A 72,089-nucleotide genomic window follows, 5' to 3' on the forward strand; every position below is an offset into this window, starting at 1 on the left:
GAGTGAAACGCCAAAATTCAAACAGTTACTGGAAGTGAACGCTTCAACATAAAAGAACGAAATTTGGGGAACCAAGTGAGCTTAGTGTACTGATCATTACCTGAAAGTATCATCCAGTTTGGGTGAAAAAATAGTTGCTGAGATTTCTGGAGACTCGCAGTTTTGGGGAGCTTGGCAACCCCTTTCAATGAAAGTGTTTCTCCTCAGTCACTGCTGAGTGCTACATCAAGAGGAAACAGAACATAGAGATAGAACGTGAAACTGCTTTACTGTGTCAAGTTTCAAGAAGCTAGCACAAACCGTGTTTGGTTTAGAGTTCCAAATACATGTATCAATATAGGAGAAAACAGAGTGAAACGCCAAAATTCAAACTGTTACTGGAAACGTACGCTTCAACATAGAAGAACGAAATTTGGGGAACCAAGTGGGCTTAGTGTACTGATCATTACCTGAAAGTATCATCCAGTTTGGGTGAAATCATAGTTGCTGAGATTTCTGGAGACTCGTAATTTCTGGAAGCTTGGCAACCCCTTTCAATGAAAGTATTTTTCCCCAGTCACTGCTTAGGGCTACATCCAGAGGAAACAGAACATAGTGATAGAACATGAAACTGCTTTACTGTGTCAAGTTTCAAGAAGCTTGCACAAACCGTGTTTGATTTAGAGTTCCAAATACATCTGTCAGTATAGGAGAAAACAGAGTAAACGCCAAAATTCAAACAGTTACTGGAAGCGAACGCATCAACATAGAAGAACGAAATTTGGGGAACCAAGTGGGCTTAGTGTACTGATCATTACGTGAAAGTATCATCCAGTTTGGGTGAAATCATAGTTGCTGAGATTTCTGGAGACTCGTAATATCTGGAAGCTTGGCAACCCCTTTCAATGAAAGTGTTTCTCCTCAGTCACTGCTGAGTGCTACATCAAGAGGAAAGAAAACATAGAGATAGAACTTGAAACTGCTTTACTGTGTCAAGTTTCAAGAAGCTAGCACAAACCGTGTTTGATTTAGAGTTCCAAATACATCTGTCAGTATAGGAGAAAACAGAGTGAAACGCCACAATTCAAACAGTTACTGGAAGTGAACGCTTCAACATAAAAGAACGAAATTTGGGGAACCAAGTGAGCTTAGTGTACTGATCATTACCTGAAAGTATCATCCAGTTTGGGTGAAAAAATAGTTGCTGAGATTTCTGGAGACTCGCAGTTTTGGGGAGCTTGGCAACCCCTTTCAATGAAAGTGTTTCTCCTCAGTCACTGCTGAGTGCTACATCAAGAGGAAACAGAACATAGAGATAGAACGTGAAACTGCTTTACTGTGTCAAGTTTCAAGAAGCTAGCACAAACCGTGTTTGGGTTAGAGTTCCAAATACATCTATCAATATAGGAGAAAACAGAGTGAAATGCCAAAATTCAAACTGTTACTGGAAACGAACGCTTCAACATAGAAGAACGAAATTTTGGGAACCCAGTGGGCTTAGCGTACTCATCATTACCTGAAAGTATCATCCAGTTTGGGTGAAAAAATAGATGCTGAGATTTCTGGAGACTCGTAATTTTTGGAAGCTTGGCAACCCCTTTCAATGAAAGTGTTTCTCCCCAGTCACTGCTTAGGGCTACATCAAGAGGAGACAGAACATAGAGATAGAACGTGAAACTGCTTTACTGTGTCAAGTTTCAAGAAGCTAGCACAAACCGTGTTTGATTTAGAGTTCCAAATACATCTGTCAGTATAGGAGAAAACAGAGTGAAACGCCAAAATTCAAACAGTTATTGGAAGCGAACGCTTCAACATAAAAGAACGAAATTTGGGGAACCAAGTGAGCTTAGTGTACTGATCATTACCTGAAAGTATCATCCAGTTTGGGTTAAAAAATAGTTGCTGAGATTTCTGGAGACTCGCAATTTTGGGAAGCTTGGCAACCCCTTTCAATGAAAGTGTTTCTCCTCAGTCACTGCTGAGTGCTACATCAAGAGGAAAGAGAACATAGAGATAGAACGTGAAACTGCTTTACTGTGTCAAGTTTCAAGAAGCTAGCACAAACCGTGTTTGATTTAGAGTTCCAAATACATCTGTCAGTATAGGAGAAAACAGAGTGAAACGCCAAAATTCAAACAGTTACTGGAAGTGAACGCTTCAACATAAAAGAACGAAATTTGGGGAACCAAGTGAGCTTAGTGTACTGATCATTACCTGAAAGTATCATCCAGTTTGGGTGAAAAAATAGTTGCTGAGATTTCTGGAGACTCGCAGTTTTGGGGAGCTTGGCAACCCCTTTCAATGAAAGTGTTTCTCCTCAGTCACTGCTGAGTGCTACATCAAGAGGAAAGAACACATAGAGATAGAACTTGAAACTGCTTTACTGTGTCAAGTTTCAAGAAGCTAGCACAAACCGTGTTTGATTTAGAGTTCCAAATACATCTGTCAGTATAGGAGAAAACAGAGTGAAACGCCAAAATTCAAACAGTTACTGGAAGTGAACGCTTCAACATAAAAGAACGAAATTTGGGGAACCAAGTGAGCTTAGTGTACTGATCATTACCTGAAAGTATCATCCAGTTTGGGTGAAAAAATAGTTGCTGAGATTTCTGGAGACTCGCAGTTTTGGGGAGCTTGGCAACCCCTTTCAATGAAAGTGTTTCTCCTCAGTCACTGCTGAGTTCTACATCAAGAGGAAACAGAACATAGAGATAGAACGTGAAACTGCTTTACTGTGTCAAGTTTCAAGAAGGTAGCACAAACCGTGTTTGGGTTAGAGTTCCAAATACATCTATCAATATAGGAGAAAACAGAGTGAAATGCCAAAATTCAAACTGTTACTGGAAACGAACGCTTCAACATAGAAGAACGAAATTTTGGGAACCCAGTGGGCTTAGTGTACTCATCATTACCTGAAAGTATCATCCAGTTTGGGTGAAAAAATAGATGCTGAGATTTCTGGAGACTCGTAATTTTTGGAAGCTTGGCAACCCCTTTCAATGAAAGTTTTTCTCCCCAGTCACTGCTTAGGGCTACATCAAGAGGAGACAGAACATAGAGATAGAACGTGAAACTGCTTTACTGTGTCAAGTTTCAAGAAGCTAGCACAAACCGTGTTTGATTTAGAGTTCCAAATACATCTGTCAGTATAGGAGAAAACAGAGTGAAACGCCAAAATTCAAACAGTTATTGGAAGCGAACGCTTCAACATAAAAGAACGAAATTTGGGGAACCAAGTGAGCTTAGTGTACTGATCATTACCTGAAAGTATCATCCAGTTTGGGTTAAAAAATAGTTGCTGAGATTTCTGGAGACTCGCAATTTTGGGAAGCTTGGCAACCCCTTTCAATGAAAGTGTTTCTCCTCAGTCACTGCTGAGTGCTACATCAAGAGGAAAGAGAACATAGAGATAGAACGTGAAACTGCTTTACTGTGTCAAGTTTCAAGAACCTAGCACAAACCGTGTTTGATTTAGAGTTCCAAATACATCTGTCAGTATAGGAGAAAACAGAGTGAAACGCCAAAATTCAAACAGTTACTGGAAGTGAACGCTTCAACATAAAAGAACGAAATTTGGGGAACCAAGTGAGCTTAGTGTACTGATCATTACCTGAAAGTATCATCCAGTTTGGGTGAAAAAATAGTTGCTGAGATTTCTGGAGACTCGCAGTTTTGGGGAGCTTGGCAACCCCTTTCAATGAAAGTGTTTCTCCTCAGTCACTGCTGAGTGCTACATCAAGAGGAAAGAACACATAGAGATAGAACTTGAAACTGCTTTACTGTGTCAAGTTTCAAGAAGCTAGCACAAACCGTGTTTGATTTAGAGTTCCAAATACATCTGTCAGTATAGGAGAAAACAGAGTGAAACGCCAAAATTCAAACAGTTACTGGAAGTGAACGCTTCAACATAAAAGAACGAAATTTGGGGAACCAAGTGAGCTTAGTGTACTGATCATTACCTGAAAGTATCATCCAGTTTGGGTTAAAAAATAGTTGCTGAGATTTCTGGAGACTCGCAATTTTGGGAAGCTTGGCAACCCCTTTCAATGAAAGTGTTTCTCCTCAGTCACTGCTGAGTGCTACATCAAGAGGAAAGAGAACATAGAGATAGAACGTGAAACTGCTTTACTGTGTCAAGTTTCAAGAACCTAGCACAAACCGTGTTTGATTTAGAGTTCCAAATACATCTGTCAGTATAGGAGAAAACAGAGTGAAACGCCAAAATTCAAACAGTTACTGGAAGTGAACGCTTCAACATAAAAGAACGAAATTTGGGGAACCAAGTGAGCTTAGTGTACTGATCATTACCTGAAAGTATCATCCAGTTTGGGTGAAAAAATAGTTGCTGAGATTTCTGGAGACTCGCAGTTTTGGGGAGCTTGGCAACCCCTTTCAATGAAAGTGTTTCTCCTCAGTCACTGCTGAGTGCTACATCAAGAGGAAAGAACACATAGAGATAGAACTTGAAACTGCTTTACTGTGTCAAGTTTCAAGAAGCTAGCACAAACCGTGTTTGATTTAGAGTTCCAAATACATCTGTCAGTATAGGAGAAAACAGAGTGAAACGCCAAAATTCAAACAGTTACTGGAAGTGAACGCTTCAACATAAAAGAACGAAATTTGGGGAACCAAGTGAGCTTAGTGTACTGATCATTACCTGAAAGTATCATCCAGTTTGGGTGAAAAAATAGTTGCTGAGATTTCTGGAGACTCGCAGTTTTGGGGAGCTTGGCAACCCCTTTCAATGAAAGTGTTTCTCCTCAGTCACTGCTGAGTGCTACATCAAGAGGAAACAGAACATAGAGATAGAACGTGAAACTGCTTTACTGTGTCAAGTTTCAAGAACCTAGCACAAACCGTGTTTGGTTTAGAGTTCCAAATACATGTATCAATATAGGAGAAAACAGAGTGAAACGCCAAAATTCAAACTGTTACTGGAAACGTACCCTTCAACATAGAAGAACGAAATTTGGGGAACCAAGTGGGCTTAGTGTACTGATCATTACCTGAAAGTATCATCCAGTTTGGGTGAAATCATAGTTGCGGAGATTTCTGGAGACTCGTAATTTCTGGAAGCTTGGCAACCTCTGTCAATGAAAGTATTTTTCCCCAGTCACTGCTTAGGGCTACATCCAGAGGAAACAGAACATAGTGATAGAACGTGAAACTGCTTTACTGTGTCAAGTTTCAAGAAACTAGCACAAACCGTGTTTGATTTAGAGTTCCAAATACATCTGTCAGTATAGGAGAAAACATAGTGAAACGCCAAAATTCAAACAGTTACTGGAAGCGAACGCATCAACATAGAAGAACGAAATTTGGGGAACCAAGTGGGCTTAGTGTACTGATCATTACGTGAAAGTATCATCCAGTTTGGGTGAAATCATAGTTGCTGAGATTTCTGGAGACTCGTAATTTCTGGAAGCTTGGCAACCCCTTTCAATGAAAGTGTTTCTCCTCAGTCACTGCTGAGTGCTACATCAAGAGGAAAGAAAACATAGAGACAGAACTTGAAACTGCTTTACTGTGTCAAGTTTCAAGAAGCTAGCACAAACCGTGTTTGATTTAGAGTTCCAAATACATCTGTCAGTATAGGAGAAAACAGAGTGAAACGCCAAAATTCAAACAGTTACTGAAAGTGAACGCTTCAACATAAAAGAACGAAATTTGGGGAACCAAGTGAGCTTAGTGTACTGATCATTACCTGAAAGTATCATCCAGTTTGGGTGAAAAAATAGTTGCTGAGATTTCTGGAGACTCGCAGTTTTGGGGAGCTTGGCAACCCCTTTCAATGAAAGTGTTTCTCCTCAGTCACTGCTGAGTGCTACATCAAGAGGAAACAGAACATAGAGATAGAACGTGAAACTGCTTTACTGTGTCAAGTTTCAAGAAGCTAGCACAAACCGTGTTTGGTTTAGAGTTCCAAATACATCTATCAATATAGGAGAAAACAGAGTGAAACGCCAAAATTCAAACTGTTACTGGAAACGAACGCTTCAACATAGAAGAACGAAATTTGGGGAACCCAGTGGGCTTAGCGTACTCATCATTACCTGAAAGTATCATCCAGTTTGGGTGAAAAAATAGATGCTGAGATTTCTGGAGACTCGTAATTTTTGGAAGCTTGGCAACCCCTTTCAATGAAAGTGTTTCTCCCCAGTCACTGCTTAGGGCTACATCAAGAGGAGACAGAACATAGAGATAGAACTTGAAACTGCTTTATTGTGTCAAGTTTCAAGAAGCTTGCACAAACCGTGTTTGATTTAGAGTTCCAAATACATGTATCAATATAGGAGAAAACAGAGTAAAACGCCAAAATTCAAACTGTTACTGGAAACGAACGCATCAACATAGAAGAACGAAATTTGGCGAACCAAGTGGGCTTAGTGTACTGATCATTACCTGAAAGTATCATCCAGTTTGGGTGAAATCATAGTTGCTGAGATTTCTGGAGACTCGTAATTTCTGGAAGCTTGGCAACCCCTTTCAATGAAAGTGTTTCTCCTCAGTCACTGCTGAGTGCTACATCAAGAGGAAAGAAAACATAGAGATAGAACTTGAAACTGCTTTACTGTGTCAAGTTTCAAGAAGCTAACACAAACCGTGTTTGACTTAGAGTTCGAAATACATCTGTCAGTATAGGAGAAAACAGAGTGAAACGCCAAAATTCAAACAGTTACTGGAAGTGAACGCTTCAACATAAAAGAACGAAATTTGGGGAACCAAGTGAGCTTACTGTACTGATCATTACCTGAAAGTATCATCCAGTTTGGGTGAAAAAATAGTTGCTGAGATTTCTGGAGACTCGCAGTTTTGGGGAGCTTGGCAACCCCTTTCAATGAAAGTGTTTCTCCTCAGTCACTGCTGAGTGCTACATCAAGAGGAAACAGAACATAGAGATAGAACGTGAAACTGCTTTACTGTGTCAAGTTTCAAGAAGGTAGCACAAACCGTGTTTGGGTTAGAGTTCCAAATACATCTATCAATATAGGAGAAAACAGAGTGAAATGCCAAAATTCAAACTGTTACTGGAAACGAACGCTTCAACATAGAAGAACGAAATTTGGGGAACCCAGTGGGCTTAGCGTACTCATCATTACCTGAAAGTATCATCCAGTTTGGGTGAAAAAATAGATGCTGAGATTTCTGGAGACTCGTAATTTTTGGAAGCTTGGCAACCCCTTTCAATGAAAGTGTTTCTCCCCAGTCACTGCTTAGGGCTACATCAAGAGGAGACAGAACATAGAGATAGAACTTGAAACTGCTTTATTGTGTCACGTTTCAAGAAGCTTGCACAAACCGTGTTTGATTTAGAGTTCCAAATACATGTATCAATATAGGAGAAAACAGAGTAAAACGCCAAAATTCAAACTGTTACTGGAAACGAACGCATCAACATAGAAGAACGAAATTTGGCGAACCAAGTGGGCTTAGTGTACTGATCATTACCTGAAAGTATCATCCAGTTTGGGTGAAATCATAGTTGCTGAGATTTCTGGAGACTCGTAATATCTGGAAGCTTGGCAACCCCTTTCAATGAAAGTGTTTCTCCTCAGTCACTGCTGAGTGCTACATCAAGAGGAAAGAAAACATAGAGATAGAACTTGAAACTGCTTTACTGTGTCAAGTTTCAAGAAGCTAGCACAAACCGTGTTTGATTTAGAGTTCCAAATACATCTGTCAGTATAGGAGAAAACAGAGTGAAACGCCAAAATTCAAACAGTTACTGGAAGCGAACGCTTCAACATAAAAGAACGAAATTTGGGGAACCAAGTGAGCTTAGTGTACTGATCATTACCTGAAAGTATCATCCAGTTTGGGTGAAAAAATAGTTGCTGAGATTTCTGGAGACTCGCAATTTTGGGAAGCTTGGCAACCCCTTTCAATGAAAGTGTTTCTCCTCAGTCACTGCTGAGTGCTACATCAAGAGGAAACAGAACATAGAGATAGAACGTGAAACTGCTTTACTGTGTCAAGTTTCAAGAAGCTAGCACAAACCGTGTTTGATTTAGAGTTCCAAATACATCTGTCAGTATAGGAGAAAACAGAGTGAAACGCCAAAATTCAAACAGTTACTGGAAGCGAACGCTTCAACATAAAAGAACGAAATTTGGGGAACCAAGTGAGCTTAGTGTACTGATCATTACCTGAAAGTATCATCCAGTTTGGGTGAAAAAATAGTTGCTGAGATTTCTGGAGACTCGCAGTTTTGGGGAGCTTGGCAACCCCTTTCAATGAAAGTGTTTCTCCTCAGTCACTGCTGAGTGCTACATCAAGAGGAAACAGAACTTAGAGATAGAACGTGAAACTGCTTTACTGTGTCAAGTTTCAAGAAGCTAGCACAAACCGTGTTTGGTTTAGAGTTCCAAATACATGTATCAATATAGGAGAAAACAGAGTGAAACGCCAAAATTCAAACTGTTACTGGAAACGTACGCTTCAACATAGAAGAACGAAATTTGGGGAACCAAGTGGGCTTAGTGTACTGATCATTACCTGAAAGTATCATCCAGTTTGGGTGAAATCATAGTTGCGGAGATTTCTGGAGACTCGTAATTTCTGGAAGCTTGGCAACCTCTGTCAATGAAAGTATTTTTCCCCAGTCACTGCTTAGGGCTACATCCAGAGGAAACAGAACATAGTGATAGAACGTGAAACTGCTTTACTGTGTCAAGTTTCAAGAAACTAGCACAAACCGTGTTTGATTTAGAGTTCCAAATACATCTGTCAGTATAGGAGAAAACATAGTGAAACGCCAAAATTCAAACAGTTACTGGAAGCGAACGCATCAACATAGAAGAACGAAATTTGGGGAACCAAGTGGGCTTAGTGTACTGATCATTACGTGAAAGTATCATCCAGTTTGGGTGAAATCATAGTTGCTGAGATTTCTGGAGACTCGTAATTTCTGGAAGCTTGGCAACCCCTTTCAATGAAAGTGTTTCTCCTCAGTCACTGCTGAGTGCTACATCAAGAGGAAAGAAAACATAGAGACAGAACTTGAAACTGCTTTACTGTGTCAAGTTTCAAGAAGCTAGCACAAACCGTGTTTGATTTAGAGTTCCAAATACATCTGTCAGTATAGGAGAAAACAGAGTGAAACGCCAAAATTCAAACAGTTACTGAAAGTGAACGCTTCAACATAAAAGAACGAAATTTGGGGAACCAAGTGAGCTTAGTGTACTGATCATTACCTGAAAGTATCATCCAGTTTGGGTGAAAAAATAGTTGCTGAGATTTCTGGAGACTCGCAGTTTTGGGGAGCTTGGCAACCCCTTTCAATGAAAGTGTTTCTCCTCAGTCACTGCTGAGTGCTACATCAAGAGGAAACAGAACATAGAGATAGAACGTGAAACTGCTTTACTGTGTCAAGTTTCAAGAAGCTAGCACAAACCGTGTTTGGGTTAGAGTTCCAAATACATCTATCAATATAGGAGAAAACAGAGTGAAACGCCAAAATTCAAACTGTTACTGGAAACGAACGCTTCAACATAGAAGAACGAAATTTGGGGAACCCAGTGGGCTTAGCGTACTCATCATTACCTGAAAGTATCATCCAGTTTGGGTGAAAAAATAGATGCTGAGATTTCTGGAGACTCGTAATTTTTGGAAGCTTGGCAACCCCTTTCAATGAAAGTGTTTCTCCCCAGTCACTGCTTAGGGCTACATCAAGAGGAGACAGAACATAGAGATAGAACTTGAAACTGCTTTATTGTGTCACGTTTCAAGAAGCTTGCACAAACCGTGTTTGATTTAGAGTTCCAAATACATGTATCAATATAGGAGAAAACAGAGTAAAACGCCAAAATTCAAACTGTTACTGGAAACGAACGCATCAACATAGAAGAACGAAATTTGGCGAACCAAGTGGGCTTAGTGTACTGATCATTACCTGAAAGTATCATCCAGTTTGGGTGAAATCATAGTTGCTGAGATTTCTGGAGACTCGTAATATCTGGAAGCTTGGCAACCCCTTTCAATGAAAGTGTTTCTCCTCAGTCACTGCTGAGTGCTACATCAAGAGGAAAGAAAACATAGAGATAGAACTTGAAACTGCTTTACTGTGTCAAGTTTCAAGAAGCTAGCACAAACCGTGTTTGATTTAGAGTTCCAAATACATCTGTCAGTATAGGAGAAAACAGAGTGAAACGCCAAAATTCAAACAGTTACTGGAAGCGAACGCTTCAACATAAAAGAACGAAATTTGGGGAACCAAGTGAGCTTAGTGTACTGATCATTACCTGAAAGTATCATCCAGTTTGGGTGAAAAAATAGTTGCTGAGATTTCTGGAGACTCGCAATTTTGGGAAGCTTGGCAACCCCTTTCAATGAAAGTGTTTCTCCTCAGTCACTGCTGAGTGCTACATCAAGAGGAAACAGAACATAGAGATAGAACGTGAAACTGCTTTACTGTGTCAAGTTTCAAGAAGCTAGCACAAACCGTGTTTGATTTAGAGTTCCAAATACATCTGTCAGTATAGGAGAAAACAGAGTGAAACGCCAAAATTCAAACAGTTACTGGAAGCGAACGCTTCAACATAAAAGAACGAAATTTGGGGAACCAAGTGAGCTTAGTGTACTGATCATTACCTGAAAGTATCATCCAGTTTGGGTGAAAAAATAGTTGCTGAGATTTCTGGAGACTCGCAGTTTTGGGGAGCTTGGCAACCCCTTTCAATGAAAGTGTTTCTCCTCAGTCACTGCTGAGTGCTACATCAAGAGGAAACAGAACTTAGAGATAGAACGTGAAACTGCTTTACTGTGTCAAGTTTCAAGAAGCTAGCACAAACCGTGTTTGGTTTAGAGTTCCAAATACATGTATCAATATAGGAGAAAACAGAGTGAAACGCCAAAATTCAAACTGTTACTGGAAACGTACGCTTCAACATAGAAGAACGAAATTTGGGGAACCAAGTGGGCTTAGTGTACTGATCATTACCTGAAAGTATCATCCAGTTTGGGTGAAATCATAGTTGCGGAGATTTCTGGAGACTCGTAATTTCTGGAAGCTTGGCAACCTCTGTCAATGAAAGTATTTTTCCCCAGTCACTGCTTAGGGCTACATCCAGAGGAAACAGAACATAGTGATAGAACGTGAAACTGCTTTACTGTGTCAAGTTTCAAGAAACTAGCACAAACCGTGTTTGATTTAGAGTTCCAAATACATCTGTCAGTATAGGAGAAAACATAGTGAAACGCCAAAATTCAAACAGTTACTGGAAGCGAACGCATCAACATAGAAGAACGAAATTTGGGGAACCAAGTGGGCTTAGTGTACTGATCATTACGTGAAAGTATCATCCAGTTTGGGTGAAATCATAGTTGCTGAGATTTCTGGAGACTCGTAATTTCTGGAAGCTTGGCAACCCCTTTCAATGAAAGTGTTTCTCCTCAGTCACTGCTGAGTGCTACATCAAGAGGAAAGAAAACATAGAGACAGAACTTGAAACTGCTTTACTGTGTCAAGTTTCAAGAAGCTAGCACAAACCGTGTTTGATTTAGAGTTCCAAATACATCTGTCAGTATAGGAGAAAACAGAGTGAAACGCCAAAATTCAAACAGTTACTGAAAGTGAACGCTTCAACATAAAAGAACGAAATTTGGGGAACCAAGTGAGCTTAGTGTACTGATCATTACCTGAAAGTATCATCCAGTTTGGGTGAAAAAATAGTTGCTGAGATTTCTGGAGACTCGCAGTTTTGGGGAGCTTGGCAACCCCTTTCAATGAAAGTGTTTCTCCTCAGTCACTGCTGAGTGCTACATCAAGAGGAAACAGAACATAGAGATAGAACGTGAAACTGCTTTACTGTGTCAAGTTTCAAGAAGCTAGCACAAACCGTGTTTGGGTTAGAGTTCCAAATACATCTATCAATATAGGAGAAAACAGAGTGAAACGCCAAAATTCAAACTGTTACTGGAAACGAACGCTTCAACATAGAAGAACGAAATTTGGGGAACCCAGTGGGCTTAGCGTACTCATCATTACCTGAAAGTATCATCCAGTTTGGGTGAAAAAATAGATGCTGAGATTTCTGGAGACTCGTAATTTTTGGAAGCTTGGCAACCCCTTTCAATGAAAGTGTTTCTCCCCAGTCACTGCTTAGGGCTACATCAAGAGGAGACAGAACATAGAGATAGAACTTGAAACTGCTTTATTGTGTCACGTTTCAAGAAGCTTGCACAAACCGTGTTTGATTTAGAGTTCCAAATACATGTATCAATATAGGAGAAAACAGAGTAAAACGCCAAAATTCAAACTGTTACTGGAAACGAACGCATCAACATAGAAGAACGAAATTTGGCGAACCAAGTGGGCTTAGTGTACTGATCATTACCTGAAAGTATCATCCAGTTTGGGTGAAATCATAGTTGCTGAGATTTCTGGAGACTCGTAATATCTGGAAGCTTGGCAACCCCTTTCAATGAAAGTGTTTCTCCTCAGTCACTGCTGAGTGCTACTTCAAGAGGAAAGAAAACATAGAGATAGAACTTGAAACTGCTTTACTGTGTCAAGTTTCAAGAAGCTAGCACAAACCGTGTTTGATTTAGAGTTCCAAATACATCTGTCAGTATAGGAGAAAACAGAGTGAAACGCCAAAATTCAAACAGTTACTGGAAGCGAACGCTTCAACATAAAAGAACGAAATTTGGGGAACCAAGTGAGCTTAGTGTACTGATCATTACCTGAAAGTATCATCCAGTTTGGGTGAAAAAATAGTTGCTGAGATTTCTGGAGACTCGCAATTTTGGGAAGCTTGGCAACCCCTTTCAATGAAAGTGTTTCTCCTCAGTCACTGCTGAGTGCTACATCAAGAGGAAACAGAACATAGAGATAGAACGTGAAACTGCTTTACTGTGTCAAGTTTCAAGAAGCTAGCACAAACCGTGTTTGATTTAGAGTTCCAAATACATCTGTCAGTATAGGAGAAAACAGAGTGAAACGCCAAAATTCAAACAGTTACTGGAAGCGAACGCTTCAACATAAAAGAACGAAATTTGGGGAACCAAGTGAGCTTAGTGTACTGATCATTACCTGAAAGTATCATCCAGTTTGGGTGAAAAAATAGTTGCTGAGATTTCTGGAGACTCGCAGTTTTGGGGAGCTTGGCAACCCCTTTCAATGAAAGTGTTTCTCCTCAGTCACTGCTGAGTGCTACATCAAGAGGAAACAGAACTTAGAGATAGAACGTGAAACTGCTTTACTGTGTCAAGTTTCAAGAAGCTAGCACAAACCGTGTTTGGTTTAGAGTTCCAAATACATGTATCAATATAGGAGAAAACAGAGTGAAACGCCAAAATTCAAACTGTTACTGGAAACGTACGCTTCAACATAGAAGAACGAAATTTGGGGAACCAAGTGGGCTTAGTGTACTGATCATTACCTGAAAGTATCATCCAGTTTGGGTGAAATCATAGTTGCGGAGATTTCTGGAGACTCGTAATTTCTGGAAGCTTGGCAACCTCTGTCAATGAAAGTATTTTTCCCCAGTCACTGCTTAGGGCTACATCCAGAGGAAACAGAACATAGTGATAGAACGTGAAACTGCTTTACTGTGTCAAGTTTCAAGAAACTAGCACAAACCGTGTTTGATTTAGAGTTCCAAATACATCTGTCAGTATAGGAGAAAACATAGTGAAACGCCAAAATTCAAACAGTTACTGGAAGCGAACGCATCAACATAGAAGAACGAAATTTGGGGAACCAAGTGGGCTTAGTGTACTGATCATTACGTGAAAGTATCATCCAGTTTGGGTGAAATCATAGTTGCTGAGATTTCTGGAGACTCGTAATTTCTGGAAGCTTGGCAACCCCTTTCAATGAAAGTGTTTCTCCTCAGTCACTGCTGAGTGCTACATCAAGAGGAAAGAAAACATAGAGACAGAACTTGAAACTGCTTTACTGTGTCAAGTTTCAAGAAGCTAGCACAAACCGTGTTTGATTTAGAGTTCCAAATACATCTGTCAGTATAGGAGAAAACAGAGTGAAACGCCAAAATTCAAACAGTTACTGAAAGTGAACGCTTCAACATAAAAGAACGAAATTTGGGGAACCAAGTGAGCTTAGTGTACTGATCATTACCTGAAAGTATCATCCAGTTTGGGTGAAAAAATAGTTGCTGAGATTTCTGGAGACTCGCAGTTTTGGGGAGCTTGGCAACCCCTTTCAATGAAAGTGTTTCTCCTCAGTCACTGCTGAGTGCTACATCAAGAGGAAACAGAACATAGAGATAGAACGTGAAACTGCTTTACTGTGTCAAGTTTCAAGAAGCTAGCACAAACCGTGTTTGGTTTAGAGTTCCAAATACATCTATCAATATAGGAGAAAACAGAGTGAAACGCCAAAATTCAAACTGTTACTGGAAACGAACGCTTCAACATAGAAGAACGAAATTTGGGGAACCCAGTGGGCTTAGCGTACTCATCATTACCTGAAAGTATCATCCAGTTTGGGTGAAAAAATAGATGCTGAGATTTCTGGAGACTCGTAATTTTTGGAAGCTTGGCAACCCCTTTCAATGAAAGTGTTTCTCCCCAGTCACTGCTTAGGGCTACATCAAGAGGAGACAGAACATAGAGATAGAACTTGAAACTGCTTTATTGTGTCAAGTTTCAAGAAGCTTGCACAAACCGTGTTTGATTTAGAGTTCCAAATACATGTATCAATATAGGAGAAAACAGAGTAAAACGCCAAAATTCAAACTGTTACTGGAAACGAACGCATCAACATAGAAGAACGAAATTTGGCGAACCAAGTGGGCTTAGTGTACTGATCATTACCTGAAAGTATCATCCAGTTTGGGTGAAATCATAGTTGCTGAGATTTCTGGAGACTCGTAATATCTGGAAGCTTGGCAACCCCTTTCAATGAAAGTGTTTCTCCTCAGTCACTGCTGAGTGCTACATCAAGAGGAAAGAAAACATAGAGATAGAACTTGAAACTGCTTTACTGTGTCAAGTTTCAAGAAGCTAGCACAAACCGTGTTTGATTTAGAGTTCCAAATACATCTGTCAGTATAGGAGAAAACAGAGTGAAACGCCAAAATTCAAACAGTTACTGGAAGTGAACGCTTCAACATAAAAGAACGAAATTTGGGGAACCAAGTGAGCTTAGTGTACTGATCATTACCTGAAAGTATCATCCAGTTTGGGTGAAAAAATAGTTGCTGAGATTTCTGGAGACTCGCAGTTTTGGGGAGCTTGGCAACCCGTTTCAATGAAAGTGTTTCTCCTCAGTCACTGCTGAGTGCTACATCAAGAGGAAACAGAACATAGAGATAGAACGTGAAACTGATTTACTGTGTCAAGTTTCAAGAAGCTAGCACAAACCGTGTTTGGTTTAGAGTTCCAAATACATGTATCAATATAGGAGAAAACAGAGTGAAACGCCAAAATTCAAACTGTTACTGGAAACGTACGCTTCAACATAGAAGAACGAAATTTGGGGAACCAAGTGGGCTTAGTGTACTGATCATTACCTGAAAGTATCATCCAGTTTGGGTGAAATCATAGTTGCTGAGATTTCTGGAGACTCGTAATTTCTGGAAGCTTGGCAACCCCTTTCAATGAAAGTATTTTTCCCCAGTCACTGCTTAGGGCTACATCCAGAGGAAACAGAACATAGTGATAGAACGTGAAACTGCTTTACTGTGTCAAGTTTCAAGAAGCTAGCACAAACCGTGTTTGATTTAGAGTTCCAAATACATCTGTCAGTATAGGAGAAAACAGAGTGAAACGCCAAAATTCAAACAGTTACTGGAAGCGAACGCATCAACATAGAAGAACGAAATTTGGGGAACCAAGTGGGCTTAGTGTACTGATCATTACGTGAAAGTATCATCCAGTTTGGGTGAAATCATAGTTGCTGAGATTTCTGGAGACTCGTAATTTCTGGAAGCTTGGCAACCCCTTTCAATGAAAGTGTTTCTCCTCAGTCACTGCTGAGTGCTACATCAAGAGGAAAGAAAACATAGAGACAGAACGTGAAACTGCTTTACTGTGTCAAGTTTCAAGAAGCTAGCACAAACCGTGTTTGATTTAGAGTTCCAAATACATCTGTCAGTATAGGAGAAAACAGAGTGAAACGCCAAAATTCAAACAGTTACTGGAAGTGAACGCTTCAACATAAAAGAACGAAATTTGGGGAACCAAGTGAGCTTAGTGTACTGATCATTACCTGAAAGTATCATCCAGTTTGGGTGAAAAAATAGTTGCTGAGATTTCTGGAGACTCGCAGTTTTGGGGAGCTTGGCAACCCCTTTCAATGAAAGTGTTTCTCCTCAGTCACTGCTGAGTGCTACATCAAGAGGAAACAGAACATAGAGATAGAACGTGAAACTGCTTTACTGTGTCAAGTTTCAAGAAGCTAGCACAAACCGTGTTTGGGTTAGAGTTCCAAATACATCTATCATATAGGAGAAAACAGAGTGAAATGCCAAAATTCAAACTGTTACTGGAAACGAACGCTTCAACATAGAAGAACGAAATTTTGGGAACCCAGTGGGCTTAGCGTACTCATCATTACCTGAAAGTATCATCCAGTTTGGGTGAAAAAATAGATGCTGAGATTTCTGGAGACTCGTAATTTTTGGAAGCTTGGCAACCCCTTTCAATGAAAGTGTTTCTCCCCAGTCACTGCTTAGGGCTACATCAAGAGGAGACAGAACATAGAGATAGAACGTGAAACTGCTTTACTGTGTCAAGTTTCAAGAAGCTAGCACAAACCCTGTTTGATTTAGAGTTCCAAATACATCTGTCAGTATAGGAGAAAACAGAGTGAAACGCCAAAATTCAAACAGTTATTGGAAGCGAACGCTTCAACATAAAAGAACGAAATTTGGGGAACCAAGTGAGCTTAGTGTACTGATCATTACCTGAAAGTATCATCCAGTTTGGGTTAAAAAATAGTTGCTGAGATTTCTGGAGACTCGCAATTTTGGGAAGCTTGGCAACCCCTTTCAATGAAAGTGTTTCTCCTCAGTCACTGCTGAGTGCTACATCAAGAGGAAACAGAACATAGAGATAGAACGTGAAACTGCTTTACTGTGTCAAGTTTCAAGAAGCTAGCACAAACCGTGTTTGGTTTAGAGTTCCAAATACATCTATCAGTATAGGAGAAAACAGAGAGAAACGCCAAAATTCAAACAGTTACTGGAAGCGAACGCTTCAACATAAAAGAACGAAATTTGGGGAACCAAGTGAGCTTAGTGTACTGATCATTACCTGAAAGTATCATCCAGTTTGGGTTAAAAAATAGTTGCTGAGATTTCTGGAGACTCGCAATTTTGGGAAGCTTGGCAACCCCTTTCAATGAAAGTGTTTCTCCTCAGTCACTGCTGAGTGCTACATCAAGAGGAAACAGAACATAGAGATAGAACGTGAAACTGCTTTACTGTGTCAAGTTTCAAGAAGCTAGCACAAACCGTGTTTGGTTTAGAGTTCCAAATACATCTATCAATATAGGAGAAAACAGAGTGAAACGCCAAAATTCAAACTGTTACTGGAAACGAACGCTTCATCATAGAAGAACGAAATTTGGGGAACCAAGTGGGCTTAGTGTACCTATTATTACCTGAAAGTATCATCCAGTTTGGGTTAAAAAATAGTTGCTGAGATTTCTGGAGACTCGCAATTTTGGGAAGCTTGGCAACCCCTTTCAATGAAAGTGTTTTTCCTCAGTCACTGCTGAGTGCTACATCGAAGAGGAAACAGAACATAGAGATAGAACGTGAAACTGCTTTACTGTGTCAATTTTCAAGAAGCTAGCACAAACCGTGTTTGGTTTAGAGTTCCAAATACATCTATCAATATAGGAGAAAACAGAGTGAAACGCCAAAATTCAAACTGTTACTGGAAACGAACGCTTCAACATAGAAGAACGAAATTTGGCGAACCAAGTGGGCTTAGTGTACTGATCATTACCTGAAAGTATCATCCAGTATGGGTGAAATCATAGTTGCTGAGATTTCTGGAGACTCGTAATTTCTGGAAGCTTGGCAACCCCTTTCAATGAAAGTATTTCTCCCCAGTCACTGCTTAGGGCTACATCCAGAGGAAACAGAACATAGAGATAGAACGTGAAACTGCTTTAGTGTGTCAAGTTTCAAGAAGCTAGCACAAACCGTGTTTGATTTAGAGTTCCAAATACATCTGTCAGTATAGGAGAAAACAGAGTGAAACGCCAAAATTCAAACAGTTACTGGAAGCGAACGCTTCAACATAAAAGAACGAAATTTGGGGAACCAAGTGAGCTTAGTGTACTGATCATTACCTGAAAGTATCATCCAGTTTGGGTGAAAAAATAGTTGCTGAGATTTCTGGAGACTCGCAATTTTGGGAAGCTTGGCAACCCCTTTCAATGAAAGTGTTTCTCCTCAGTCACTGCTGAGTGCTACATCAAGAGGAAAGAGAACATATAGATAGAACTTGAAACTGCTTTACTGTGTCAAGTTTGAAGAAGGTAGCACAAACCGTGTTTGATTTAGAGTTCCAAATACATCTATCAATATAGGAGAAAACAGAGTGAAACGCCAAAATTCAAACTGTTACTGGAAACGAACGCTTCAACATAGAAGAACGAAATTTGGGGAACCAAGTGGGCTTAGTGTACCTATTATTACCTGAAAGTATCATCCAGTTTGGGTGAAATCATAGTTGCTGAGATTTCTGGAGACTCGTAATTTCTGGAAGCTTGGCAACCCCTGTCAATGAAAGTATTTCTCCCCAGTCACTGCTTAGGGCTACATCCAGAGGAAACAGAACATAGAGATAGAACGTGAAACTGCTTTACTGTGTCAAGTTTCAAGAAGCTAGCACAAACCGTGTTTGATTTAGAGTTCCAAATACATCTGTCAGTATAGGAGAAAACAGAGTGAAACGCCAAAATTCAAACAGTTACTGGAAGTGAACGCTTCAACATAAAAGAACGAAATTTGGGGAACCAAGTGGGCTTAGTGTACTGATCATTACCTGAAAGTATCATCCAGTTTGGGTGAAATCATAGTTGCTGAGATTTCTGGAGACTCGTAATTTCTGGAAGCTTGGCAACCTCTGTCAATGAAAGTATTTTTCCCCAGTCACTGCTTAGGGCTACATCCAGAGGAAACAGAACATAGTGATAGAACGTGAAACTGCTTTACTGTGTCAAGTTTCAAGAAGCTAGCACAAACCGTGTTTGATTTAGAGTTCCAAATACATCTGTCAGTATAGGAGAAAACAGAGTGAAACGCCAAAATTCAAACAGTTACTGGAAGCGAACGCTTCAACATAAAAGAACGAAATTTGGGGAACCAAGTGAGCTTAGTGTACTGATCATTACCTGAAAGTATCATCCAGTTTGGGTTAAAAAATAGTTGCTGAGATTTCTGGAGACTCGCAGTTTTGGGGAGCTTGGCAACCCCTTTCAATGAAAGTGTTTCTCCTCAGTCACTGCTGAGTGCTACATCAAGAGGAAACAGAACATAGAGATAGAACGTGAAACTGCTTTACTGTGTCAAGTTTCAAGAAGCTAGCACAAACCGTGTTTGGTTTAGAGTTCCAAATACATCTATCAATATAGGAGAAAACAGAGTGAAACGCCAAAATTCAAACTGTTACTGGAAACGAACGCTTCAACATAGAAGAACGAAATTTGGGGAACCAAGTGGGCTTAGTGTACCTATTATTACCTGAAAGTATCATCCAGTTTGGGTTAAAAAATAGTTGCTGAGATTTCTGGAGACTCGCAATTTTGGGAAGCTTGGCAACCCCTTTCAATGAAAGTGTTTTTCCTCAGTCACTGCTGAGTGCTACATCGAAGAGGAAACAGAACATAGAGATAGAACGTGAAACTGCTTTACTGTGTCAATTTTCAAGAAGCTAGCACAAACCGTGTTTGGTTTAGAGTTCCAAATACATCTATCAATATAGGAGAAAACAGAGTGAAACGCCAAAATTCAAACTGTTACTGGAAACGAACGCTTCAACATAGAAGAACGAAATTTGGCGAACCAAGTGGGCTTAGTGTACTGATCATTACCTGAAAGTATCATCCAGTATGGGTGAAATCATAGTTGCTGAGATTTCTGGAGACTCGTAATTTCTGGAAGCTTGGCAACCCCTTTCAATGAAAGTATTTCTCCCCAGTCACTGCTTAGGGCTACATCCAGAGGAAACAGAACATAGAGATAGAACGTGAAACTGCTTTAGTGTGTCAAGTTTCAAGAAGCTAGCACAAACCGTGTTTGATTTAGAGTTCCAAATACATCTGTCAGTATAGGAGAAAACAGAGTGAAACGCCAAAATTCAAACAGTTACTGGAAGCGAACGCTTCAACATAAAAGAACGAAATTTGGGGAACCAAGTGAGCTTAGTGTACTGATCATTACCTGAAAGTATCATCCAGTTTGGGTGAAAAAATAGTTGCTGAGATTTCTGGAGACTCGCAATTTTGGGAAGCTTGGCAACCCCTTTCAATGAAAGTGTTTCTCCTCAGTCACTGCTGAGTGCTACATCAAGAGGAAAGAGAACATATAGATAGAACTTGAAACTGCTTTACTGTGTCAAGTTTGAAGAAGGTAGCACAAACCGTGTTTGATTTAGAGTTCCAAATACATCTATCAATATAGGAGAAAACAGAGTGAAACGCCAAAATTCAAACTGTTACTGGAAACGAACGCTTCAACATAGAAGAACGAAATTTGGGGAACCAAGTGGGCTTAGTGTACCTATTATTACCTGAAAGTATCATCCAGTTTGGGTGAAATCATAGTTGCTGAGATTTCTGGAGACTCGTAATTTCTGGAAGCTTGGCAACCCCTGTCAATGAAAGTATTTCTCCCCAGTCACTGCTTAGGGCTACATCCAGAGGAAACAGAACATAGAGATAGAACGTGAAACTGCTTTACTGTGTCAAGTTTCAAGAAGCTAGCACAAACCGTGTTTGATTTAGAGTTCCAAATACATGTATCAATATAGGAGAAAACAGAGTAAAACGCCAAAATTCAAACTGTTACTGGAAACGAACGCATCAACATAGAAGAACGAAATTTGGCGAACCAAGTGGGCTTAGTGTACTGATCATTACGTGAAAGTATCATCCAGTTTGGGTGAAATCATAGTTGCTGAGATTTCTGGAGACTCGTAATATCTGGAAGCTTGGCAACCCCTTTCAATGAAAGTGTTTCTCCTCAGTCACTGCTGAGTGCTACATCAAGAGGAAAGAAAACATAGAGATAGAACTTGAAACTGCTTTACTGTGTCAAGTTTCAAGAAGCTAGCACAAACCGTGTTTGATTTAGAGTTCCAAATACATCTGTCAGTATAGGAGAAAACAGAGTGAAACGCCAAAATTCAAACAGTTACTGGAAGCGAACGCTTCAACATAAAAGAACGAAATTTGGGGAACCAAGTGAGCTTAGTGTACTGATCATTACCTGAAAGTATCATCCAGTTTGGGTGAAAAAATAGTTGCTGAGATTTCTGGAGACTCGCAATTTTGGGAAGCTTGGCAACCCCTTTCAATGAAAGTGTTTCTCCTCAGTCACTGCTGAGTGCTACATCAAGAGGAAACAGAACATAGAGATAGAACGTGAAACTGCTTTACTGTGTCAAGTTTCAAGAAGCTAGCACAAACCGTGTTTGATTTAGAGTTCCAAATACATCTGTCAGTATAGGAGAAAACAGAGTGAAACGCCAAAATTCAAACAGTTACTGGAAGCGAACGCTTCGACATAAAAGAACGAAATTTGGGGAACCAAGTGAGCTTAGTGTACTGATCATTACCTGAAAGTATCATCCAGTTTGGGTGAAAAAATAGTTGCTGAGATTTCTGGAGACTCGCAGTTTTGGGGAGCTTGGCAACCCCTTTCAATGAAAGTGTTTCTCCTCAGTCACTGCTGAGTGCTACATCAAGAGGAAACAGAACTTAGAGATAGAACGTGAAACTGCTTTACTGTGTCAAGTTTCAAGAAGCTAGCACAAACCGTGTTTGGTTTAGAGTTCCAAATACATGTATCAATATAGGAGAAAACAGAGTGAAACGCCAAAATTCAAACTGTTACTGAAAACGTACGCTTCAACATAGAAGAACGAAATTTGGGGAACCAAGTGGGCTTAGTGTACTGATCATTACCTGAAAGTATCATCCAGTTTGGGTGAAATCATAGTTGCGGAGATTTCTGGAGACTCGTAATTTCTGGAAGCTTGGCAACCTCTGTCAATGAAAGTATTTTTCCCCAGTCACTGCTTAGGGCTACATCCAGAGGAAACAGAACATAGTGATAGAACGTGAAACTGCTTTACTGTGTCAAGTTTCAAGAAACTAGCACAAACCGTGTTTGATTTAGAGTTCCAAATACATCTGTCAGTATAGGAGAAAACATAGTGAAACGCCAAAATTCAAACAGTTACTGGAAGCGAACGCATCAACATAGAAGAACGAAATTTGGGGAACCAAGTGGGCTTAGTGTACTGATCATTACGTGAAAGTATCATCCAGTTTGGGTGAAATCATAGTTGCTGAGATTTCTGGAGACTCGTAATTTCTGGAAGCTTGGCAACCCCTTTCAATGAAAGTGTTTCTCCTCAGTCACTGCTGAGTGCTACATCAAGAGGAAAGAAAACATAGAGACAGAACTTGAAACTGCTTTACTGTGTCAAGTTTCAAGAAGCTAGCACAAACCGTGTTTGATTTAGAGTTCCAAATACATCTGTCAGTATAGGAGAAAACAGAGTGAAACGCCAAAATTCAAACAGTTACTGAAAGTGAACGCTTCAACATAAAAGAACGAAATTTGGGGAACCAAGTGAGCTTAGTGTACTGATCATTACCTGAAAGTATCATCCAGTTTGGGTGAAAAAATAGTTGCTGAGATTTCTGGAGACTCGCAGTTTTGGGGAGCTTGGCAACCCCTTTCAATGAAAGTGTTTCTCCTCACTCACTGCTGAGTGCTACATCAAGAGGAAACAGAACATAGAGATAGAACGTGAAACTGCTTTACTGTGTCAAGTTTCAAGAAGCTAGCACAAACCGTGTTTGGTTTAGAGTTCCAAATACATCTATCAATATAGGAGAAAACAGAGTGAAACGCCAAAATTCAAACTGTTACTGGAAACGAACGCTTCAACATAGAAGAACGAAATTTGGGGAACCCAGTGGGCTTAGCGTCCTCATCATTACCTGAAAGTATCATCCAGTTTGGGTGAAAAAATAGATGCTGAGATTTCTGGAGACTCGTAATTTTTGGAAGCTTGGCAACCCCTTTCAATGAAAGTGTTTCTCCCCAGTCACTGCTTAGGGCTACATCAAGAGGAGACAGAACATAGAGATAGAACTTGAAACTGCTTTATTGTGTCAAGTTTCAAGAAGCTTGCACAAACCGTGTTTGATTTAGAGTTCCAAATACATGTATCAATATAGGAGAAAACAGAGTAAAACGCCAAAATTCAAACTGTTACTGGAAACGAACGCATCAACATAGAAGAACGAAATTTGGCGAACCAAGTGGGCTTAGTGTACTGATCATTACCTGAAAGTATCATCCAGTTTGGGTGAAATCATAGTTGCTGAGATTTCTGGAGACTCGTAATATCTGGAAGCTTGGCAACCCCTTTCAATGAAAGTGTTTCTCCTCAGTCACTGCTGAGTGCTACATCAAGAGGAAAGAAAACATAGAGATAGAACTTGAAACTGCTTTACTGTGTCAAGTTTCAAGAAGCTAGCACAAACCGTGTTTGATTTAGAGTTCCAAATACATCTGTCAGTATAGGAGAAAACAGAGTGAAACGCCAAAATTCAAACAGTTACTGGAAGTGAACGCTTCAACATAAAAGAACGAAATTTGGGGAACCAAGTGAGCTTAGTGTACTGATCATTACCTGAAAGTATCATCCAGTTTGGGTGAAAAAATAGTTGCTGAGATTTCTGGAGACTCGCAGTTTTGGGGAGCTTGGCAACCCGTTTCAATGAAAGTGTTTCTCCTCAGTCACTGCTGAGTGCTACATCAAGAGGAAACAGAACATAGAGATAGAACGTGAAACTGATTTACTGTGTCAAGTTTCAAGAAGCTAGCACAAACCGTGTTTGGTTTAGAGTTCCAAATACATGTATCAATATAGGAGAAAACAGAGTGAAACGCCAAAATTCAAACTGTTACTGGAAACGTACGCTTCAACATAGAAGAACGAAATTTGGGGAACCAAGTGGGCTTAGTGTACTGATCATTACCTGAAAGTATCATCCAGTTTGGGTGAAATCATAGTTGCTGAGATTTCTGGAGACTCGTAATTTCTGGAAGCTTGGCAACCCCTTTCAATGAAAGTATTTTTCCCCAGTCACTGCTTAGGGCTACATCCAGAGGAAACAGAACATAGTGATAGAACGTGAAACTGCTTTACTGTGTCAAGTTTCAAGAAGCTAGCACAAACCGTGTTTGATTTAGAGTTCCAAATACATCTGTCAGTATAGGAGAAAACAGAGTGAAACGCCAAAATTCAAACAGTTACTGGAAGCGAACGCATCAACATAGAAGAACGAAATTTGGGGAACCAAGTGGGCTTAGTGTACTGATCATTACGTGAAAGTATCATCCAGTTTGGGTGAAATCATAGTTGCTGAGATTTCTGGAGACTCGTAATTTCTGGAAGCTTGGCAACCCCTTTCAATGAAAGTGTTTCTCCTCAGTCACTGCTGAGTGCTACATCAAGAGGAAAGAAAACATAGAGACAGAACGTGAAACTGCTTTACTGTGTCAAGTTTCAAGAAGCTAGCACAAACCGTGTTTGATTTAGAGTTCCAAATACATCTGTCAGTATAGGAGAAAACAGAGTGAAACGCCAAAATTCAAACAGTTACTGGAAGTGAACGCTTCAACATAAAAGAACGGAATTTGGGGAACCAAGTGAGCTTAGTGTACTGATCATTACCTGAAAGTATCATCCAGTTTGGGTGAAAAAATAGTTGCTGAGATTTCTGGAGACTCGCAGTTTTGGGGAGCTTGGCAACCCCTTTCAATGAAAGTGTTTCTCCTCAGTCACTGCTGAGTGCTACATCAAGAGGAAACAGAACATAGAGATAGAACGTGAAACTGCTTTACTGTGTCAAGTTTCAAGAAGCTAGCACAAACCGTGTTTGGGTTAGAGTTCCAAATACATCTATCATATAGGAGAAAACAGAGTGAAATGCCAAAATTCAAACTGTTACTGGAAACGGACGCTTCAACATAGAAGAACGAAATTTTGGGAACCCAGTGGGCTTAGCGTACTCATCATTACCTGAAAGTATCATCCAGTTTGGGTGAAAAAATAGATGCTGAGATTTCTGGAGACTCGTAATTTTTGGAAGCTTGGCAACCCCTTTCAATGAAAGTGTTTCTCCCCAGTCACTGCTTAGGGCTACATCAAGAGGAGACAGAACATAGAGATAGAACGTGAAACTGCTTTACTGTGTCAAGTTTCAAGAAGCTAGCACAAACCCTGTTTGATTTAGAGTTCCAAATACATCTGTCAGTATAGGAGAAAACAGAGTGAAACGCCAAAATTCAAACAGTTATTGGAAGCGAACGCTTCAACATAAAAGAACGAAATTTGGGGAACCAAGTGAGCTTAGTGTACTGATCATTACCTGAAAGTATCATCCAGTTTGGGTTAAAAAATAGTTGCTGAGATTTCTGGAGACTCGCAATTTTGGGAAGCTTGGCAACCCCTTTCAATGAAAGTGTTTCTCCTCAGTCACTGCTGAGTGCTACATCAAGAGGAAACAGAACATGGAGATAGAACGTGAAACTGCTTTACTGTGTCAAGTTTCAAGAAGCTAGCACAAACCGTGTTTGGTTTAGAGTTCCAAATACATCTATCAGTATAGGAGAAAACAGAGAGAAACGCCAAAATTCAAACAGTTACTGGAAGCGAACGCTTCAACATAAAAGAACGAAATTTGGGGAACCAAGTGAGCTTAGTGTACTGATCATTACCTGAAAGTATCATCCAGTTTGGGTTAAAAAATAGTTGCTGAGATTTCTGGAGACTCGCAATTTTGGGAAGCTTGGCAACCCCTTTCAATGAAAGTGTTTCTCCTCAGTCACTGCTGAGTGCTACATCAAGAGGAAACAGAACATAGAGATAGAACGTGAAACTGCTTTACTGTGTCAAGTTTCAAGAAGCTAGCACAAACCGTGTTTGGTTTAGAGTTCCAAATACATCTATCAATATAGGAGAAAACAGAGTGAAACGCCAAAATTCAAACTGTTACTGGAAACGAACGCTTCAACATAGAAGAACGAAATTTGGGGAACCAAGTGGGCTTAGTGTACCTATTATTACCTGAAAGTATCATCCAGTTTGGGTTAAAAAATAGTTGCTGAGATTTCTGGAGACTCGCAATTTTGGGAAGCTTGGCAACCCCTTTCAATGAAAGTGTTTTTCCTCAGTCACTGCTGAGTGCTACATCGAAGAGGAAACAGAACATAGAGATAGAACGTGAAACTGCTTTACTGTGTCAATTTTCAAGAAGCTAGCACAAACCGTGTTTGGTTTAGAGTTCCAAATACATCTATCAATATAGGAGAAAACAGAGTGAAACGCCAAAATTCAAACTGTTACTGGAAACGAACGCTTCAACATAGAAGAACGAAATTTGGCGAACCAAGTGGGCTTAGTGTACTGATCATTACCTGAAAGTATCATCCAGTATGGGTGAAATCATAGTTGCTGAGATTTCTGGAGACTCGTAATTCCTGGAAGCTTGGCAACCCCTTTCAATGAAAGTATTTCTCCCCAGTCACTGCTTAGGGCTACATCCAGAGGAAACAGAACATAGAGATAGAACGTGAAACTGCTTTAGTGTGTCAAGTTTCAAGAAGCTAGCACAAACCGTGTTTGATTTAGAGTTCCAAATACATCTGTCAGTATAGGAGAAAACAGAGTGAAACGCCAAAATTCAAACAGTTACTGGAAGCGAACGCTTCAACATAAAAGAACGAAATTTGGGGAACCAAGTGAGCTTAGTGTACTGATCATTACCTGAAAGTATCATCCAGTTTGGGTGAAAAAATAGTTGCTGAGATTTCTGGAGACTCGCAATTTTGGGAAGCTTGGCAACCCCTTTCAATGAAAGTGTTTCTCCTCAGTCACTGCTGAGTGCTACATCAAGAGGAAAGAGAACATATAGATAGAACTTGAAACTGCTTTACTGTGTCAAGTTTGAAGAAGGTAGCACAAACCGTGTTTGATTTAGAGTTCCAAATACATCTATCAATATAGGAGAAAACAGAGTGAAACGCCAAAATTCAAACTGTTACTGGAAACGAACGCTTCAACATAGAAGAACGAAATTTGGGGAACCAAGTGGGCTTAGTGTACCTATTATTACCTGAAAGTATCATCCAGTTTGGGTGAAATCATAGTTGCTGAGATTTCTGGAGACTCGTAATTTCTGGAAGCTTGGCAACCCCTGTCAATGAAAGTATTTCTCCCCAGTCACTGCTTAGGGCTACATCCAGAGGAAACAGAACATAGAGATAGAACGTGAAACTGCTTTACTGTGTCAAGTTTCAAGAAGCTAGCACAAACCGTGTTTGATTTAGAGTTCCAAATACATGTATCAATATAGGAGAAAACAGAGTAAAACGCCAAAATTCAAACTGTTACTGGAAACGAACGCATCAACATAGAAGAACGAAATTTGGCGAACCAAGTGGGCTTAGTGTACTGATCATTACCTGAAAGTATCATCCAGTTTGGGTGAAATCATAGTTGCTGAGATTTCTGGAGACTCGTAATATCTGGAAGCTTGGCAACCCCTTTCAATGAAAGTGTTTCTCCTCAGTCACTGCTGAGTGCTACATCAAGAGGAAAGAAAACATAGAGATAGAACTTGAAACTGCTTTACTGTGTCAAGTTTCAAGAAGCTAGCACAAACCGTGTTTGATTTAGAGTTCCAAATACATCTGTCAGTATAGGAGAAAACAGAGTGAAACGCCAAAATTCAAACAGTTACTGGAAGCGAACGCTTCAACATAAAAGAACGAAATTTGGGGAACCAAGTGAGCTTAGTGTACTGATCATTACCTGAAAGTATCATCCAGTTTGGGTGAAAAAATAGTTGCTGAGATTTCTGGAGACTCGCAATTTTGGGAAGCTTGGCAACCCCTTTCAATGAAAGTGTTTCTCCTCAGTCACTGCTGAGTGCTACATCAAGAGGAAACAGAACATAGAGATAGAACGTGAAACTGCTTTACTGTGTCAAGTTTCAAGAAGCTAGCACAAACCGTGTTTGATTTAGAGTTCCAAATACATCTGTCAGTATAGGAGAAAACAGAGTGAAACGCCAAAATTCAAACAGTTACTGGAAGCGAACGCTTCAACATAAAAGAACGAAATTTGGGGAACCAAGTGAGCTTAGTGTACTGATCATTACCTGAAAGTATCATCCAGTTTGGGTGAAAAAATAGTTGCTGAGATTTCTGGAGACTCGCAGTTTTGGGGAGCTTGGCAACCCCTTTCAATGAAAGTGTTTCTCCTCAGTCACTGCTGAGTGCTACATCAAGAGGAAACAGAACTTAGAGATAGAACGTGAAACTGCTTTACTGTGTCAAGTTTCAAGAAGCTAGCACAAACCGTGTTTGGTTTAGAGTTCCAAATACATGTATCAATATAGGAGAAAACAGAGTGAAACGCCAAAATTCAAACTGTTACTGGAAACGTACGCTTCAACATAGAAGAACGAAATTTGGGGAACCAAGTGGGCTTAGTGTACTGATCATTACCTGAAAGTATCATCCAGTTTGGGTGAAATCATAGTTGCGGAGATTTCTGGAGACTCGTAATTTCTGGAAGCTTGGCAACCTCTGTCAATGAAAGTATTTTTCCCCAGTCACTGCTTAGGGCTACATCCAGAGGAAACAGAACATAGTGATAGAACGTGAAACTGCTTTACTGTGTCAAGTTTCAAGAAACTAGCACAAACCGTGTTTGATTTAGAGTTCCAAATACATCTGTCAGTATAGGAGAAAACATAGTGAAACGCCAAAATTCAAACAGTTACTGGAAGCGAACGCATCAACATAGAAGAACGAAATTTGGGGAACCAAGTGGGCTTAGTGTACTGATCATTACGTGAAAGTATCATCCAGTTTGGGTGAAATCATAGTTGCTGAGATTTCTGGAGACTCGTAATTTCTGGAAGCTTGGCAACCCCTTTCAATGAAAGTGTTTCTCCTCAGTCACTGCTGAGTGCTACATCAAGAGGAAAGAAAACATAGAGACAGAACTTGAAACTGCTTTACTGTGTCAAGTTTCAAGAAGCTAGCACAAACCGTGTTTGATATAGAGTTCCAAATACATCTGTCAGTATAGGAGAAAACAGAGTGAAACGCCAAAATTCAAACAGTTACTGAAAGTGAACGCTTCAACATAAAAGAACGAAATTTGGGGAACCAAGTGAGCTTAGTGTACTGATCATTACCTGAAAGTATCATCCAGTTTGGGTGAAAAAATAGTTGCTGAGATTTCTGGAGACTCGCAGTTTTGGGGAGCTTGGCAACCCCTTTCAATGAAAGTGTTTCTCCTCAGTCACTGCTGAGTGCTACATCAAGAGGAAACAGAACATAGAGATAGAACGTGAAACTGCTTTACTGTGTCAAGTTTCAAGAAGCTAGCACAAACCGTGTTTGGTTTAGAGTTCCAAATACATCTATCAATATAGGAGAAAACAGAGTGAAACGCCAAAATTCAAACTGTTACTGGAAACGAACGCTTCAACATAGAAGAACGAAATTTGGGGAACCCAGTGGGCTTAGCGTACTCATCATTACCTGAAAGTATCATCCAGTTTGGGTGAAAAAATAGATGCTGAGATTTCTGGAGACTCGTAATTTTTGGAAGCTTGGCAACCCCTTTCAATGAAAGTGTTTCTCCCCAGTCACTGCTTAGGGCTACATCAAGAGGAGACAGAACATAGAGATAGAACTTGAAACTGCTTTATTGTGTCAAGTTTCAAGAAGCTTGCACAAACCGTGTTTGATTTAGAGTTCCAAATACATGTATCAATATAGGAGAAAACAGAGTAAAACGCCAAAATTCAAACTGTTACTGGAAACGAACGCATCAACATAGAAGAACGAAATTTGGCGAACCAAGTGGGCTTAGTGTACTGATCATTACCTGAAAGTATCATCCAGTTTGGGTGAAATCATAGTTGCTGAGATTTCTGGAGACTCGTAATATCTGGAAGCTTGGCAACCCCTTTCAATGAAAGTGTTTCTCCTCAGTCACTGCTGAGTGCTACATCAAGAGGAAAGAAAACATAGAGATAGAACTTGAAACTGCTTTACTGTGTCAAGTTTCAAGAAGCTAGCACAAACCGTGTTTGATTTAGAGTTCCAAATACATCTGTCAGTATAGGAGAAAACAGAGTGAAACGCCAAAATTCAAACAGTTACTGGAAGTGAACGCTTCAACATAAAAGAACGAAATTTGGGGAACCAAGTGAGCTTAGTGTACTGATCATTACCTGAAAGTATCATCCAGTTTGGGTGAAAAAATAGTTGCTGAGATTTCTGGAGACTCGCAGTTTTGGGGAGCTTGGCAACCCGTTTCAATGAAAGTGTTTCTCCTCAGTCACTGCTGAGTGCTACATCAAGAGGAAACAGAACATAGAGATAGAACGTGAAACTGATTTACTGTGTCAAGTTTCAAGAAGCTAGCACAAACCGTGTTTGGTTTAGAGTTCCAAATACATGTATCAATATAGGAGAAAACAGAGTGAAACGCCAAAATTCAAACTGTTACTGGAAACGTACGCTTCAACATAGAAGAACGAAATTTGGGGAACCAAGTGGGCTTAGTGTACTGATCATTACCTGAAAGTATCATCCAGATTGGGTGAAATCATAGTTGCTGAGATTTCTGGAGACTCGTAATTTCTGGAAGCTTGGCAACCCCTTTCAATGAAAGTATTTTTCCCCAGTCACTGCTTAGGGCTACATCCAGAGGAAACAGAACATAGTGATAGAACGTGAAACTGCTTTACTGTGTCAAGTTTCAAGAAGCTAGCACAAACCGTGTTTGATTTAGAGTTCCAAATACATCTGTCAGTATAGGAGAAAACAGAGTGAAACGCCAAAATTCAAACAGTTACTGGAAGCGAACGCATCAACATAGAAGAACGAAATTTGGGGAACCAAGTGGGCTTAGTGTACTGATCATTACGTGAAAGTATCATCCAGTTTGGGTGAAATCATAGTTGCTGAGATTTCTGGAGACTCGTAATTTCTGGAAGCTTGGCAACCCCTTTCAATGAAAGTGTTTCTCCTCAGTCACTGCTGAGTGCTACATCAAGAGGAAAGAAAACATAGAGACAGAACGTGAAACTGCTTTACTGTGTCAAGTTTCAAGAAGCTAGCACAAACCGTGTTTGATTTAGAGTTCCAAATACATCTGTCAGTATAGGAGAAAACAGAGTGAAATGCCAAAATTCAAACAGTTACTGGAAGTGAACGCTTCAACATAAAAGAACGAAATTTGGGGAACCAAGTGAGCTTAGTGTACTGATCATTACCTGAAAGTATCATCCAGTTTGGGTGAAAAAATAGTTGCTGAGATTTCTGGAGACTCGCAGTTTTGGGGAGCTTGGCAACCCCTTTCAATGAAAGTGTTTCTCCTCAGTCACTGCTGAGTGCTACATCAAGAGGAAACAGAACATAGAGATAGAACGTGAAACTGCTTTACTGTGTCAAGTTTCAAGAAGCTAGCACAAACCGTGTTTGGGTTAGAGTTCCAAATACATCTATCATATAGGAGAAAACAGAGTGAAATGCCAAAATTCAAACTGTTACTGGAAACGAACGCTTCAACATAGAAGAACGAAATTTTGGGAACCCAGTGGGCTTAGCGTACTCATCATTACCTGAAAGTATCATCCAGTTTGGGTGAAAAAATAGATGCTGAGATTTCTGGAGACTCGTAATTTTTGGAAGCTTGGCAACCCCTTTCAATGAAAGTGTTTCTCCCCAGTCACTGCTTAGGGCTACATCAAGAGGAGACAGAACATAGAGATAGAACGTGAAACTGCTTTACTGTGTCAAGTTTCAAGAAGCTAGCACAAACCCTGTTTGATTTAGAGTTCCAAATACATCTGTCAGTATAGGAGAAAACAGAGTGAAACGCCAAAATTCAAACAGTTATTGGAAGCGAACGCTTCAACATAAAAGAACGAAATTTGGGGAACCAAGTGAGCTTAGTGTACTGATCATTACCTGAAAGTATCATCCAGTTTGGGTTAAAAAATAGTTGCTGAGATTTCTGGAGACTCGCAATTTTGGGAAGCTTGGCAACCCCTTTCAATGAAAGTGTTTCTCCTCAGTCACTGCTGAGTGCTACATCAAGAGGAAACAGAACATAGAGATAGAACGTGAAACTGCTTTACTGTGTCAAGTTTCAAGAAGCTAGCACAAACCGTGTTTGGTTTAGAGTTCCAAATACATCTATCAGTATAGGAGAAAACAGAGAGAAACGCCAAAATTCAAACAGTTACTGGAAGCGAACGCTTCAACATAAAAGAACGAAATTTGGGGAACCAAGTGAGCTTAGTGTACTGATCATTACCTGAAAGTATCATCCAGTTTGGGTTAAAAAATAGTTGCTGAGATTTCTGGAGACTCGCAATTTTGGGAAGCTTGGCAACCCCTTTCAATGAAAGTGTTTCTCCTCAGTCACTGCTGAGTGCTACATCAAGAGGAAACAGAACATAGAGATAGAACGTGAAACTGCTTTACTGTGTCAAGTTTCAAGAAGCTAGCACAAACCGTGTTTGGTTTAGAGTTCCAAATACATCTATCAATATAGGAGAAAACAGAGTGAAACGCCAAAATTCAAACTGTTACTGGAAGTGAACGCTTCAACATAAAAGAACGAAATTTGGGGAACCAAGTGAGCTTAGTGTACTGATCATTACCTGAAAGTATCATCCAGTTTGGGTGAAAAAATAGTTGCTGAGATTTCTGGAGACTCGCAGTTTTGGGGAGCTTGGCAACCCGTTTCAATGAAAGTGTTTCTCCTCAGTCACTGCTGAGTGCTACATCAAGAGGAAACAGAACATAGAGATAGAACGTGAAACTGATTTACTGTGTCAAGTTTCAAGAAGCTAGCACAAACCGTGTTTGGTTTAGAGTTCCAAATACATGTATCAATATAGGAGAAAACAGAGTGAAACGCCAAAATTCAAACTGTTACTGGAAACGTACGCTTCAACATAGAAGAACGAAATTTGGGGAACCAAGTGGGCTTAGTGTACTGATCATTACCTGAAAGTATCATCCAGTTTGGGTGAAATCATAGTTGCGGAGATTTCTGGAGACTCGTAATTTCTGGAAGCTTGGCAACCCCTTTCAATGAAAGTATTTTTCCCCAGTCACTGCTTAGGGCTACATCCAGAGGAAACAGAACATAGTGATAGAACGTGAAACTGCTTTACTGTGTCAAGTTTCAAGAAGCTAGCACAAACCGTGTTTGATTTAGAGTTCCAAATACATCTGTCAGTATAGGAGAAAACAGAGTGAAACGCCAAAATTCAAACAGTTACTGGAAGCGAACGCATCAACATAGAAGAACGAAATTTGGGGAACCAAGTGGGCTTAGTGTACTGATCATTACGTGAAAGTATCATCCAGTTTGGGTGAAATCATAGTTGCTGAGATTTCTGGAGACTCGTAATTTCTGGAAGCTTGGCAACCCCTTTCAATGAAAGTGTTTCTCCTCAGTCACTGCTGAGTGCTACATCAAGAGGAAAGAAAACATAGAGACAGAACGTGAAACTGCTTTACTGTGTCAAGTTTCAAGAAGCTAGCACAAACCGTGTTTGATTTAGAGTTCCAAATACATCTGTCAGTATAGGAGAAAACAGAGTGAAACGCCAAAATTCAAACAGTTACTGAAAGTGAACGCTTCAACATAAAAGAACGAAATTTGGGGAACCAAGTGAGCTTAGTGTACTGATCATTACCTGAAAGTATCATCCAGTTTGGGTGAAAAAATAGTTGCTGAGATTTCTGGAGACTCGCAGTTTTGGGGAGCTTGGCAACCCCTTTCAATGAAAGTGTTTCTCCTCAGTCACTGCTGAGTGCTACATCAAGAGGAAACAGAACATAGAGATAGAACGTGAAACTGCTTTACTGTGTCAATTTTCAAGAAGCTAGCACAAACCGTGTTTGGTTTAGAGTTCCAAATACATCTATCAATATAGGAGAAAACAGAGTGAAACGCCAAAATTCAAACTGTTACTGGAAACGAACGCTTCAACATAGAAGAACGAAATTTGGCGAACCAAGTGGGCTTAGTGTACTGATCATTACCTGAAAGTATCATCCAGTATGGGTGAAATCATAGTTGCTGAGATTTCTGGAGACTCGTAATTTCTGGAAGCTTGGCAACCCCTTTCAATGAAAGTATTTCTCCCCAGTCACTGCTTAGGGCTACATCCAGAGGAAACAGAACATAGAGATAGAACGTGAAACTGCTTTAGTGTGTCAAGTTTCAAGAAGCTAGCACAAACCGTGTTTGATTTAGAGTTCCAAATACATCTGTCAGTATAGGAGAAAACAGAGTGAAACGCCAAAATTCAAACAGTTACTGGAAGCGAACGCTTCAACATAAAAGAACGAAATTTGGGGAACCAAGTGAGCTTAGTGTACTGATCATTACCTGAAAGTATCATCCAGTTTGGGTGAAAAAATAGTTGCTGAGATTTCTGGAGACTCGCAATTTTGGGAAGCTTGGCAACCCCTTTCAATGAAAGTGTTTCTCCTCAGTCACTGCTGAGTGCTACATCAAGAGGAAAGAGAACATATAGATAGAACTTGAAACTGCTTTACTGTGTCAAGTTTGAAGAAGGTAGCACAAACCGTGTTTGATTTAGAGTTCCAAATACATCTATCAATATAGGAGAAAACAGAGTGAAACGCCAAAATTCAAACTGTTACTGGAAACGAACGCTTCAACATAGAAGAACGAAATTTGGGGAACCAAGTGGGCTTAGTGTACCTATTATTACCTGAAAGTATCATCCAGTTTGGGTGAAATCATAGTTGCTGAGATTTCTGGAGACTCGTAATTTCTGGAAGCTTGGCAACCCCTGTCAATGAAAGTATTTCTCCCCAGTCACTGCTTAGGGCTACATCCAGAGGAAACAGAACATAGAGATAGAACGTGAAACTGCTTTACTGTGTCAAGTTTCAAGAAGCTAGCACAAACCGTGTTTGATTTAGAGTTCCAAATACATCTGTCAGTATAGGAGAAAACAGAGTGAAACGCCAAAATTCAAACAGTTACTGGAAGTGAACGCTTCAACATAAAAGAACGAAATTTGGGGAACCAAGTGGGCTTAGTGTACTGATCATTACCTGAAAGTATCATCCAGTTTGGGTGAAATCATAGTTGCTGAGATTTCTGGAGACTCGTAATTTCTGGAAGCTTGGCAACCTCTGTCAATGAAAGTATTTTTCCCCAGTCACTGCTTAGGGCTACATCCAGAGGAAACAGAACATAGTGATAGAACGTGAAACTGCTTTACTGTGTCAAGTTTCAAGAAGCTAGCACAAACCGTGTTTGATTTAGAGTTCCAAATACATCTGTCAGTATAGGAGAAAACAGAGTGAAACGCCAAAATTCAAACAGTTACTGGAAGCGAACGCTTCAACATAAAAGAACGAAATTTGGGGAACCAAGTGAGCTTAGTGTACTGATCATTACCTGAAAGTATCATCCAGTTTGGGTTAAAAAATAGTTGCTGAGATTTCTGGAGACTCGCAATTTTGGGAAGCTTGGCAACCCCTTTCAATGAAAGTGTTTCTCCTCAGTCACTGCTGAGTGCTACATCAAGAGGAAACAGAACATAGAGATAGAACGTGAAACTGCTTTACTGTGTCAAGTTTCAAGAAGCTAGCACAAACCGTGTTTGGTTTAGAGTTCCAAATACATCTATCAATATAGGAGAAAACAGAGTGAAACGCCAAAATTCAAACTGTTACTGGAAACGAACGCTTCAACATAGAAGAACGAAATTTGGGGAACCAAGTGGGCTTAGTGTACCTATTATTACCTGAAAGTATCATCCAGTTTGGGTTAAAAAATAGTTGCTGAGATTTCTGGAGACTCGCAATTTTGGGAAGCTTGGCAACCCCTTTCAATGAAAGTGTTTTTCCTCAGTCACTGCTGAGTGCTACATCGAAGAGGAAACAGAACATAGAGATAGAACGTGAAACTGCTTTACTGTGTCAATTTTCAAGAAGCTAGCACAAACCGTGTTTGGTTTAGAGTTCCAAATACATCTATCAATATAGGAGAAAACAGAGTGAAACGCCAAAATTCAAACTGTTACTGGAAACGAACGCTTCAACATAGAAGAACGAAATTTGGCGAACCAAGTGGGCTTAGTGTACTGATCATTACCTGAAAGTATCATCCACTATGGGTGAAATCATAGTTGCTGAGATTTCTGGAGACTCGTAATTTCTGGAAGCTTGGCAACCCCTTTCAATGAAAGTATTTCTCCCCAGTCACTGCTTAGGGCTACATCCAGAGGAAACAGAACATAGAGATAGAACGTGAAACTGCTTTAGTGTGTCAAGTTTCAAGAAGCTAGCACAAACCGTGTTTGATTTAGAGTTCCAAATACATCTGTCAGTATAGGAGAAAACAGAGTGAAACGCCAAAATTCAAACAGTTACTGGAAGCGAACGCTTCAACATAAAAGAACGAAATTTGGGGAACCAAGTGAGCTTAGTGTACTGATCATTACCTGAAAGTATCATCCAGTTTGGGTGAAAAAATAGTTGCTGAGATTTCTGGAGACTCGCAATTTTGGGAAGCTTGGCAACCCCTTTCAATGAAAGTGTTTCTCCTCAGTCACTGCTGAGTGCTACATCAAGAGGAAAGAGAACATATAGATAGAACTTGAAACTGCTTTACTGTGTCAAGTTTGAAGAAGGTAGCACAAACCGTGTTTGATTTAGAGTTCCAAATACATCTATCAATATAGGAGAAAACAGAGTGAAACGCCAAAATTCAAACTGTTACTGGAAACGAACGCTTCAACATAGAAGAACGAAATTTGGGGAACCAAGTGGGCTTAGTGTACTGATCATTACCTGAAAGTGTCATCCAGTTTGGGTGAAATCATAGTTGCTGAGATTTCTGGAGACTCGTAATTTCTGGAAGCTTGGCAACCCCTTTCAATGAAAGTGTTTCTCCTCAGTCACTGCTGAGTGCTACATCAAGAGGAAAGAAAACATAGAGACAGAACTTGAAACTGCTTTACTGTGTCAAGTTTCAAGAAGCTAGCACAAACCGTGTTTGATTTAGAGTTCCAAATACATCTGTCAGTATAGGAGAAAACAGAGTGAAACGCCAAAATTCAAACAGTTACTGGAAGTGAACGCTTCAACATAAAAGAACGAAATTTGGGGAACCAAGTGAGCTTAGTGTACTGATCATTACCTGAAAGTATCATCCAGTTTGGGTGAAAAAATAGTTGCTGAGATTTCTGGAGACTCGCAGTTTTGGGGAGCTTGGCAACCCCTTTCAATGAAAGTGTTTCTCCTCAGTCACTGCTGAGTGCTACATCAAGAGGAAACAGAACATAGAGATAGAACGTGAAACTGCTTTACTGTGTCAAGTTTCAAGAAGCTAGCACAAACCGTGTTTGGGTTAGAGTTCCAAATACATCTATCAATATAGGAGAAAACAGAGTGAAATGCCAAAATTCAAACTGTTACTGGAAACGAACGCTTCAACATAGAAGAACGAAATTTTGGGAACCCAGTGGGCTTAGCGTACTCATCATTACCTGAAAGTATCATCCAGTTTGGGTGAAAAAATAGATGCTGAGATTTCTGGAGACTCGTAATTTCTGGAAGCTTGGCAACCCCTTTCAATGAAAGTATTTTTCCCCAGTCACTGCTTAGGGCTACATCCAGAGGAAACAGAACATAGTGATAGAACGTGAAACTGCTTTACTGTGTCAAGTTTCAAGAAGCTAGCACAAACCGTGTTTGATTTAGAGTTCCAAATACATCTGTCAGTATAGGAGAAAACAGAGTGAAACGCCAAAATTCAAACAGTTACTGGAAGCGAACGCATCAACATAGAAGAACGAAATTTGGGGAACCAAGTGGGCTTAGTGTACTGATCATTACGTGAAAGTATCATCCAGTTTGGGTGAAATCATAGTTGCTGAGATTTCTGGAGACTCGTAATATCTGGAAGCTTGGCAACCCCTTTCAATGAAAGTGTTTCTCCTCAGTCACTGCTGAGTGCTACATCAAGAGGAAAGAAAACATAGAGATAGAACTTGAAACTGCTTTACTGTGTCAAGTTTCAAGAAGCTAGCACAAACCGTGTTTGATTTAGAGTTCCAAATACATCTGTCAGTATAGGAGAAAACAGAGTGAAACGCCAAAATTCAAACAGTTACTGGAAGTGAACGCTTCAACATAAAAGAACGAAATTTGGGGAACCAAGTGAGCTTAGTGTACTGATCATTACCTGAAAGTATCATCCAGTTTGGGTGAAAAAATAGTTGCTGAGATTTCTGGAGACTCGCAGTTTTGGGGAGCTTGGCAACCCCTTTCAATGAAAGTGTTTCTCCTCAGTCACTGCTGAGTGCTACATCAAGAGGAAACAGAACATAGAGATAGAACGTGAAACTGCTTTACTGTGTCAAGTTTCAAGAAGCTAGCACAAACCGTGTTTGGTTTAGAGTTCCAAATACATGTATCAATATAGGAGAAAACAGAGTGAAACGCCAAAATTCAAACTGTTACTGGAAACGTACGCTTCAACATAGAAGAACGAAATTTGGGGAACCAAGTGGGCTTAGTGTACTGATCATTACCTGAAAGTATCATCCAGTTTGGGTGAAATCATAGTTGCTGAGATTTCTGGAGACTCGTAATTTCTGGAAGCTTGGCAACCCCTTTCAATGAAAGTATTTTTCCCCAGTCACTGCTTAGGGCTACATCCAGAGGAAACAGAACATAGTGATAGAACGTGAAACTGCTTTACTGTGTCAAGTTTCAAGAAGCTAGCACAAACCGTGTTTGATTTAGAGTTCCAAATACATCTGTCAGTATAGGAGAAAACAGAGTGAAACGCCAAAATTCAAACAGTTACTGGAAGCGAACGCATCAACATAGAAGAACGAAATTTGGGGAACCAAGTGGGCTTAGTGTACTGATCATTACGTGAAAGTATCATCCAGTTTGGGTGAAATCATAGTTGCTGAGATTTCTGGAGACTCGTAATTTCTGGAAGCTTGGCAACCCCTTTCAATGAAAGTGTTTCTCCTCAGTCACTGCTGAGTGCTACATCAAGAGGAAAGAAAACATAGAGACAGAACTTGAAACTGCTTTACTGTGTCAAGTTTCAAGAAGCTAGCACAAACCGTGTTTGATTTAGAGTTCCAAATACATCTGTCAGTATAGGAGAAAACAGAGTGAAACGCCAAAATTCAAACAGTTACTGGAAGTGAACGCTTCAACATAAAAGAACGAAATTTGGGGAACCAAGTGAGCTTAGTGTACTGATCATTACCTGAAAGTATCATCCAGTTTGGGTGAAAAAATAGTTGCTGAGATTTCTGGAGACTCGCAGTTTTGGGGAGCTTGGCAACCCCTTTCAATGAAAGTGTTTCTCCTCAGTCACTGCTGAGTGCTACATCAAGAGGAAACAGAACATAGAGATAGAACGTGAAACTGCTTTACTGTGTCAAGTTTCAAGAAGCTAGCACAAACCGTGTTTGGGTTAGAGTTCCAAATACATCTATCAATATAGGAGAAAACAGAGTGAAATGCCAAAATTCAAACTGTTACTGGAAACGAACGCTTCAACATAGAAGAACGAAATTTTGGGAACCCAGTGGGCTTAGCGTACTCATCATTACCTGAAAGTATCATCCAGTTTGGGTGAAAAAATAGATGCTGAGATTTCTGGAGACTCGTAATTTTTGGAAGCTTGGCAACCCCTTTCAATGAAAGTGTTTCTCCCCAGTCACTGCTTAGGGCTACATCAAGAGGAGACAGAACATAGAGATAGAACGTGAAACTGCTTTACTGTGTCAAGTTTCAAGAAGCTAGCACAAACCGTGTTTGATTTAGAGTTCCAAATACATCTGTCAGTATAGGAGAAAACAGAGTGAAACGCCAAAATTCAAACAGTTACTGGAAGTGAACGCTTCAACATAAAAGAACGAAATTTGGGGAACCAAGTGAGCTTAGTGTACTGATCATTACCTGAAAGTATCATCCAGTTTGGGTGAAAAAATAGTTGCTGAGATTTCTGGAGACTCGCAGTTTTGGGGAGCTTGGCAACCCCTTTCAATGAAAGTGTTTCTCCTCAGTCACTGCTGAGTGCTACATCAAGAGGAAACAGAACATAGAGATAGAACGTGAAACTGCTTTACTGTGTCAAGTTTCAAGAAGCTAGCACAAACCGTGTTTGGGTTAGAGTTCCAAATACATCTATCAATATAGGAGAAAACAGAGTGAAACGCCAAAATTCAAACTGTTACTGGAAATGTACGCTTCAACATAGAAGAACGAAATTTGGGGAACCAAGTGGGCTTAGTGTACTGATCATTACCTGAAAGTATCATCCAGTTTGGGTGAAATCATAGTTGCTGAGATTTCTGGAGACTCGTAATTTCTGGAAGCTTGGCAACCCCTTTCAATGAAAGTATTTTTCCCCAGTCACTGCTTAGGGCTACATCCAGAGGAAACAGAACATAGTGATAGAACGTGAAACTGCTTTACTGTGTCAAGTTTCAAGAAGCTAGCACAAACCGTGTTTGATTTAGAGTTCCAAATACATCTGTCAGTATAGGAGAAAACAGAGTGAAACGCCAAAATTCAAACAGTTACTGGAAGCGAACGCATCAACATAGAAGAACGAAATTTGGGGAACCAAGTGGGCTTAGTGTACTGATCATTACGTGAAAGTATCATCCAGTTTGGGTGAAATCATAGTTGCTGAGATTTCTGGAGACTCGTAATATCTGGAAGCTTGGCAACCCCTTTCAATGAAAGTGTTTCTCCTCAGTCACTGCTGAGTGCTACATCAAGAGGAAAGAAAACATAGAGATAGAACTTGAAACTGCTTTACTGTGTCAAGTTTCAAGAAGCTAGCACAAACCGTGTTTGATTTAGAGTTCCAAATACATCTGTCAGTATAGGAGAAAACAGAGTGAAACGCCAAAATTCAAACAGTTACTGGAAGTGAACGCTTCAACATAAAAGAACGAAATTTGGGGAACCAAGTGAGCTTAGTGTACTGATCATTACCTGAAAGTATCATCCAGTTTGGGTGAAAAAATAGTTGCTGAGATTTCTGGAGACTCGCAGTTTTGGGGAGCTTGGCAACCCCTTTCAATGAAAGTGTTTCTCCTCAGTCACTGCTGAGTGCTACATCAAGAGGAAACAGAACATAGAGATAGAACGTGAAACTGCTTTACTGTGTCAAGTTTCAAGAAGCTAGCACAAACCGTGTTTGGGTTAGAGTTCCAAATACATCTATCAATATAGGAGAAAACAGAGTGAAATGCCAAAATTCAAACTGTTACTGGAAACGAACGCTTCAACATAGAAGAACGAAATTTTGGGAACCCAGTGGGCTTAGCGTACTCATCATTACCTGAAAGTATCATCCAGTTTGGGTGAAAAAATAGATGCTGAGATTTCTGGAGACTCGTAATTTTTGGAAGCTTGGCAACCCCTTTCAATGAAAGTGTTTCTCCCCAGTCACTGCTTAGGGCTACATCAAGAGGAGACAGAACATAGAGATAGAACGTGAAACTGCTTTACTGTGTCAAGTTTCAAGAAGCTAGCACAAACCGTGTTTGATTTAGAGTTCCAAATACATCTGTCAGTATAGGAGAAAACAGAGTGAAACGCCAAAATTCAAACAGTTACTGGAAGTGAACGCTTCAACATAAAAGAACGAAATTTGGGGAACCAAGTGAGCTTAGTGTACTGATCATTACCTGAAAGTATCATCCAGTTTGGGTGAAAAAATAGTTGCTGAGATTTCTGGAGACTCGCAGTTTTGGGGAGCTTGGCAACCCCTTTCAATGAAAGTGTTTCTCCTCAGTCACTGCTGAGTGCTACATCAAGAGGAAACAGAACATAGAGATAGAACGTGAAACTGCTTTACTGTGTCAAGTTTCAAGAAGCTAGCACAAACCGTGTTTGGGTTAGAGTTCCAAATACATCTATCAATATAGGAGAAAACAGAGTGAAACGCCAAAATTCAAACTGTTACTGGAAACGTACGCTTCAACATAGAAGAACGAAATTTGGGGAACCAAGTGGGCTTAGTATACTGATCATTACCTGAAAGTATCATCCAGTTTGGGTGAAATCATAGTTGCTGAGATTTCTGGAGACTCGTAATTTCTGGAAGCTTGGCAACCCCTTTCAATGAAAGTATTTTTCCCCAGTCACTGCTTAGGGCTACATCCAGAGGAAACAGAACATAGTGATAGAACGTGAAACTGCTTTACTGTGTCAAGTTTCAAGAAGCTAGCACAAACCGTGTTTGATTTAGAGTTCCAAATACATCTGTCAGTATAGGAGAAAACAGAGTGAAACGCCAAAATTCAAACAGTTACTGGAAGCGAACGCATCAACATAGAAGAACGAAATTTGGGGAACCAAGTGGGCTTAGTGTACTGATCATTACGTGAAAGTATCATCCAGTTTGGGTGAAATCATAGTTGCTGAGATTTCTGGAGACTCGTAATATCTGGAAGCTTGGCAACCCCTTTCAATGAAAGTGTTTCTCCTCAGTCACTGCTGAGTGCTACATCAAGAGGAAAGAAAACATAGAGATAGAACTTGAAACTGCTTTACTGTGTCAAGTTTCAAGAAGCTAGCACAAACCGTGTTTGATTTAGAGTTCCAAATACATCTGTCAGTATAGGAGAAAACAGAGTGAAACGCCAAAATTCAAACAGTTACTGGAAGTGAACGCTTCAACATAAAAGAACGAAATTTGGGGAACCAAGTGAGCTTAGTGTACTGATCATTACCTGAAAGTATCATCCAGTTTGGGTGAAAAAATAGTTGCTGAGATTTCTGGAGACTCGCAGTTTTGGGGAGCTTGGCAACCCCTTTCAATGAAAGTGTTTCTCCTCAGTCACTGCTGAGTGCTACATCAAGAGGAAACAGAACATAGAGATAGAACGTGAAACTGCTTTACTGTGTCAAGTTTCAAGAAGCTAGCACAAACCGTGTTTGGTTTAGAGTTCCAAATACATGTATCAATATAGGAGAAAACAGAGTGAAACGCCAAAATTCAAACTGTTACTGGAAACGTACGCTTCAACATAGAAGAACGAAATTTGGGGAACCAAGTGGGCTTAGTGTACTGATCATTACCTGAAAGTATCATCCAGTTTGGGTGAAATCATAGTTGCTGAGATTTCTGGAGACTCGTAATTTCTGGAAGCTTGGCAACCCCTTTCAATGAAAGTATTTTTCCCCAGTCACTGCTTAGGGCTACATCCAGAGGAAACAGAACATAGTGATAGAACGTGAAACTGCTTTACTGTGTCAAGTTTCAAGAAGCTAGCACAAACCGTGTTTGATTTAGAGTTCCAAATACATCTGTCAGTATAGGAGAAAACAGAGTGAAACGCCAAAATTCAAACAGTTACTGGAAGCGAACGCATCAACATAGAAGAACGAAATTTGGGGAACCAAGTGGGCTTAGTGTACTGATCATTACGTGAAAGTATCATCCAGTTTGGGTGAAATCATAGTTGCTGAGATTTCTGGAGACTCGTAATTTCTGGAAGCTTGGCAACCCCTTTCAATGAAAGTGTTTCTCCTCAGTCACTGCTGAGTGCTACATCAAGAGGAAACAGAACATAGAGATAGAACGTGAAACTGCTTTACTGTGTCAAGTTTCAAGAAGCTAGCACAAACCGTGTTTGGGTTAGAGTTCCAAATACATCTATCAATATAGGAGAAAACAGAGTGAAATGCCAAAATTCAAACTGTTACTGGAAACGAACGCTTCAACATAGAAGAACGAAATTTTGGGAACCCAGTGGGCTTAGCGTACTCATCATTACCTGAAAGTATCATCCAGTTTGGGTGAAAAAATAGATGCTGAGATTTCTGGAGACTCGTAATTTTTGGAAGCTTGGCAACCCCTTTCAATGAAAGTGTTTCTCCCCAGTCACTGCTTAGGGCTACATCAAGAGGAGACAGAACATAGAGATAGAACGTGAAACTGCTTTACTGTGTCAAGTTTCAAGAAGCTAGCACAAACCGTGTTTGATTTAGAGTTCCAAATACATCTGTCAGTATAGGAGAAAACAGAGTGAAACGCCAAAATTCAAACAGTTATTGGAAGCGAACGCTTCAACATAAAAGAACGAAATTTGGGGAACCAAGTGAGCTTAGTGTACTGATCATTACCTGAAAGTATCATCCAGTTTGGGTTAAAAAATAGTTGCTGAGATTTCTGGAGACTCGCAATTTTGGGAAGCTTGGCAACCCCTTTCAATGAAAGTGTTTCTCCTCAGTCACTGCTGAGTGCTACATCAAGAGGAAAGAGAACATAGAGATAGAACGTGAAACTGCTTTACTGTGTCAAGTTTCAAGAAGCTAGCACAAACCGTGTTTGATTTAGAGTTCCAAATACATCTGTCAGTATAGGAGAAAACAGAGTGAAACGCCAAAATTCAAACAGTTACTGGAAGTGAACGCTTCAACATAAAAGAACGAAATTTGGGGAACCAAGTGAGCTTAGTGTACTGATCATTACCTGAAAGTATCATCCAGTTTGGGTGAAAAAATAGTTGCTGAGATTTCTGGAGACTCGCAGTTTTGGGGAGCTTGGCAACCCCTTTCAATGAAAGTGTTTCTCCTCAGTCACTGCTGAGTGCTACATCAAGAGGAAACAGAACATAGAGATAGAACGTGAAACTGCTTTACTGTGTCAAGTTTCAAGAAGCTAGCACAAACCGTGTTTGGTTTAGAGTTCCAAATACATGTATCAATATAGGAGAAAACAGAGTGAAACGCCAAAATTCAAACTGTTACTGGAAACGTACGCTTCAACATAGAAGAACGAAATTTGGGGAACCAAGTGGGCTTAGTGTACTGATCATTACCTGAAAGTATCATCCAGTTTGGGTGAAATCATAGTTGCGGAGATTTCTGGAGACTCGTAATTTCTGGAAGCTTGGCAACCTCTGTCAATGAAAGTATTTTTCCCCAGTCACTGCTTAGGGCTACATCCAGAGGAAACAGAACATAGTGATAGAACGTGAAACTGCTTTACTGTGTCAAGTTTCAAGAAACTAGCACAAACCGTGTTTGATTTAGAGTTCCAAATACATCTGTCAGTATAGGAGAAAACATAGTGAAACGCCAAAATTCAAACAGTTACTGGAAGCGAACGCATCAACATAGAAGAACGAAATTTGGGGAACCAAGTGGGCTTAGTGTACTGATCATTACGTGAAAGTATCATCCAGTTTGGGTGAAATCATAGTTGCTGAGATTTCTGGAGACTCGTAATTTCTGGAAGCTTGGCAACCCCTTTCAATGAAAGTGTTTCTCCTCAGTCACTGCTGAGTGCTACATCAAGAGGAAAGAAAACATAGAGACAGAACTTGAAACTGCTTTACTGTGTCAAGTTTCAAGAAGCTAGCACAAACCGTGTTTGATTTAGAGTTCCAAATACATCTGTCAGTATAGGAGAAAACAGAGTGAAACGCCAAAATTCAAACAGTTACTGAAAGTGAACGCTTCAACATAAAAGAACGAAATTTGGGGAACCAAGTGAGCTTAGTGTACTGATCATTACCTGAAAGTATCATCCAGTTTGGGTGAAAAAATAGTTGCTGAGATTTCTGGAGACTCGCAGTTTTGGGGAGCTTGGCAACCCCTTTCAATGAAAGTGTTTCTCCTCAGTCACTGCTGAGTGCTACATCAAGAGGAAACAGAACATAGAGATAGAACGTGAAACTGCTTTACTGTGTCAAGTTTCAAGAAGCTAGCACAAACTGTGTTTGGTTTAGAGTTCCAAATACATCTATCAATATAGGAGAAAACAGAGTAAAACGCCAAAATTCAAACTGTTACTGGAAACGAACGCTTCAACATAGAAGAACGAAATTTGGGGAACCCAGTGGGCTTAGCGTACTCATCATTACCTGAAAGTATCATCCAGTTTGGGTGAAAAAATAGATGCTGAGATTTCTGGAGACTCGTAATTTTTGGAAGCTTGGCAACCCCTTTCAATGAAAGTGTTTCTCCCCAGTCACTGCTTAGGGCTACATCAAGAGGAGACAGAACATAGAGATAGAACTTGAAACTGCTTTATTGTGTCACGTTTCAAGAAGCTTGCACAAACCGTGTTTGATTTAGAGTTCCAAATACATGTATCAATATAGGAGAAAACAGAGTAAAACGCCAAAATTCAAACTGTTACTGGAAACGAACGCATCAACATAGAACGAAATTTGGCGAACCAAGTGGGCTTAGTGTACTGATCATTACCTGAAAGTATCATCCAGTTTGGGTGAAATCATAGTTGCTGAGATTTCTGGAGACTCGTAATATCTGGAAGCTTGGCAACCCCTTTCAATGAAAGTGTTTCTCCTCAGTCACTGCTGAGTGCTACATCAAGAGGAAAGAAAACATAGAGATAGAACTTGAAACTGCTTTACTGTGTCAAGTTTCAAGAAGCTAGCACAAACCGTGTTTGATTTAGAGTTCCAAATACATCTGTCAGTATAGGAGAAAACAGAGTGAAACGCCAAAATTCAAACAGTTACTGGAAGTGAACGCTTCAACATAAAAGAACGAAATTTGGGGAACCAAGTGAGCTTAGTGTACTGATCATTACCTGAAAGTATCATCCAGTTTGGGTGAAAAAATAGTTGCTGAGATTTCTGGAGACTCGCAGTTTTGGGGAGCTTGGCAACCCGTTTCAATGAAAGTGTTTCTCCTCAGTCACTGCTGAGTGCTACATCAAGAGGAAACAGAACATAGAGATAGAACGTGAACCTGATTTACTGTGTCAAGTTTCAAGAAGCTAGCACAAACCGTGTTTGGTTTAGAGTTCCAAATACATGTATCAATATAGGAGAAAACAGAGTGAAACGCCAAAATTCAAACTGTTACTGGAAACGTACGCTTCAACATAGAAGAACGAAATTTGGGGAACCAAGTGGGCTTAGTGTACTGATCATTACCTGAAAGTATCATCCAGTTTGGGTGAAATCATAGTTGCTGAGATTTCTGGAGACTCGTAATTTCTGGAAGCTTGGCAACCCCTTTCAATGAAAGTATTTTTCCCCAGTCACTGCTTAGGGCTACATCCAGAGGAAACAGAACATAGTGATAGAACGTGAAACTGCTTTACTGTGTCAAGTTTCAAGAAGCTAGCACAAACCGTGTTTGATTTAGAGTTCCAAATACATCTGTCAGTATAGGAGAAAACAGAGTGAAACGCCAAAATTCAAACAGTTACTGGAAGCGAACGCATCAACATAGAAGAACGAAATTTGGGGAACCAAGTGGGCTTAGTGTACTGATCATTACGTGAAAGTATCATCCAGTTTGGGTGAAATCATAGTTGCTGAGATTTCTGGAGACTCGTAATTTCTGGAAGCTTGGCAACCCCTTTCAATGAAAGTGTTTCTCCTCAGTCACTGCTGAGTGCTACATCAAGAGGAAAGAAAACATAGAGACAGAACGTGAAACTGCTTTACTGTGTCAAGTTTCAAGAAGCTAGCACAAACCGTGTTTGATTTAGAGTTCCAAATACATCTGTCAGTATAGGAGAAAACAGAGTGAAACGCCAAAATTCAAACAGTTACTGGAAGTGAACGCTTCAACATAAAAGAACGAAATTTGGGGAACCAAGTGAGCTTAGTGTACTGATCATTACCTGAAAGTATCATCCAGTTTGGGTGAAAAAATAGTTGCTGAGATTTCTGGAGACTCGCAGTTTTGGGGAGCTTGGCAACCCCTTTCAATGAAAGTGTTTCTCCTCAGTCACTGCTGAGTGCTACATCAAGAGGAAACAGAACATAGAGATAGAACGTGAAACTGCTTTACTGTGTCAAGTTTCAAGAAGCTAGCACAAACCGTGTTTGGGTTAGAGTTCCAAATACATCTATCATGTAGGAGAAAACAGAGTGAAATGCCAAAATTCAAACTGTTACTGGAAACGAACGCTTCAACATAGAAGAACGAAATTTTGGGAACCCAGTGGGCTTAGCGTACTCATCATTACCTGAAAGTATCATCCAGTTTGGGTGAAAAAATAGATGCTGAGATTTCTGGAGACTCGTAATTTTTGGAAGCTTGGCAACCCCTTTCAATGAAAGTGTTTCTCCCCAGTCACTGCTTAGGGCTACATCAAGAGGAGACAGAACATAGAGATAGAACGTGAAACTGCTTTACTGTGTCAAGTTTCAAGAAGCTAGCACAAACCCTGTTTGATTTAGAGTTCCAAATACATCTGTCAGTATAGGAGAAAACAGAGTGAAACGCCAAAATTCAAACAGTTATTGGAAGCGAACGCTTCAACATAAAAGAACGAAATTTGGGGAACCAAGTGAGCTTAGTGTACTGATCATTACCTGAAAGTATCATCCAGTTTGGGTTAAAAAATAGTTGCTGAGATTTCTGGAGACTCGCAATTTTGGGAAGCTTGGCAACCCCTTTCAATGAAAGTGTTTCTCCTCAGTCACTGCTGAGTGCTACATCAAGAGGAAACAGAACATAGAGATAGAACGTGAAACTGCTTTACTGTGTCAAGTTTCAAGAAGCTAGCACAAACCGTGTTTGGTTTAGAGTTCCAAATACATCTATCAGTATAGGAGAAAACAGAGAGAAACGCCAAAATTCAAACAGTTACTGGAAGCGAACGCTTCAACATAAAAGAACGAAATTTGGGGAACCAAGTGAGCTTAGTGTACTGATCATTACCTGAAAGTATCATCCAGTTTGGGTTAAAAAATAGTTGCTGAGATTTCTGGAGACTCGCAATTTTGGGAAGCTTGGCAACCCCTTTCAATGAAAGTGTTTCTCCTCAGTCACTGCTGAGTGCTACATCAAGAGGAAACAGAACATAGAGATAGAACGTGAAACTGCTTTACTGTGTCAAGTTTCAAGAAGCTAGCACAAACCGTGTTTGGTTTAGAGTTCCAAATACATCTATCAATATAGGAGAAAACAGAGTGAAACGCCAAAATTCAAACTGTTACTGGAAACGAACGCTTCATCATAGAAGAACGAAATTTGGGGAACCAAGTGGGCTTAGTGTACCTATTATTACCTGAAAGTATCATCCAGTTTGGGTTAAAAAATAGTTGCTGAGATTTCTGGAGACTCGCAATTTTGGGAAGCTTGGCAACCCCTTTCAATGAAAGTGTTTTTCCTCAGTCACTGCTGAGTGCTACATCGAAGAGGAAACAGAACATAGAGATAGAACGTGAAACTGCTTTACTGTGTCAATTTTCAAGAAGCTAGCACAAACCATGTTTGGTTTAGAGTTCCAAATACATCTATCAATATAGGAGAAAACAGAGTGAAACGCCAAAATTCAAACTGTTACTGGAAACGAACGCTTCAACATAGAAGAACGAAATTTGGCGAACCAAGTGGGCTTAGTGTACTGATCATTACCTGAAAGTATCATCCAGTATGGGTGAAATCATAGTTGCTGAGATTTCTGGAGACTCGTAATTTCTGGAAGCTTGGCAACCCCTTTCAATGAAAGTATTTCTCCCCAGTCACTGCTTAGGGCTACATCCAGAGGAAACAGAACATAGAGATAGAACGTGAAACTGCTTTAGTGTGTCAAGTTTCAAGAAGCTAGCACAAACCGTGTTTGATTTAGAGTTCCAAATACATCTGTCAGTATAGGAGAAAACAGAGTGAAACGCCAAAATTCAAACAGTTACTGGAAGCGAACGCTTCAACATAAAAGAACGAAATTTGGGGAACCAAGTGAGCTTAGTGTACTGATCATTACCTGAAAGTATCATCCAGTTTGGGTGAAAAAATAGTTGCTGAGATTTCTGGAGACTCGCAATTTTGGGAAGCTTGGCAACCCCTTTCAATGAAAGTGTTTCTCCTCAGTCACTGCTGAGTGCTACATCAAGAGGAAAGAGAACATATAGATAGAACTTGAAACTGCTTTACTGTGTCAAGTTTGAAGAAGGTAGCACAAACCGTGTTTGATTTAGAGTTCCAAATACATCTATCAATATAGGAGAAAACAGAGTGAAACGCCAAAATTCAAACTGTTACTGGAAACGAACGCTTCAACATAGAAGAACGAAATTTGGGGAACCAAGTGGGCTTAGTGTACCTATTATTACCTGAAAGTATCATCCAGTTTGGGTGAAATCATAGTTGGTGAGATTTCTGGAGACTCGTAATTTCTGGAAGCTTGGCAACCCCTGTCAATGAAAGTATTTCTCCCCAGTCACTGCTTAGGGCTACATCCAGAGGAAACAGAACATAGAGATAGAACGTGAAACTGCTTTACTGTGTCAAGTTTCAAGAAGCTAGCACAAACCGTGTTTGATTTAGAGTTCCAAATACATCTGTCAGTATAGGAGAAAACAGAGTGAAACGCCAAAATTCAAACAGTTACTGGAAGTGAACGCTTCAACATAAAAGAACGAAATTTGGGGAACCAAGTGGGCTTAGTGTACTGATCATTACCTGAAAGTATCATCCAGTTTGGGTGAAATCATAGTTGCTGAGATTTCTGGAGACTCGTAATTTCTGGAAGCTTGGCAACCTCTGTCAATGAAAGTATTTTTCCCCAGTCACTGCTTAGGGCTACATCCAGAGGAAACAGAACATAGTGATAGAACGTGAAACTGCTTTACTGTGTCAAGTTTCAAGAAGCTAGCACAAACCGTGTTTGATTTAGAGTTCCAAATACATCTGTCAGTATAGGAGAAAACAGAGTGAAACGCCAAAATTCAAACAGTTACTGGAAGCGAACGCTTCAACATAAAAGAACGAAATTTGGGGAACCAAGTGAGCTTAGTGTACTGATCATTACCTGAAAGTATCATCCAGTTTGGGTTAAAAAATAGTTGCTGAGATTTCTGGAGACTCGCAGTTTTGGGGAGCTTGGCAACCCCTTTCAATGAAAGTGTTTCTCCTCAGTCACTGCTGAGTGCTACATCAAGAGGAAACAGAACATAGAGATAGAACGTGAAACTGCTTTACTGTGTCAAGTTTCAAGAAGCTAGCACAAACCGTGTTTGGTTTAGAGTTCCAAATACATCTATCAATATAGGAGAAAACAGAGTGAAACGCCAAAATTCAAACTGTTACTGGAAACGAACGCTTCAACATAGAAGAACGAAATTTGGGGAACCAAGTGGGCTTAGTGTACCTATTATTACCTGAAAGTATCATCCAGTTTGGGTTAAAAAATAGTTGCTGAGATTTCTGGAGACTCGCAATTTTGGGAAGCTTGGCAACCCCTTTCAATGAAAGTGTTTTTCCTCAGTCACTGCTGAGTGCTACATCGAAGAGGAAACAGAACATAGAGATAGAACGTGAAACTGCTTTACTGTGTCAATTTTCAAGAAGCTAGCACAAACCGTGTTTGGTTTAGAGTTCCAAATACATCTATCAATATAGGAGAAAACAGAGTGAAACGCCAAAATTCAAACTGTTACTGGAAACGAACGCTTCAACATAGAAGAACGAAATTTGGCGAACCAAGTGGGCTTAGTGTACTGATCATTACCTGAAAGTATCATCCAGTATGGGTGAAATCATAGTTGCTGAGATTTCTGGAGACTCGTAATTTCTGGAAGCTTGGCAACCCCTTTCAATGAAAGTATTTCTCCCCAGTCACTGCTTAGGGCTACATCCAGAGGAAACAGAACATAGAGATAGAACGTGAAACTGCTTTAGTGTGTCAAGTTTCAAGAAGCTAGCACAAACCGTGTTTGATTTAGAGTTCCAAATACATCTGTCAGTATAGGAGAAAACAGAGTGAAACGCCAAAATTCAAACAGTTACTGGAAGCGAACGCTTCAACATAAAAGAACGAAATTTGGGGAACCAAGTGAGCTTAGTGTACTGATCATTACCTGAAAGTATCATCCAGTTTGGGTGAAAAAATAGTTGCTGAGATTTCTGGAGACTCGCAATTTTGGGAAGCTTGGCAACCCCTTTCAATGAAAGTGTTTCTCCTCAGTCACTGCTGAGTGCTACATCAAGAGGAAAGAGAACATATAGATAGAACTTGAAACTGCTTTACTGTGTCAAGTTTGAAGAAGGTAGCACAAACCGTGTTTGATTTAGAGTTCCAAATACATCTATCAATATAGGAGAAAACAGAGTGAAACGCCAAAATTCAAACTGTTACTGGAAACGAACGCTTCAACATAGAAGAACGAAATTTGGGGAACCAAGTGGGCTTAGTGTACCTATTATTACCTGAAAGTATCATCCAGTTTGGGTGAAATCATAGTTGGTGAGATTTCTGGAGACTCGTAATTTCTGGAAGCTTGGCAACCCCTGTCAATGAAAGTATTTCTCCCCAGTCACTGCTTAGGGCTACATCCAGAGGAAACAGAACATAGAGATAGAACGTGAAACTGCTTTACTGTGTCAAGTTTCAAGAAGCTAGCACAAACCGTGTTTGATTTAGAGTTCCAAATACATCTGTCAGTATAGGAGAAAACAGAGTGAAACGCCAAAATTCAAACAGTTACTGGAAGTGAACGCTTCAACATAAAAGAACGAAATTTGGGGAACCAAGTGGGCTTAGTGTACTGATCATTACCTGAAAGTATCATCCAGTTTGGGTGAAATCATAGTTGCTGAGATTTCTGGAGACTCGTAATTTCTGGAAGCTTGGCAACCTCTGTCAATGAAAGTATTTTTCCCCAGTCACTGCTTAGGGCTACATCCAGAGGAAACAGAACATAGTGATAGAACGTGAAACTGCTTTACTGTGTCAAGTTTCAAGAAGCTAGCACAAACCGTGTTTGATTTAGAGTTCCAAATACATCTGTCAGTATAGGAGAAAACAGAGTGAAACGCCAAAATTCAAACAGTTACTGGAAGCGAACGCTTCAACATAAAAGAACGAAATTTGGGGAACCAAGTGAGCTTAGTGTACTGATCATTACCTGAAAGTATCATCCAGTTTGGGTGAAAAAATAGTTGCTGAGATTTCTGGAGACTCGCAGTTTTGGGGAGCTTGGCAACCCCTTTCAATGAAAGTGTTTCTCCTCAGTCACTGCTGAGTGCTACATCAAGAGGAAACAGAACATAGAGATAGAACGTGAAACTGCTTTACTGTGTCAAGTTTCAAGAAGCTAGCACAAACCGTGTTTGGTTTAGAGTTCCAAATACATCTATCAATATAGGAGAAAACAGAGTGAAACGCCAAAATTCAAACTGTTACTGGAAACGAACGCTTCAACATAGAAGAACGAAATTTGGGGAACCAAGTGGGCTTAGTGTACCTATTATTACCTGAAAGTATCATCCAGTTTGGGTTAAAAAATAGTTGCTGAGATTTCTGGAGACTCGCAATTTTGGGAAGCTTGGCAACCCCTTTCAATGAAAGTGTTTTTCCTCAGTCACTGCTGAGTGCTACATCGAAGAGGAAACAGAACATAGAGATAGAACGTGAAACTGCTTTACTGTGTCAATTTTCAAGAAGCTAGCACAAACCGTGTTTGGTTTAGAGTTCCAAATACATCTATCAATATAGGAGAAAACAGAGTGAAACGCCAAAATTCAAACTGTTACTGGAAACGAACGCTTCAACATAGAAGAACGAAATTTGGCGAACCAAGTGGGCTTAGTGTACTGATCATTACCTGAAAGTATCATCCAGTATGGGTGAAATCATAGTTGCTGAGATTTCTGGAGACTCGTAATTTCTGGAAGCTTGGCAACCCCTTTCAATGAAAGTATTTCTCCCCAGTCACTGCTTAGGGCTATATCAAGAGGAAAGAAAACATAGAGATAGAACTTGAAACTGCTTTACTGTGTCAAGTTTCAAGAAGCTAGCACAAACCGTGTTTGATTTAGAGTTCCAAATACATCTGTCAGTATAGGAGAAAACAGAGTGAAACGCCAAAATTCAAACAGTTACTGGAAGCGAACGCTTCAACATAAAAGAACGAAATTTGGGGAACCAAGTGAGCTTAGTGTACTGATCATTACCTGAAAGTATCATCCAGTTTGGGTGAAAAAATAGTTGCTGAGATTTCTGGAGACTCGCAATTTTGGGAAGCTTGGCAACCCCTTTCAATGAAAGTGTTTCTCCTCAGTCACTGCTGAGTGCTACATCAAGAGGAAACAGAACATAGAGATAGAACGTGAAACTGCTTTACTGTGTCAAGTTTCAAGAAGCTAGCACAAACCGTGTTTGATTTAGAGTTCCAAATACATCTGTCAGTATAGGAGAAAACAGAGTGAAACGCCAAAATTCAAACAGTTACTGGAAGCGAACGCTTCAACATAAAAGAACGAAATTTGGGGAACCAAGTGAACTTAGTGTACTGATCATTACCTGAAAGTATCATCCAGTTTGGGTGAAAAAATAGTTGCTGAGATTTCTGGAGACTCGCAGTTTTGGGGAGCTTGGCAACCCCTTTCAATGAAAGTGTTTCTCCTCAGTCACTGCTGAGTGCTACATCAAGAGGAAACAGAACTTAGAGATAGAACGTGAAACTGCTTTACTGTGTCAAGTTTCAAGAAGCTAGCACAAACCGTGTTTGGTTTAGAGTTCCAAATACATGTATCAATATAGGAGAAAACAGAGTGAAACGCCAAAATTCAAACTGTTACTGGAAACGTACGCTTCAACATAGAAGAACGAAATTTGGGGAACCAAGTGGGCTTAGTGTACTGATCATTACCTGAAAGTATCATCCAGTTTGGGTGAAATCATAGTTGCGGAGATTTCTGGAGACTCGTAATTTCTGGAAGCTTGGCAACCTCTGTCAATGAAAGTATTTTTCCCCAGTCACTGCTTAGGGCTACATCCAGAGGAAACAGAACATAGTGATAGAACGTGAAACTGCTTTACTGTGTCAAGTTTCAAGAAGCTAGCACAAACCGTGTTTGGTTTAGAGTTCCAAATACATCTATCAATATAGGAGAAAACAGAGTGAAACGCCAAAATTCAAACTGTTACTGGAAACGAACGCTTCAACATAGAAGAACGAAATTTGGGGAACCCAGTGGGCTTAGCGTACTCATCATTACCTGAAAGTATCATCAAGTTTGGGTGAAAAAATAGATGCTGAGATTTCTGGAGACTCGTAATTTTTGGAAGCTTGGCAACCCTTTTCAATGAAAGTGTTTCTCCCCAGTCACTGCTTAGGGCTACATCAAGAGGAGACAGAACATAGAGATAGAACGTGAAACTGCTTTACTGTGTCAAGTTTCAAGAAGCTAGCACAAACCGTGTTTGGGTTAGAGTTCCAAATACATCTATCAATATAGGAGAAAACAGAGTGAAACGCCAAAATTCAAACTGTTACTGGAAACAAACGCTTCAACATAGAAGAACGAAATTTGGGGAACCAAGTGGGCTTAGTGTACTGATCATTACCTGAAAGTATCATCCAGTTTGGGTGAAATCATAGTTGCTGAGATTTCTGGAGACTCGTAATTTCTGAAAGCTTGGCAACCTCTGTCAATGAAAGTATTTTTCCCCAGTCACTGCTTAGGGCTACATCCAGAGGAAACAGAACATAGTGATAGAACGTGAAACTGCTTTACTGTGTCAAGTTTCAAGAAGCTAGCACAAACCGTGTTTGATTTAGAGTTCCAAATACATCTGTCAGTATAGGAGAAAACAGAGTGAAACGCCAAAATTCAAACAGTTACTGGAAGCGAACGCATCAACATAGAAGAACGAAATTTGGGGAACCAAGTGGGCTTAGTGTACTGATCATTACCTGAAAGTATCATCCAGTTTGGGTGAAATCATAGTTGCTGAGATTTCTGGAGACTCGTAATTTCTGGAAGCTTGGCAACCCCTTTCAATGAAAGTGTTTCTCCTCAGTCACTGCTGAGTGCTACATCAAGAGGAAAGAAAACATAGAGATAGAACTTGAAACTGCTTTACTGTGTCAAGTTTCAAGAAGCTAGCACAAACCGTGTTAACCAAGAGAGCTTAGTGTACTGATCATTACCTGAAAGTATCATCCAGTTTGGGTGAAAAAATAGTTGCTGAGATTTCTGGAGACTCGCAGTTTTGGGGAGCTTGGCAACCCCTTTCAATGAAAGTTGTTCTCCTCAGTCACTGCTGAGTGCTACATCAAGAGGAAACAGAACATAGAGATAGAACGTGAAACTGCTTTACTGTGTCAATTTTCAAGAAGCTAGCACAAACCGTGTTTGGTTTAGAGTTCCAAATACATCTATCAATATAGGAGAAAACAGAGTGAAACGCCAAAATTCAAACTGTTACTGGAAACGAACGCTTCAACATAGAAGAACGAAATTTTGGGAACCCAGTGGGCTTAGCGTACTCATCATTACCTGAAAGTATCATCCAGTTTGGGTGAAAAAATAGATGCTGAGATTTCTGGAGACTCGTAATTTTTGGAAGCTTGGCAACCCCTTTCAATGAAAGTGTTTCTCCCCAGTCACTGCTTAGGGCTACATCTAGAGGAGACAGAACATAGAGATAGAACTTGAAACTGCTTTATTGTGTCAAGTTTCAAGAAGCTAGCACAAACCGTTTTTGATTTAGAGTTCCAAATACATCTATCAATATAGGAGAAAACAGAGTAAAACGCCAAAATTCAAACTGTTACTGGAATCGAACGCTTCAACATAGAAGAACGAAATTTGGCGAACCAAGTGGGCTTAGTGTACTGATCATTACCTGAAAGTATCATCCAGTTTGGGTGAAATCATAGTTGCTGAGATTTCTGGAGACTCGTAATTTCTGAAAGCTTGGCAACCTCTGTCAATGAAAGTATTTTTCCCCAGTCACTGCTTAGGGCTACATCCAGAGGAAACAGAACATAGTGATAGAACGTGAAACTGCTTTACTGTGTCAAGTTTCAAGAAGCTAGCACAAACCGTGTTTGATTTAGAGTTCCAAATACATCTGTCAGTATAGGAGAAAACAGAGTGAAACGCCAAAATTCAAACAGTTACTGGAAGCGAACGCATCAACATAGAAGAACGAAATTTGGGGAACCAAGTGGGCTTAGTGTACTGATCATTACCTGAAAGTATCATCCAGTTTGGGTGAAATCATAGTTGCTGAGATTTCTGGAGACTCGTAATTTCTGGAAGCTTGGCAACCCCTTTCAATGAAAGTGTTTCTCCTCAGTCACTGCTGAGTGCTACATCAAGAGGAAAGAAAACATAGAGATAGAACTTGAAACTGCTTTACTGTGTCAAGTTTCAAGAAGCTAGCACAAACCGTGTTAACCAAGAGAGCTTAGTGTACTGATCATTACCTGAAAGTATCATCCAGTTTGGGTGAAAAAATAGTTGCTGAGATTTCTGGAGACTCGCAGTTTTGGGGAGCTTGGCAACCCCTTTCAATGAAAGTTGTTCTCCTCAGTCACTGCTGAGTGCTACATCAAGAGGAAACAGAACATAGAGATAGAACGTGAAACTGCTTTACTGTGTCAATTTTCAAGAAGCTAGCACAAACCGTGTTTGGTTTAGAGTTCCAAATACATCTATCAATATAGGAGAAAACAGAGTGAAACGCCAAAATTCAAACTGTTACTGGAAACGAACGCTTCAACATAGAAGAACGAAATTTTGGGAACCCAGTGGGCTTAGCGTACTCATCATTACCTGAAAGTATCATCCAGTTTGGGTGAAAAAATAGATGCTGAGATTTCTGGAGACTCGTAATTTTTGGAAGCTTGGCAACCCCTTTCAATGAAAGTGTTTCTCCCCAGTCACTGCTTAGGGCTACATCTAGAGGAGACAGAACATAGAGATAGAACTTGAAACTGCTTTATTGTGTCAAGTTTCAAGAAGCTAGCACAAACCGTTTTTGATTTAGAGTTCCAAATACATCTATCAATATAGGAGAAAACAGAGTAAAACACCAAAATTCAAACTGTTACTGGAATCGAACGCTTCAACATAGAAGAACGAAATTTGGCGAACCAAGTGGGCTTAGTGTACTGATCATTACCTGAAAGTATCATCCAGGTTGGGTGAAATCATAGTTGCTGAGATTTCTGGAGACTCGTAATTTCTGGAAGCTTGGCAACCCCTGTCAATGAAAGTATTTCTCCCCAGTCACTGCTTAGGGCTACATCCAGAGGAAACAGAACATAGAGATAGAACGTGAAACTGCTTTACTGTGTCAAGTTTCAAGAAGCTAGCACAAACCGTGTTTGATTTAGAGTTCCAAATACATCTGTCAGTATAGGAGAAAACAGAGTGAAACGCCAAAATTCAAACAGTTACTGGAAGCGAACGCTTCAACATAAAAGAACGAAATTTGGGGAACCAAGTGAGCTTAGTGTACTGATCATTACCTGAAAGTATCATCCAGTTTGGGTTAAAAAATAGTTGCTGAGATTTCTGGAGACTCGCAATTTTGGGAAGCTTGGCAACCCCTTTCAATGAAAGTGTTTCTCCTCAGTCACTGCTGAGTGCTACATCAAGAGGAAACAGAACATAGAGATAGAACGTGAAACTGCTTTACTGTGTCAAGTTTCAAGAAGCTAGCACAAACCGAGTTTGATTTAGAGGTCCAAATACATCTATCAATATAGGAGAAAACAGAGTGAAACGCCAAAATTCAAACTGTTACTGGAAACGAACGCTTCAACATAGAAGAACGAAATTTGGGGAACCATGTGGGCTTAGTGTACTGATCATTACCTGAAAGTATCATCCAGTTTGGGTTAAAAAATAGTTGCTGAGATTTCTGGAGACTCGCAATTTTGGGAAGCTTGGCAACCCCTTTCAATAAAAGTGTTTCTCCTCAGTCACTGCTGAGAGCTACATCGAAGAGGAAACAGAACATAAAGATAGAACGTGAAACTGCTTTACTGTGTCAAGTTTCAAGAAGCTAGCACAAACCGTGTTTGGTTTAGAGTTCCAAATACATCTATCAATATAGGAGAAAACAGAGTAAAACGCCAAAATTCAAACTGTTACTGGAAACGAACGCTTCAACATAGAAGAACGAAATTTGGCGAACCAAGTGGGCTTAGTGTACTGATCATTACCTGAAAGTATCATCCAGTATGGGTGAAATCATAGTTGCTGAGATTTCTGGAGACTCGTAATTTCTGGAAGCTTGGCAACCCCTTTCAATGAAAGTATTTCTCCCCAGTCACTGCTTAGGGCTACATCAAGAGGAAACAGAACATAGAGATAGAACGTGAAACTGCTTTAGTGTGTCAAGTTTCAAGAAGCTAGCACAAACCGTGTTTGATTTAGAGTTCCAAATACATCTGTCAGTATAGGAGGAAACAGAGTGAAACGCCAAAATTCAAACTGTTACTGGAAACGAACGCTTCAACATAGAAGAACGAAATTTGGCGAACCAAGTGGGCTTAGTGTACTGATCATTACCTGAAAGTATCATCAAGGTTGGGTGAAATCATAGTTGCTGAGATTTCTGGAGACTCGTAATTTCTGAAAGCTTGGCAAACCCTTTCAATGAAAGTATTTCTCCCCAGTCACTACTTAGGGCTACATCCACAGGAAACAGAACATAGAGATAGAACGTGAAAGTGCTTTACTGTGTCAAGTTTCAAGAAGCTAGCACAAACCGTGTTTGGTTTAGAGTTCCAAATACATCTATCAATATAGGAGAAAACAGAGTGAAACGCCAAAATTCAAACTGTTACTGGAAACGAACGCTTCAACATAGAAGAACGAAATTTGGCGAACCAAGTGGGCTTAGTGTACTGATCATTACCTGAAAGTATCATCCAATATGGGTGAAATCATACTTGCTGAGATTTCTGGAGACTCGTAATTTCTGGAAGCTTGGCAACCCCTTTCAATGAAAGTATTTCTCCCCAGTCACTGCTTAGGGCTACATCCAGAGGAAACAGAACATAGAGATAGAACGTGAAACTGCTTTACTGTGTCAAGTTTCAAGAAGCTAGCACAAACCGTGTTTGGTTTAGAGTTCCAAATACATCTGTCAGTATAGGAGAAAACAGAGTGAAACGCCAAAATTCAAACAGTTACTGGAAGCGAACGCTTCAACATAAAAGAACGAAATTTGGGGAACCAAGTGAGCTTAGTGTACTGATCATTACCTGAAAGTATCATCCAGTTTGGGTTAAAAAATAGTTGCTGAGATTTCTGGAGACTCGCAATTTTGGGAAGCTTGGCAACCCCTTTCAATGAAAGTGTTTCTCCTCAGTCACTGCTGAGTGCTACATCAAGAGGAAACAGAACATAGAGATAGAACGTGAAACTCCTTTACTGTGTCAAGTTTCAAGAAGCTAGCACAAACCGTGTTTGGTTTAGAGTTCCAAATACATCTATCAATATAGGACAAAACAGAGTGAAACGCCAAAATTCAAACTGTTACTGGAAACGAACGCTTTAACATAGAAGAACGAAATTTGGGGAACCAAATGGGCTTAGTGTACTGATCATTACCTGAAAGTATCATCCAGTTTGGGTTAAAAAATAGTTGCTGAGATTTCTGGAGACTCGCAATTTTGGGAAGCTTGGCAACCCCTTTCAATGAAAGTGTTTCTCCTCAGTCACTGCTGAGTGCTACATCAAGAGGAAACAGAACATAGATATAGAACGTGAAACTGCTTTACTGTGTCAAGTTTCAAGAAGCTAGCACAAACCGTGTTTGGTTTAGAGTTCCAAATACATCTATCAATATAGGAGAAAACAGAGTGAAACGCCAAAATTCAAACTGTTACTGGAAACGAACGCTTCAACATAGAAGAACGAAATTTGGGGAACACAGTGGGCTTAGCGTACTCATCATTACCTGAAAGTATCATCAAGTTTGGGTGAAAAAATAGATGCTGAGATTTCTGGAGACTCGTAATTTTTGGAAGCTTGGCAACCCCTTTCAATGAAAGTGTTTCTCCCCAGTCACTGCTTAGGGCTACATCAAGAGGAGACAGAACATAGAGATAGAACGTGAAACTGCATTACTGTGTCAAGTTTCAAGAAGCTAGCACAAACCGTGTTTGATTTAGAGTTCCAAATACATCTGTCAGTATAGGAGAAAACAGAGTGAAACGCCAAAATTCAAACTGTTACTGGAAGCGAACGCATCAACATAGAAGAACGAAATTTAGGGAACCAAGTGAGCTTAGTGTACTGATCATTACCTGAAAGTATCATCCAGTTTGGGTTAAAAAATAGTTGCTGAGATTTCTGGAGACTCGCAATTTTGGGAAGCTTGGCAACCCCTTTCAATGAAAGTGTTTCTCCTCAGTCACTGCTGAGTGCTACATCAAGAGGAAACAGAACATAGAGATAGAACGTGAAACTGCTTTACTGTGTCAAGTTTCAAGAAGCTAGCACAAACCGAGTTTGATTTAGAGGTCCAAATACATCTATCAGTATAGGAGAAAACAGAGTGAAACGCCAAAATTCAAACTGTTACTGGAAACGAACGCTTCAACATAGAAGAACGAAATTTGGGGAACCAAGTGGGCTTAGTGTACTGATCATTACCTGAAAGTATCATCCAGTTTGGGTTAAAAAATAGTTGCTGAGATTTCTGGAGACTCGCAATTTTGGGAAGCTTGGCAACCCCTTTCAATGAAAGTGTTTCTCCTCAGTCACTGCTGAGAGATACATCGAAGAGGAAACAGAACATAAAGATAGAACGTGAAACTGCTTTACTGTGTCAAGTTTCAAGAAGCTAGCACAAACCGTGTTTGGTTTAGAGTTCCAAATACATCTATCAATATAGGAGAAAACAGAGTGAAACGCCGAAATTCAAACTGTTACTGGAAACGAACGCTTCAACATAGAAGAACGAAATTTGGCGAACCAAGTGGGCTTAGTGTACTGATCATTACCTGAAAGTATCATCCAGTATGGGTGAAATCATAGTTGCTGAGATTTCTGGAGACTCGCAATTTCTGGAAGCTTGGCAACCCCTTTCAATGAAAGTATTTCTCCCCAGTCACTGCTTAGGGCTACATCAAGAGGAAACAGAACATAGATATAGAACGTGAAACTGCTTTAGTGTGTCAAGTTTCAAGAAGCTAGCACAAACCGTGTTTGATTTAGAGTTCCAAATACATCTGTCAGTATAGGAGAAAACAGAGTGAAACGCCAAAATTCAAACTGTTACTGGAAACGAACGCTTCAACATAGAAGAACGAAATTTGGCGAACCAAGTGGGCTTAGTGTACTGATCATTACCTGAAAGTATCATCAAGGTTGGGTGAAATCATAGTTGCTGAGATTTCTGGAGACTCGTAATTTCTGAAAGTTTGGCAACCCCTTTCAATGAAAGTATTTCTCCCCAGTCACTACTTAGGGCTACATCCAGAGGAAACAGAACATAGAGATAGAACGTGAAAGTGCTTTACTGTGTCAAGTTTCAAGAAGCTAGCACAAACCGTGTTTGGTTTAGAGTTCCAAATACATCTATCAATATAGGAGAAAACAGAGTGAAACGCCAAAATTCAAACTGTTACTGGAAACGAACGCTTCAACATAGAAGAACGAAATTTGGTGAACCAAGTGGGCTTAGTGTACTGATCATTACCTGAAAGTATCATCCAATATGGGTGAAATCATAGTTGCTGAGATTTCTGGAGACTCGTAATTTCTGGAAGCTTGGCAACCCCTTTCAATGAAAGTATTTCTCCCCAGTCACTGCTTAGGGCTACTTCCAGAGGAAACAGAACATAGCGATAGAACGTGAAACTGCTTTACTGTGTCAAGTTTCAAGAAGCTAGCACAAACCGTGTTTGGTTTAGAGTTCCAAATACATCTGTCAGTATAGGAGAAAACAGAGTGAAACGCCAAAATTCAAACAGTTACTGGAAGCGAACGCTTCAACATAAAAGAACGAAATTTGGGGAACCAAGTGAGCTTAGTGTACTGATCATTACCTGAAAGTATCATCCAGTTTGGGTTAAAAAATAGTTGCTGAGATTTCTGGAGACTCGCAATTTTGGGAAGCTTGGCAACCCCTTTCAATGAAAGTGTTTCTCCTCAGTCACTGCTGAGTGCTACATCAAGAGGAAACAGAACATAGAGATAGAACGTGAAACTGCTTTACTGTGTCAAGTTTCAAGAAGCTAGCACAAACCGTGTTTGGTTTAGAGTTCCAAATACATGTATCAATATAGGAGAAAACAGAGTGAAACGCCAAAATTCAAACTGTTACTGGAAACGAACGCTTTAACATAGAAGAACGAAATTTGGGGAACCAAGTGGGCTTAGTGTACTGATCATTACCTGAAAGTATCATCCAGTTTGGGTTAAAAAATAGTTGCTGAGATTTCTGGAGACTCGCAATTTTGGGAAGCTTGGCAACCCCTTTCAATGAAAGTGTTTCTCCTCAGTCACTGCTGAGTGCTACATCAAGAGGAAACAGAACATAGATATAGAACGTGAAACTGCTTTACTGTGTCAAGTTTCAAGAAGCTAGCACAAACCGTGTTTGGTTTAGAGTTCCAAATACATCTATCAATATAGGAGAAAACAGAGTGAAACGCCAAAATTCAAACTGTTACTGGAAACGAACGCTTCAACATAGAAGAACGAAATTTGGGGAACCCAGTGGGCTTAGCGTACTCATCATTACCTGAAAGTATCATCAAGTTTGGGTGAAAAAATAGATGCTGAGATTTCTGGAGACTCGTAATTTTTGGAAGCTTGGCAACCCCTTTCAATGAAAGTGTTTCTCCCCAGTCACTGCTTAGGGCTACATCAAGAGGGGACAGAACATAGAGATAGAACGTGAAACTGCTTTACTGTGTCAAGTTTCAAGAAGCTAGCACAAACCGTGTTTGGGTTAGAGTTCCAAATACATGTATCAATATAGGAGAAAACAGAGTGAAACGCCAAAATTCAAACTGTTACTGGAAACGAACGCTTCAACATAGAAGAACGAAATTTGGGGAACCAAGTAGGCTTAGTGTACTGATCATTACCTGAAAGTATCATCCAGTTTGGGTGAAATCATAGTTGCTGAGATTTCTGGAGACTCGTAATTTCTGGAAGCTTGGCAACCTCTGTCAATGAAAGAATTTTTCCCCAGTCACTGCTTAGGGCTACATCCAGAGGAAACAGAACATAGAGATAGAACGTGAAACTGCTTTACTGTGTCAAGTTTCAAGAAGCTAGCACAAACCGTGTTTGATTTAGAGTTCCAAATACATCTGTCAGTATAGGAGAAAACAGAGTGAAACGCCAAAATTCAAACACTTACTGGAAGCGAACGCATCAACATAGAAGAACGAAATTTGGGGAACCAAGTGGGCTTAGTGTACTGATCATTACCTGAAAGTATCATCCAGTTTGGGTGAAATCATAGTTGCTGAGATTTCTGGAGACTCGTAATTTCTGGAAGCTTGGCAACCCCTTTCAATGAAAGTGTTTCTCCTCAGTCACTGCTGAGTGCTACATCAAGAGGAAAGAAAACATAGAGATAGAACTTGAAACTGCTTTACTGTGTCAAGTTTCAAGAAGCTAGCACAAACCGTGTTTGATTTAGAGTTCCAAATACATCTGTCAGTATAGGAGAAAACAGAGTGAAACGCCAAAATTCAAACAGTTACTGGAAGTGAACGCTTCAACATAAAAGAACGAAATTTGGGGAACCAAGTGAGCTTAGTGTACTGATTATTACCTGAAAGTATCATCCAGTTTGGGTGAAAAAATAGTTGCTGAGATTTCTGGAGACTCGCAGTTTTGGGGAGCTTGGCAACCCCTTTCAATGAAAGTGTTTCTCCTCAGTCACTGCTGAGTGCTACATCAAGAGGAAACAGAACATAGAGATAGATCGTGAAACTGCTTTACTTTGTCAAGTTTCAAGAAGCTAGCACAAACCGTGTTTGGTTTAGAGTTCCAAATACATCTATCAATATAGGAGAAAACAGAGTAAAACGCCAAAATTCAAACTGTTACTGGAAGCGAACGCTTCAACATAAAAGAACGAAATTTGGGGAACCAAGTAGGCTTAGTGTACTGATCATTACCTGAAAGTATCATCCAGTTTGGGTTAAAAAATAGTTGCTGAGATTTCTGGAGACTCGCAATTTTGGGAAGCATGGCAACCCCTTTCAATGAAAGTGTTTCTCCTCAGTCACTGCTGAGTGCTACATCAAGAGGAAACAGAACATAGAGATAGAACGTGAAACTGCTTTACTGTGTCAAGTTTCAAGAAGCTAGCACAAATCGTGTTTGGTTTAGAGTTCCAAATACATATATCAATATAGGAGAAAACAGAGTGAAACGCCAAAATTCAAACAGTTACTGGAAGCGAACACTTCAACATAAAAGAACGAAATTTGGGGAACCAAGTGAGCTTAGTGTACTGATCATTACCTGAAAGTATCATCCAGTTTGGGTTAAAAAATAGTTGCTGAGATTTCTGGAGACTCGCAATTTTGGGAAGCTTGGCAACCCCTTTCAATGAAAGTGTTTCTCCTCAGTCACTGCTGAGTGCTACATCAAGAGGAAACAGAACATAGAGATAGAACGTGAAACTGCTTTACTGTGTCAAGTTTGAAGAAGGTAGCACAAACCGTGTTTGATTTAGAGTTCCAAATATATCTATCAATATAGGAGAAAACAGAGTGAAACGCCAAAATTCAAACTGTTACTGGAAACGAACGCTTCAACATAGAAGAACGAAATTTGGGGAACCAAGTGGGCTTAGTGTACCTATTATTACCTGAAAGTATCATCCAGTTTGGGTGAAATCATAGTTGCTGAGATTTCTGGAGACTCGTAATTTCTGGAAGCTTGGCAACCCCTGTCAATGAAAGTATTTCTCCCCAGTCACTGCTTAGGGCTACATCCAGAGGAAACAGAACATAGAGATAGAACGTGAAACTGCTTTACTGTGTCAAGTTTCAAGAAGCTAGCACAAACCGTGTTTGATTTAGATTTCCAAATACATCTGTCAGTATAGGAGAAAACAGAGTGAAACGCCAAAATTCAAACAGTTACTGGAAGCGAACGCTTCAACATAAAAGAACGAAATTTGGGGAACCAAGTGAGCTTAGTGTACTGATCATTACCTGAAAGTATCATCCAGTTTGGGTTAAAGAATAGTTGCTGAGATTTCTGGAGACTCGCAATTTTGGGAAGCTTGGCAACCCCTTTCAATGAAAGTGTTTCTCCTCAGGCACTGCTGAGTGCTACATCAAGAGGAAACAGAAAATAGAGATAGAACGTGAAACTGCTTTACTGTGTCAAGTTTCAAGAAGCTAGCACAAACCGTGTTTGGTTTAGAGTTCCAAATACATGTATCAATATAGGAGAAAACAGAGTGAAACGCCAAAATTCAAACTGTTACTGGAAACGAACGCTTCAACATAGAAGAACGAAATTTGGGGAACCCAGTGGGCTTAGCGTACTCATCATTACCTGAAAGTATCATCAAGTTTGGGTGAAAAAATATATGCTGAGATTTCTGGAGACTCGTAATTTTTGGAAGCTTGGCAACCCTTTTCAATGAAAGTGTTTCTCCCCAGTCACTGCTTAGGGCTACATCAAGAGGAGACAGAACATAGAGATAGAACGTGAAACTGCTTTACTGTGTCAAGTTTCAAGAAGCTAGCACAAACCGTGTTTGGGTTAGAGTTCCAAATACATCTATCAATATAGGAGAAAAAGAGTGAAACGCCAAAATTCAAACTGTTACTGGAAACGAACGCTTTAACATAGAAGAACGAAATTTGGGGAACCAAGTGGGCTTAGTGTACTGATCATTACCTGAAAGTATCATCCAGTTTGGGTGAAATCATAGTTGCTCAGATTTCTGGAGACTCGTAATTTCTGAAATCTTGGCAACCTCTGTCAATGAAAGTATTTTTCCCCAGTCACTGCTTAGGGCTACATCCAGAGGAAACAGAACATAGTGATAGAACGTGAAACTGCTTTACTGTGTCAAGTTTCAAGAAGCTAGCACAAACCGTGTTTGATTTAGAGTTCCAAATACATCTGTCAGTATAGGAGAAAACAGAGTGAAACGCCAAAATTCAAACTGTTACTGGAAGCGAACGCATCAACATAGAAAAACGAAATTTGGGGAACCAAGTGGGCTTAGTGTACTGATCATTACCTGAAAGTATCATCCAGTTTGGGTGAAATCATAGTTGCTGAGATTTCTGGAGACTCGTAATTTCTGGAAGCTTGGCAACCCCTTTCAATGAAAGTTTTTCTCCTCAGTCACTGCTGAGTGCTACATCAAGAGGAAAGAAAACATAGAGATAGAACTTGAAACTGCTTTACTGTGTCAAGTTTCAAGAAGCTAGCACAAACCGTGTTAACCAAGTGAGCTTAGTGTACTGATCATTACCTGAAAGTATCATCCAGTTTGGGTGAAAAAATAGTTGCTAAGATTTCTGGAGACTCGCAGTTTTGGGGAGCTTGGCAACCCCTTTCAATGAAAGTTGTTCTCCTCAGTCACTGCTGAGTGCTACATCAAGAGGAAACAGAACATAGAGATAGAACGTGAAACTGCTTTACTGTGTCAAGTTTCAAGAAGCTAGCACAAACCGTGTTTGGTTTAGAGTTCCAAATACATCTATCAATATAGGAGAAAACAGAGTGAAACGCCAAAATTCAAACTGTTACTGGAAACGAACGCTTCAACATAGAAGAACGAAATTTTGGGAACCCAGTTGGCTTAGCGTACTCATCATTACCTGAAAGTATCATCCAGTTTGGGTGAAAAAATAGATGCTGAGATTTCTGGAGACTCGTAATTTTTGGAAGCTTGGCAACCCCTTTCAATGAAAGTGTTTCTCCCCAGTCACTGCTTAGGGCTACATCAAGAGGAGACAGAACATACAGATAGAACTTGAAACTGCTTTATTGTGTCAAGTTTCAAGAAGCTAGCACAAACCGTGTTTGATTTAGAGTTCCAAATACATCTATCAATATAGGAGAAAACAGAGTAAAACGCCAAAATTCAAACTGTTACTGGAATCGAACGCTTCAACATAGAAGAACGAAATTTGGCGAACCAAGTGGGCTTAGTGTACTGATCATTACCTGAAAGTATCATCCAGGTTGGGTGAAATCATAGTTGCTGAGATTTCTGGAGACTCGTAATTTCTGGAAGCTTGGCAACCCCTGTCAATGAAAGTATTTCTCCCCAGTCACTGCTTAGGGCTACATCCAGAGGAAACAGAACATAGAGATAGAACGTGAAAGTGCTTTACTGTGTCAAGTTTCAAGAAGCTAGCACAAACCGTGTTTGATTTAGAGTTCCAAATACATCTGTCACTATAGGAGAAAACAGAGTGAAACGCCAAAATTCAAACAGTTACTGGAAGCGAACGCTTCAACATAAAAGAACGAAATTTGGGGAACCAAGTGAGCTTAGTGTACTGATCATTAACTGAAAGTATCATCCAGTTTGGGTTAAAAAATAGTTGCTGAGATTTCTGGAGACTCGCAATTTTGGGAAGCATGGCAACCCCTTTCAATGAAAGTGTTTCTCCTCAGTCACTGCTGAGTGCTACATCAAGAGGAAACAGAACATAGAGATAGAACGTGAAACTGCTTTACTGTGTCAAGTTTCAAGAAGCTAGCACAAACCGTGTTTGGTTTAGAGTTCCAAATACATCTATCAATATAGGAGAAAACAGAGTGAAACGCCAAAATTCAAACAGTTACTGGAAGCGAACCCTTCAACATAAAAGAACGAAATTTGGGGAACCAAGTGAGCTTAGTGTACTGATCATTACCTGAAAGTATCATCCAGTTTGGGTTAAAAAATAGTTGCTGAGATTTCTGGAGACTCGCAATTTTGGGAAGCTTGGCAACCCCTTTCAATGAAAGTGTTTCTCCTCAGTCACTGCTGAGTGCTACATCAAGAGGAAACAGAACATAGAGATAGAACGTGAAACTGCTTTACTGTGTCAAGTTTCAAGAAGCTAGCACAAACCGAGTTTGATTTAGAGGTCCAAATACATCTATCAATATAGGAGAAAACAGAGTGAAACGCCAAAATTCAAACTGTTACTGGAAACGAACGCTTCAACATAGAAGAACGAAATTTGGGGAACCAAGTGGGCTTAGTGTACTGATCATTACCTGAAAGTATCATCCAGTTTGGGTTAAAAAATAGTTGCTGAGATTTCTGGAGACTCGCAATTTTGGGAAGCTTGGCAACCCCTTTCAATGAAAGTGTTTCTCCTCAGTCACTGCTGAGAGCTACATCGAAGAGGAAACAGAACATAAAGATAGAACGTGAAACTGCTTTACTGTGTCAAGTTTCAAGAAGCTAGCACAAACCGTGTTTGGTTTAGAGTTCCAAATACATCTATCAATATAGGAGAAAACAGAGTGAAACGCCAAAATTCAAACTGTTACTGGAAACGAACGCTTCAACATAGAAGAACGAAATTTGGCGAACCAAGTGGGCTTAGTGTACTGATCATTACCTGAAAGTATCATCCAGTATGGGTGAAATCATAGTTGCTGAGATTTCTGGAGACTCGTAATTTCTGGAAGCTTGGCAACCCCTTTCAATGAAAGTATTTCTCCCCAGTCACTGCTTAGGGCTACATCAAGAGGAAACAGAACATAGAGATAGAACGTGAAACTGCTTTAGTGTGTCAAGTTTCAAGAAGCTAGCACAAACCGTGTTTGATTTAGAGTTCCAAATACATCTGTCAGTATAGGAGAAAACAGAGTGAAACGCCAAAATTCAAACTGTTACTGGAAACGAACGCTTCAACATAGAAGAACGAAATTTGGCGAACCAAGTGGGCTTAGTGTACTGATCATTACCTGAAAGTATCATCAAGGTTGGGTGAAATCATAGTTGCTGAGATTTCTGGAGACTCGTAATTTCTGAAAGCTTGGCAACCCCTTTCAATGAAAGTATTTCTCCCCATTCACTACTTAGGGCTACATCCAGAGGAAAGAGAACATAGAGATAGAACGTGAAAGTGCTTTACTGTGTCAAGTTTCAACAAGCTAGCACAAACCGTGTTTGGTTTAGAGTTCCAAATACATCTATCAATATAGGAGAAAACAGAGTGAAACGCCAAAATTCAAACTGTTACTGGAAACGAACGCTTCAACATAGAAGAACGAAATTTGGCGAACCAAGTGGGCTTAGTGTACTGATCATTACCTGAAAGTATCATCCAATATGGGTGAAATCATAGTTGCTGAGATTTCTGGAGACTCGTAATTTCTGGAAGCTTGGCAACCCCTTTCAATGAAAGTATTTCTCTCCAGTCACTGCTTAGGGCTACATCCAGAGGAAACAGAACATAGAGATAGAACGTGAAACTGCTTTACTGTGTCAAGTTTAAAGAAGCTAGCACAAACCGTGTTTGGTTTAGAGTTCCAAATACATCTGTCAGTATAGGAGAAAACAGAGTGAAACGCCAAAATTCAAACAGTTACTGGAAGCGAACGCTTCAACATAAAAGAGCGAAATTTGGGGAACCAAGTGAGCTTAGTGTACTGACCATTACCTGAAAGTATCATCCACTTTGGGTTAAAAAATAGTTGCTGAGATTTCTGGAGACTCGCAATTTTGGGAAGCTTGGCAACCCCTTTCAATGAAAGTGTTTCTCCTCAGTCACTGCTGAGTGCTACATCAAGAGGAAACAGAACATAGAGATAGAACGTGAAACTCCTTTACTGTGTCAAGTTTCAAGAAGCTAGCACAAACCGTGTTTGGTTTAGAGTTCCAAATACATCTATCAATATAGGAGAAAACAGAGTGAAACGCCAAAATTCAAACTGTTACTGGAAACGAACGCTTTAACATAGAAGAACGAAATTTGGGGAACCAAATGGGCTTAGTGTACTGATCATTACCTGAAAGTATCATCCAGTTTGGGTTAAAAAATAGTTGCTGAGATTTCTGGAGACTCGCAATTTTGGGAAGCTTGGCAACCCCTTTCAATGAAAGTGTTTCTCCTCAGTCACTGCTGAGTGCTACATCAAGAGGAAACAGAACATAGATATAGAACGTGAAACGGCTTTACTGTGTCAAGTTTCAAGAAGCTAGCACAAACCGTGTTTGGTTTAGAGTTCCAAATACATCTATCAATATAGGAGAAAACAGAGTGAAACGCCAAAATTCAAACTGTTACTGGAAACGAACGCTTCAACATAGAAGAACGAAATTTGGGGAACACAGTGGGCTTAGCGTACTCATCATTACCTGAAAGTATCATCAAGTTTGGGTGAAAAAATAGATGCTGAGATTTCTGGAGACTCGTAATTTTTGGAAGCTTGGCAACCCCTTTCAATGAAAGTGTTTCTCCCCAGTCACTGCTTAGGGCTACATCAAGAGGAGACGGAACATAGAGATAGAACGTGAAACTGCATTACTGTGTCAAGTTTCAAGAAGCTAGCAAAAACCGTGTTTGATTTAGAGTTCCAAATACATCGGTCAGTATAGGAGAAAACAGAGTGAAACGCCAAAATTCAAACAGTTACTGGAAGCGAACGCATCAACATAGAAGAACGAAATTTAGGGAACCAAGTGGGCTTAGTGTACTGATCATTACCTGAAAGTATCATCCAGTTTGGGTGAAATCATAGTTGCTGAGATTTCTGGAGACTCGTAATTTCTGGAAGCTTGGCAACCCCTTTCAATGAAAGTGTTTCTCCTCAGTCACTGCTGAGTGCTACATCAAGAGGAAAGAAAACATAGGGATAGAACTTGAAACTGCTTTACTGTGTCAAGTTTCAAGAAGCTAGCACAAACCGTGTTTGATTTAGAGTTCCAAATACATCTGTCAGTATAGGAGAAAACAGAGTGAAACGCCAAAATTCAAACAGTTACTGGAAGTGAACGCTTCAACATAAAAGAACGAAATTTGGGGAACCAAGTGAGCTTAGTGTACTGATCATTACCTGAAAGTATCATCCAGTTTGGGTGAAAAAATAGTTGCTGAGATTTCTGGAGACTCGCAGTTTTGGGGAGCTTGGCAACCC

This window comes from Spermophilus citellus (assembly GCF_964194105.1).
Source record: "Spermophilus citellus genome assembly, chromosome: 1".
In the NCBI taxonomy this organism is placed as follows: domain Eukaryota; kingdom Metazoa; phylum Chordata; class Mammalia; order Rodentia; family Sciuridae; genus Spermophilus; species Spermophilus citellus.